The sequence below is a fragment of the Cryptotermes secundus genome, unplaced genomic scaffold (genome assembly GCF_002891405.2).
Source record: "Cryptotermes secundus unplaced genomic scaffold, Csec_1.0 scaffold2451, whole genome shotgun sequence".
NCBI classification, from domain to species: domain Eukaryota; kingdom Metazoa; phylum Arthropoda; class Insecta; order Blattodea; family Kalotermitidae; genus Cryptotermes; species Cryptotermes secundus.
This window is the reverse complement of record NW_019724640.1, coordinates 1-61859: the sequence shown is the minus strand read 5'-3', so window position 1 is coordinate 61859 and position 61859 is coordinate 1. Positions and strand designations below refer to the sequence as shown.

General features: G+C 40.6%; 5 long non-coding RNA genes across 5 annotated transcripts; all 5 read left to right on the top strand.

Annotated features, from left to right (window-relative positions):
- Window positions 1-510: 510 nt before the first annotated feature.
- LOC111862616 lies at window positions 511-3951 on the top strand. Its single transcript, XR_002842457.1, has 3 exons — window positions 511-613; window positions 2040-2074; window positions 3535-3951. It is a non-coding gene; the product is annotated as an uncharacterized LOC111862616 (long non-coding RNA).
- Window positions 3952-22971: 19020 nt separating this feature from the next.
- LOC111862620 lies at window positions 22972-28532 on the top strand. The gene is made up of 3 exons (XR_002842461.2): window positions 22972-23056; window positions 25131-25150; window positions 28190-28532. It is a non-coding gene; the product is annotated as an uncharacterized LOC111862620 (long non-coding RNA).
- Window positions 28533-33025: 4493 nt separating this feature from the next.
- Window positions 33026-38867, top strand: LOC111862619. Its single transcript, XR_002842460.2, has 3 exons — window positions 33026-33114; window positions 35285-35304; window positions 38697-38867. It is a non-coding gene; the product is annotated as an uncharacterized LOC111862619 (long non-coding RNA).
- A 4228-nt stretch (window positions 38868-43095) lies between these two features.
- On the top strand, window positions 43096-48353 carry LOC111862618. The gene is made up of 3 exons (XR_002842459.2): window positions 43096-43181; window positions 45253-45272; window positions 48246-48353. It is a non-coding gene; the product is annotated as an uncharacterized LOC111862618 (long non-coding RNA).
- A 5178-nt stretch (window positions 48354-53531) lies between these two features.
- LOC111862614 lies at window positions 53532-59581 on the top strand. The gene is made up of 3 exons (XR_002842456.2): window positions 53532-53640; window positions 55666-55685; window positions 59491-59581. It is a non-coding gene; the product is annotated as an uncharacterized LOC111862614 (long non-coding RNA).
- Window positions 59582-61859: the final 2278 nt, after the last annotated feature.

Below are 61859 nucleotides of genomic sequence, written 5' to 3'. Positions count from 1 at the left end.
GGGGCGCCCTCTCTGACGAGAGGACGGGTCTGTCTTTTATATATGCTGCTGGTCCTTACCAGCGCGGTCTTTCTCGGGTCCGAGTCCCTTGGGACTTGCGACCATATTTTACTGTCTCAGATTTGAGACTTCCCGTCGCCTCCTACGACTCGTAGGGTCATGGTGGAGATATTCGACCCCGCCTCCACACGGGTACATAAGTACACGGCTTACACAGACAGACATGATAATAAAAAACGAGGAATATAAACTAAAATCTATTCTCATGAAGGGAAAAATTTAATTTTAAATGACATTGTTTTAAAATAGGGCTCAAAGCCGCACTGTGTTCAGCTATTTACCCCCCACTTGGGTGAGATATTGACAAGGTAATTAACTAACGTCAAAGTAATGTTTGGCGGAAACTTTTCCTTCAAAGTAGTTTAGGACTGAAAGGGGATTTTTAGCTGAAAATTGCACATACAGCATTATGACGTCAGGTATGTATGTAAGTATATAATATTCGAAGTTGCAAAATGAAGACACAAGTTGGAGAAACACGACTGCAGCAAAATGAATACAAAGGGTTTGTTTCTTCTGCTGGTAGTAGCTATACTGCTTTTCATTTCCACAGGTAGGAATAATAATTTTAATGAAGTTTTGATGAGTATTTAAGTCATATCCGTGTTTATAATGATACCGCGACCAGGCCGAATTTCATGCAGCCTCTAATGGATTAAAACCAACCTTATCTGTATATAGCTCACCGATTTCATTGACGAGGATTTAGAAACCCAGTCATAATCAGTATAACCATCACTTTTGACATTGAAAGTTTAACTGTTCGTAACGGTTATCAGAGGAAGTTAATCGAAAGTGGCGTTTTATGAAGTTAATACTGTGTCTTCTTGCTTAATGTGACAGTTGTGAACAGAACGTGAAGTCAAGCTAATCAATTTTATGCATGTAACAGAAGTATATCCACAATTTGTAATGATGGTCATTCATGTTTCACTTTCAGAAAGTCTTGGTTAAATTCTAGCTTAAAGCACACATATATGTCTTTATTTTTTTTTTTAATTTATAAATTCCTTGACTCAGTAAACTCGTACATAGCATCGACTAATGTAATGATTTGTGATAGCTAATTTTAAAGGATGTGGAAGGAAGCAGCAGTTACCTAATTTCAGGCATACCATGTTATTTGTACGGATGGCCTGAGAAGAATCACGGAAACCATTGTCAGTATGGCCGGTCTCCTAGCCTAGATTTACAACATTTCCTTTAGCTGTCCGAATGGTACGAATGACACAATCTCGACCCTCACTGTATAAAAAGCACATTACTATTGTGGCATGTAGATCCGTTGCTAGGCGACGACCGCGAAATAAGCAACTATGCAACAACCGTTGCTAAGTAATGGCTTTGCAAAGAACGGCCGTTGCTATGCAATGACTGAGTATCGATCACGTGGGCATCCCAACAGACACAAACGCAACAATTGCACAGCAACAGAGAAACAGTGTTTTGTGCGGTCCGTGTTCGTGAAGCAGATTTACGCTAGTTTCTCATGAAGACAATATACAATTGCTGAAGAGAATACTTGGATGTGAGACACAGGAAGCTAGAGAAAATTCCGCAATGAGGAGTTTCCCAATTTGTATTTCTCACCAAATACTATTAGGGTAATCAAATCAAGAAGGGTGGTATGTTTGAGACGTGCAGTACATACGACAGAGGTCAGAAGTACATACAAAAATTTAGTCCGAAAATCTGAACGGAAGAAATCGCTAATATTCGAGAGACACATAATTTTCATTTCGGCTAGTTACTAAATTTTCTGAAATTCTTTGTGCTTTTCTTCGAACTCTGCAAACTGGTATAGTACATACAGTATATGCAAGTCTTTCTCCTTTTAATTCTTAGATCCTCGCCCTTCACGATAAATTTCCCTTCCCACTTGAATTTAAATAATCTGCGCAGTTGGAACGGAGTCCTTTAAGAACCCAATAATTAATCACACGAACGTTTGTTTACCTGTTTGTTTTCTTTACTTGCAGGTTCGAATGCATCTCCGGCTCCGAAGCCTCATTACGTAAGTGGATGGTTTACCTTAACGCACTTAGATGCAGACAAACGTGGTGAAACGAACTGCAGGAAGCTTCGGTCACAGTGCCACTACGCTGTATTACGTACAGTAACGGATGTGTAAATCACGCGAACACTCACGTTTGTGCACACATTTCTGAAACTCCGGGGCCCTCTGAACTGAAACTTCGCTTCGAACCGCAGGCCTCATATTGAACGTCCCTGATCATCTTTTAGTGCCTCGTTTCATGCTTGAATATCATTGCCTTGCTCCCGATCATTAAAATCTAATTCTATATTATTTAGACTGCTCTTCATTGTTACACCCCAAAGGCGCTGGTTCAATCCCAGGACAATCCACATGGGACTTTTCGTGGAAAAAGTAACACTGGGACAGATTTTTATCAAAGTACTTGATACTTCCGGGGCACGGGGTAGCGTAGTTGGTTGAGGGGCTATACTACAAGCCGGAAGGTCGCGGGTTCAAATCCCGATGAGGTTCTTCCAGCCGCACTATGGCCCTGGAGTTGATTCAGCCTCTAACAGAAATGAGTACCAGGAATTAATTAAATAATTTTCCTGGGGAGCAAAGCGCGGCCGGCTCGTAAGGCTGTCAACCTTACCGCCATCTTTGAGCCGATTGTCTAGATAATGTGGGACCCTCAGCGTCTCAGAACCCTATGGGCCTTCACGGCCTGGTACAGGGATAACTTTACTTTACTTACTTGATACTTGTGTCATTCGAAAGATGCTAAGTACTCATATTTAGGGTTGCAGTAGCAAGTACCTTCACCCTATATTATTATTATTATTATAATTGTAGTGTCTAAGTAACATACTTGAAAGCCAGTCTCTGTAGCCTATTCCAAAAAAATTAAGCTAAAGCGAATAATCATGCAACCATTTCTGAGAGTTTTTCCTGATATTTTTTCAGCTTCTAAGTTTTCGACCCATACTAAAAGGAAGGTACTGATACCCAGTTATATTCATATTGTTCCACACAAAGATCAGATCATGTTAATAGATTTCGATATAAATAGAAACGCATAACTGCATAATTCTACGATAAATTGTATGCGTTGAAAACAGATACTGACTCGGGTCAGGAAATGTCTAAAAGGGAAAGGATTAAAAACGCTGAAGGATACACAGACTCTACCTTTAGTTAGTGAATTTCCTTACAACTATAAGTTAAAATCTCCCTTATAGTAATTAAATATAAATATATGTTCAACGGTTTACCTGCTTAAAGCAGGTCACATGCAGAGGGAAAGACATGGCATCAACATAACCCGCTCTTTCTGCTTTATAAAGAATCACCTAAAATGAACCCTCCCCTGATCCCCATTAACCGGAAGGTGGCTGTGTAATTCCATACGCATCTGGAGCCCCGATACCATCCAAAACGAATTACTGGAAAATTATGCCTGAATTTCGTTGTAATCTCTTTTTTTTTTTTTTTAATAGTGGTGGAGAAATCCCGCCTACGGACCACGTTACCCTTTCCAGTCACGGGGACATCATGATGGCCCAGGACAACGCCTTTGCGGCTCAACTAGGGCAACAGTGACTTCAACATCCGCTGAACCAGGGTCTTCGACAGTCGCAACCGTCGCAATTACTGCTCCTACGGCCACTTCTCTCCCCCCTACTGTTTCAGTTTCTCCATGAGGACGGTAATTGGACCGAAATGAGTTTCGCGTTATGCCATCACCACCTGAAGCTCTTCACCTACGCTGAGAAACATTGACCTGAGAAGAGGCGAAACCCCGTTTCAACAACTACAGAGATATACATTTCGAAAATATGTAGTACGTATTACTTAATAAAGGAGAATACACTGTCAGTTATGTAATAATAAATCATCCAGTTATGCATTACGTATATTGATACTGATTTTTTCTTAAATTCCCAATCCTGTATACTTGTATATTCGTCTCATCTTATGTGGCCGATTCGAATATAAGCCAAGAAGCCACCTACGCTGACATAATTTTCTTCCTGCAAACATGTGCTGGTACAGTACTTTCAAATAAACTTACTGCCACTTCTTTTCACATCCTTTCCAATTCATTATTCGGTCTTATCCAAATATCCGACATCATGTAGTCCAATTTACTGACAAAAATAAACAAAAGAAATCCGTGACTTGTAGTCCGCAAACGAACTATACCGACCTAGCGACCGCCGCTTGTCGGCGAAGTTAGTGCCTACTTTTGCGGATAAAGGTCTTGTGGTCACTGTAACGGATCCTTACGACCGTTAATCTCGGTTTTCTAGACCGGAGCCGCGACTCTTCCATTCAAGTGGCTCCTAAATTATCCTCGTGATGCTGAGTGGACCCCGTTCCAGACCAACTACTTCTCAGAAATTCTGGTAGAGCCAGGAATCGAACCCGGGACCTCTGGATCTGTAGCCAAGAACTCTGAGCACTAGACCACAGAGGTAGTCCAAGTTACCGACAGCTTCTATAAATAGAGCAGAAATATAATAACAGCATTCATCCAACTACTCGTATGCTTTAATATTCTAAATATCCCTTCGCTTGAGGTTTTCCACCTATAAGCTGAGCACGCAATTCTTATCCCTGGCATGCACACCATAAATTCCACTCATTTCAGCTTCCTTGATTGGCTCATCCTAACATTATTAGGTGAAGGGTATAACCTATAATTGTGTAAATTTTCCATTTTTCTGTTTGTTCTCTATCTTAGCTTATATGTGTATATAGTTTGTAAAGAAAACAAATTATACTCCTACAGTAGTAGTTAAAGAACCTTCGGGTTCCGTAAAAACGGAAAATTTGTTGAGTAATTTAGCAATTAACTTTTGATGGAAGACCCTGTACACCAAAATCACCAGAAGTGGTTCACTGTATTCCGACAAATGAAATTAAAGCAGTGCCACAACATTACCAATAGCACATACAGCCTAATAATTATAAATTAATCTGGTTTCCCCCACACACCTCTCTGCATTGAGGTGGGGTAGCTCAGTCGGTGTAGCTGGACGACAGAGGTTCGATTCCCGGTAGGCGCAACGGATTTTTCTCTACTCCACATCGTCCAGATGGTCCAGACCGACCCTGGGGCTCACCCAGTATCCTATCCAATGACAACCGTGTACTCTTTCCCAGGGGCTAAAGCGGCAGGGGCGTGAATCTGACCACTAATCTCCATCTAGTGCCGAGGTCTAGAATGGTGGACCTATACCTCCGCTTCCCCATACGTCTTAACTGTGAGGTGTTCAATTAATTAAGGACAGGGACAACTTTACCTTTCCTTTTCCTGTGTACACAATAAAATTGTGATGATGCTGCATGAGGGTTGTGGTAACAGAATATGCAGATAGAGCGCAGCACGCACTGGTTGCAGGTAGTAATAATTCTGTCGGCTGCAGATCTACCATTACTGTCTCGAATTTTATATTGTTTCAGTATTGGATGACCGCCTCTGTGGTCTAATGATCAGAGTTCCTGGCTACACATCCAGAGATCTCGGGCTCGATTGCCGGGGCTACCAGATATTCTAAGAATTACTGGGTCTGGAACGGGGACCACTTAGCTTCGTCATGATAACTGAGGAGCTATTTGAATGGAAAATTATAAGAGTCTGTCTATAAAACCGAAATTAATGGCCGTGGGGATTTGTTGCACTGACCACGCGACACTCTCTATCCGCTAAAGTAGGCACTAACTTCACCGACAAGCGGCTGTAGCTCGGTCGGTATAGTTCGCTTGCGGACTAAAGCTACGGAGATTTTTTAAGTATTGGATATTATGATTGGATTGTGAGCAAACAAACCGGAACACCTAGTTAATTATGTTATCATAATTTTAGAAGATTATCACCATCATTGAAGCTCACAGTGGCCGCGCGGTCTAAGGCATGAACTGTCTTCGGTCGCTTGAAAGCAGGGATAGTGGGTCCAATTCCCAATCAAGACATGAATATCTGTGTGCGTTTATTCTGTGTTTGTGTTGTTCTGTGTGTAGGTAGCGGCCTTGCGACGGGCTGATCCCTCGTCCAAGGAGTCCCACCGGCTGTGTATAGGATTAAGAACCTGAAAAAGCGGCCAAGGTCCAAAGGACTGTTGAACCATAGACAGAGAGAGAGAGAGAGAGAGAGCTGGTCATCATTCCCGTCCCGATGATTAAATTTGCTTTTTCACCAATTGGTCTTTATTTTGTAATTCAAAAGTAATGCATTCATTGGAAACGTTGTTCATTAATTTGGTTAATAAATTAAAAATAATTTTTGTCAACCCCCTTAGGATAATAAAAGGTGAGAAACAAGGGGACCTTGGTATTTTAGAAGATCCAAGAGGGGAACAAGACGAGAGCGTTTGATTTAAGGAACCGAAATGGAGGGAGAATTGAAAAAGAAGGAAGTGGATAATTTATACATATTCTCAAGTTGTTTTATATTACAGCGTGTCCATAAAAGGAGTTAGTACATTTATAATTTCGTGACGCTGACTTCATTAATTGCATAAGAGTAGAAGGCAGTATGTTAGATAGTCGTGTACGGTATTGGAAAATATATCATGTGACCTATGATAAGGTGCTAAGGCATTTTCATATGAGCGCCCTTTATCACTATGAAGATATTAAGTGAGCTGTTTTTTTTAATGCTCAGATAAGTACATATTTTATGTCAGCGGGAAGCTCGTTAGGCATAGCTCCAGCATATGAAGACTGATAGTATTGTCACATGGATTAGATAATAACGAAACTACAAATACAATGGGAAGATACCGTCCTAATTCTACCAAACAGACCTGAGTAAGACCCCAATACAAGAATTAAAATGATACGTAAGTGAAAAAATATGAGTCACGCCACTGGGAAAACTCGTTCAGGAGCCAGTACTTGTTGAACATACACATTTGTTGTAGATTCTTCAGATTATGTATAATAAATATGTGAAAAAAAACGTATTAGTGACTAGTGTCACAATATACAAGCTATTTTCAAATATGAGAAAAATTCGCCAAAATTTAAGATGTGATTCTGATTGTTACAGAGCAGACCACATGAAATATTATTCTTTGTGGAGTCTACAGTGTTTGCAAGTATATATTTAGATATGTTACAAATTTAAGGTAGGCTGAAATAGTTTCGTACATACGGGAAGAAAGTTTTTCGATTCCAGGCAAGGGAAAGAGATTTTTCTCTGCTCCACAGTGTCCAGACCGATTCTGGGGCCCACTAAACCTCGAATCCAATTGATGTAGGGGGCTCTTTGCCCGGGGGTAAAACGGCTGAAGAACGAAGCTGGTCACTCTTCTCGTTCTAGTGCCGAAGTCAAGAATGGTGGAGCTATACCTCCGCTTCCACAAGCAATTTCATGGCGTGGTTCTTAGATAATCCAGCACAAGAATAATTTTATCTTTTACAATGAGTCACTGTTGAGAGACCCTCAACTTAAATAATCCTATGGGCCGCGCAATAGCTCAAGGGGTTAGTCGCTGGCTTCCCACCGCGGCGGCCCGGGTTCGATCCCTGGTCTGGTCAAGTGGGATTTGTGGTGGACAAAGTGGCGCTGGGGCGGGTTTTCTCTCAGTACTTCGGTTCCCCTACCAATCTTCATTCCACCAAATGCTCCATCATCATAATCACCCGGGGCAGGCTACAATAGGCCAATCAGTGGCCGCCGTGCCGAGTAAATCCAGTTGGACTCCACCCCACACTAAGCGAATTTAAACATTTTAAATTTAATTAGGGATATTCCATTGCAGTATGAAATTCTCTGCATTGTCTTCTGGGAGGTGGATTGAGCTGCGTGGGATGCTTCCTTGGTTTCTGGTCAATTCTAGACTTTGCACTTCTTGAATTATTGCGTGGAATTATGTGAAGGACAGTCAGTGACACTGCTAACTTCGATAATGTTCCTTATTACAGATGATTCTAAACATTTGCGAATATCGGCAAAACCATTCATAAAATAACCTGGTACTGGGTTTCATTTGCGTAAAGAGTGGTACCCATGAACGTGAGAGATAAGAGGATAATATTAAAAAAAAGGAACGTCAGTAAATACGATGTGAACATATCGACTATCCTAAGGAAAGTTTCAGTTACAGAATTATGTTACCACACGATAGGAAACAGCAGGAAAATATTAAAATTCATAATAAGAAATACGTATTTGTTGCAAGAAGTGAACTGGTGTGACACAAGATTCAATGCCGGTCTTCTCTGTTCGGGGTGATCAAATTTATGGTTCCGTAAGAGCAAGTAGAGTCTTCATCACTTGAAAACTTATTCTACGTTTGAATGCCCAGCTTCATGTTACTGCCGTTTCTTGTACAAAGAACTAGCCCCCCATTAACATTAATTGGAAGCCAGAGAAGCGTAGGATATTCCATATCAAGAAATATGCTCACATTAAAACTGAAGAAACGGATTCCTGACCAATTTAATCGGACTGATCTCGTGAAATTTCAAATCCCCATACGTTCTTCTAATTATGCATATAATTATATTTTCGAAAAAGAAATCACATGATTCTGACATAGGTAGAATATAGGTTCATAGTTCCGAATGGTGCCGATCACAGTGGCCGCGCGACCTAGGGCATGAATTGTCTTCGCTCGCTCGAACACTGGGATAGTAGGTTCGAATTCCACTTGAGTCATGGATGTCTGTGCGTTTACTCTGTGTTTGGGCTGTCATGTGTATTCAGATAGTGGCCTTGCGACGGGCCGATCCCCCGTCAGAGGGGTCCTACGGACTGTGTAAAAGATGAAGGAACTGATAAGCGGCCAAGTTTCAACAGAAAGGCTCTAGAGGCATTTATGTATAGATAGACATTGATGGATGTATAGATAAATAGATAGGTGGATAGAGAGTTGGATGGTTGATGAATAGATGGAGAGGTGGATCGATAGACAGATGGATAGAGAAATGGACGGATACCAAAACTGATTATAGGTAAAAATGAAGCATATTTGCTGATTCACCTTGTGGGAATTTACAGTTTGCAAACAGTGGAATGTAACCCCACAGATATGAGAACCTTAACTTCTGGCGGAGTGAAAACATAAGCCTTTTGGCAATAAATATTATTTGATACAATAGTGATACAATGGTGTATGTATGATTTACATCGAAGAGCCTGTTATCCGAAGAACTGTTCAGCCAGCACATAAAATTTCCCAGATAAAAAATTACTGGCCGGTCACGGTGGCCGTGCAGTCTAAGGCATGTACAATTTTCGTTAGCTCGGAGGCCAGGATCGTGGGTTGGAATCCCATACAATGCATAGATGTTTCATATGTTTATATGTTTATTCTGTGTTTGTGTTGTCGTGTATTTAGGTAGAGGCCTTATGACCAGTTGATCACTCATCCAAAGAGTCCTACGGTCTATAAAATGATCATGAAAGTGAAACATCAGAAGCCAGGGCGCTGTAGAGTCAACGAAAGAAAAAAACAATTACTGAATAACAGGCTTTGTGTGAAAAATCTATCCTCTGGTAAAATTTCTTAAGCGGCAATTCTGTTGAATGTGCTTGGAAGACAAGGTTTCCTGACATATATTTTGAAAACTGGGCAAAAACAAATTAAGGTCACTTCGAAATGTCAGTTAAAAGTATACACTACAAAAGGCAAAACAAATAATATTTGCACACACGATCAAATTATAAGAACGTGAGAAAGTAAGTTGCACACCCATATAAACGTCAAGTAAATTATTCCTCTATAGAACATTCAACATTTAAGACTTAAATATATTAAAACTTCAGAAAATTAAAATTGTATGTCGTTATGGGACAACAACTTTGACTGTTGTCATGCTAATATCGACTAGATCAACAATAAAAAAAACATATATCCAGAAGTGCCAGTGTCGATTAAATCGTTCCTCCTTCTGTAACGAGTAGGTCACTTTCTGTGACTACACGCAGTTTCCTTTTGTGATATAGTCCAATATCTACGCAGGCGGGGAATATAAATACAATAGTTATTGTTTCCGTCAACACAATATTTCTTTAAGAGGTACACAAATGTTTGCTTACGTTGAAGCCATAAGGCACGATATGTTCCGACATTTATTGTATCATCATCTGGTGTCGTTTTGAGGTTTTCACGGCGGGGACTATGAAGAAAGCCGTCTTCTGGGAGGTGGCGCCGTGTAGATATCGTGTTATCCGACGTTTCGAGGGAACGTATTGCCTGAAGATGGAGGCGATACCTCCTTCCTAAACTTCGGTAATGCAATATCTACACGCCACCACATCCCAGAAGAACGGTCTCTACGTCATCTGGTGTCGTTTATTATTAAGCTGCTGAATTTTTACAGAATATGAATCCATATTTTGTGTCAACTGTGTTTTATATAATATCAATAAATGTAAATATAAATATTGTCATGTACGATGGTTTTGCGTGACTAATAATAACGGTTCCTGGATTCGATGATTGGATATATTGGCACTTCTGTTACAATTAAAACAAATTTAAACAGCTCACAATCAATGACTGCCTAAGACTCGCTCCATTCTTACCGGACTACGAGTGCCTTCTGTTCCACTGTGACGAATGACGAACGAAGGAACCCTGCTCACCCATTGAACTCTCATACGAGTCCGAAAGACTGAACCCTCCTGAGATGAACTAACTTCCAGGAGAACCGAATATATGTCACCATGTCTTACTGTTCCTCTGTTATTCTATATTTCTCTGTTTAAACTTTTGCATGGGAAAGTGCTTACCGAACCGTTGTCTGGCAATGGACTCTTCCGTCTTTCAGGCGTCATGTGAAAAAACACATATAAATAATTAATAGAAAAATTGTTCGGATAAAAATATGTCAATTCATACCAAATTTTGAGACAACTTATAAAATTTAACTGATAACATTGTAATGGTTAGAATGTTGGCACTTAAAGGAAGATTGAGCTCCATTTTTTTACGCTTTCAGAAAGATTTACATATAATACTTTTAAATTCTTCGTTTTTAGTCACACGTGTCCATTAAAAACCGAAAAACCTTCACGAAACCTTGAAGACTAACCGATATTCGGATGTTAACTATTCTATTGTGGGAAAAGAACATATTTTCGCAAGTTTCAACTACGGTATGTGGTTTCGGTTATCTTGCATCAGTAATATTGTTCGAAATTATCAAGCCTGTGACAAAAATAAAGGGTAACATACATTGTATGTTGCCTATATAAGACACGGCTCCAGTACTACTGACTATACACGTACTTACCTACCAGAATAAGTCTTTTTCTAGAAACATGGGACGTGGAGTCTTGCTTTTCTTCGTGGTGGTGGCAACCATTCTGCTGTCAATGGGTGAGTACAAACAAGTAACGCACAATCTCGAAGCGCGTGGGTTAATTTCACGAATGGAAATCTGAAAGCAACGTTAATAACTCTTTTCCCTTAAAACCACTCTACTGGGGGTCTTACGTATTGTAACCGATTGTTTACACTTTGAGCTGCACCTACTCTCTTACCGTCCTTCTGGCTCCTTGGTTGCTGGTTGCAGCTGTTCCTCTAACCGTTCCTTCTCACCTGTTGGTACTCTGAGTTTGCAGGTTGCTGCTGCGTCCTTCTTATCCAGTTCTGCTTCCCTTTTTGTTGTTGTTGTTGTTAATAATTGTTTGCGGGGTATGGATTTTGGAATGCTTGGCGCCAGTAAGCTTACTATACAGGCTTACTTTTCAGGAAAAAGGGGGGATGAACCGGAAACTATAGGTGATGGGTACCGCATTCGCACTAGAGCAATGAGATTCTGTCTCAGGGTGGATATGGGCCTCGCGTCAGCGGGAAAGATAAGAGTGTTTATAGCTAGGCACTACCACACACTGTTTAATGAGCAGATCTTGATATACAGGTAACAGCACTTGTCCTTAATCCCTTAAACCAACTTGAAATCCCTCAACCTTTGGCCACCAGATCCCTGGCTAGTTATTTAGCGACTGCTTCTTTTAGCACAACACAGAGAAGTAATTTCAATTTCACTTAAACATTTAAGACAAATTAGGATTCACATTAAATTTTACAGAGTTATTCAGAGATTGTTCCCGTAACACATTTAAACATAATTCTTTTTTAACTTTGACTTTTAAACCAACTGCCAGTGACGCTAATTTTTCGGCTGTACAACTGGAGAGTTGTTCAGAGACTGCTTTTGCAGACTGACCCTGCTTTGAAGCAAGAAATCTTCACAGCTTCAACTCCGCCTCCAAGTTACTACTCTCATTACGGCTGATTGGAACAATTCGAATTTGGGGAGTTACCATAATTCTCACTGCTCCAGTCACCTAGTTTTAATTTGGGACTTTGGACCTTAAAGTCCTAACGTCGTTTTTGACAGCTGCTTGAAAAATTATACCAGTAGCGTGAGTTGCTGGCCTTCCCAATTTTGACTTACGGGGTTCAAAACCTGTCAAGTGTAACTTTACCAAAGGATCACGCCGGTCAATTTTCGAACTGAATTTCCAAGAAAACTCTGCGGGGTGCTTTCTGGTCTTTGTAGCAGTGAAGCAGGCCTTATTCTTGAAACCAAGAATCGGGCTAAGTCACCCTTGAATGTTCCTGACTACATCCTATGCTTAATTACTCTAAAAAGAAATCTTGATTACAAATAAAGTTGGAGTGTAAGTGGTACGGCTACAGTATGTCCCTTCACTTCGTAGCAAATGTTAAGAGGAGAGGGGAGCGGTGGCTGTGAGAATTCAATTGAAATGGATGAAACAAGAGTGCTGAAGAAAATCGGTTTAGCACGCCAGAACGCAGGAGAAAAGTGGGTAGGTTCAGATTGATATAATTGAAAGTGATGAGCATGATTTACGAGAGCTATAAATAAAAACTAATTGAGGCAAAAGTAAATAACAATACACAAGTTTGGGCATACGTGTATATAAAAGGTCTGGGTTCGCAGAGAACGGCATCCCCTAAGGTTAAGCTAGAAACACTGATTAGTTGAGGATTACAGCCTTCTAGAATGAGACGCAGTGTAAGCTAGTAGATAGGTATCAAAATTACAGAGTAATGCCTTGCCTTTATCTTCAAGGTAGATGAGTCTCTTCCCTTCCTCTCTTCCACCCTGAAAAAGGTGGCAGAATGCTCCTCCAAAACGTTGGAACCTCTCTAAGAAACTACACGGCCTCGCACTCAATAGGACAGAAACCCTCACGGTCACGTCTGTAAGAACATAAAATTTCACATCGCAGTAACAGAAACCGAATATTCAACGTCGCTACTACCAAAGTCCCCCATTCGACGCCATGATATACCAGTAGCATCCTCTTCGGATACTACCAACTTATATAGCTCAGATCCAAATCATGTCTTTCGCAGTTCTCTAATTGGGCGTTTTCAGTACTGCATTAAGAGGGGCCGAAGAGATTGGTCTAGCAGGAAAGTTTGGACTTATATTCAGGAGGTGGCCGCGCCATAGCTCAAGCGGTTAGTCGCTGGCTTCTCACCGCGGCGGCCTGGGTTCGATCCCGGGGTCTGGTCAAGTGGGATTTGTGTTGGACGAAGTGGCGCTGGGGCAGGTTTTCTCCGAGTACTTCGGTTTCCCCTGCAAATCTTCATTCCACCAACTGCTCCACAATCACCCTCACTGTCATCTGGGGCTGGTACAATAGGCCATAAGTGGCCGCAGTACAAGGGACTTAGTCCCACCCCACTAGCAATAAAAAAAACATAGTCAGGAGATTTCGCCGGTCACAATGGTAGCGCGGTTTAAGGCATGAAATGTCTTCGCCCACTTAAAAACTTGGATCGTGGGTTCGAATCTCACTCATGGTATAGGTGTATGTGTGCATTTATTCTGTGTTTGTGCTATCCTGTTTCATCAAGTTGCGGCCTCGCGACGTACTCATCCCCCATTCAAGGAGTGCTACCGACTGAGTAAAATCAAGAAATTGAAAAAAAAAAAGATCAAAGTCCGACAAAGAGCTGTAGAGACATAGATAGATAGATTCAGGATATCCTAGGTTCTAATCACTGCGGCAAACGGACTATCTGAGGTTTCGCGGTATTCCTCAGTCCTTCCAGGAAAATACTACGTATTGTCGATACAGAGGGAATTGTACAAGAGCCCACAGGACCCACATTAAGTGGCGCTCTCGTTACCACAGTGCTCTGCGTTGTCGAGAATACAGTCTTCAGACGTGGAGAATATTTATGAATATACTGAATAGGTACTCGCGGACGGCCGACAAGGGACTGCTTTTTAGCTTGTGAGATTGGCCGTATGATTAACAAGCATTAAGCGTAAACTAACGCTTCAGAATTATATGGAGTTTCAAATGTTAGACACGAAAAATGTTACCTTAAAATTTCTCAAAATTTCTATCAGTGTTTTCTCATATTAACGACTAATGTTCGTGTGACTCTTTGACTGACGCTAGTTATTTCGACATTTGCTAAATGTAACAGATTGAAACCTGAATGTCTGAAATTTACTGATTTGAAACAGTGTCACCGATCATATATAATAAGTATGATTTTGTGTTAATTTTACGTATATTCATAAATATTTTATTTGATTTCAATAGATATTTAAGAACAAATATGTTAATTTCTACTAATATGAATACAATTCGACCTCAACACAAATATTTCTAATTTTATTGGAGTTCTGCCTGCTCGAATGTGCTCCCGTTTTCTACAACCGAGTATTATAGCTCTGCTTACATGTAAGTTTTTAAATACTCATATTTGTGTATATGTTCTGTTGCTGGTGTAATGAAACAAGAATTTTCTTTTCTGTTTCAGGAGTGGAGGCAGACCCATTTGTGAGTTAACATTTTAAGGCCTCTTTGGCATTTAGCAGCAGCAGAAACACTTCCTACACCTTTTCTATCCGAGGAAGCCTCCGACGGATCGTGACTCAAGGACAATTTTGCCTAATTCTCCTCGGAATTTGTTGAATCAACCTGCCTACTCCGTAATTGTGGAACGCCCTAGAAATGATGGGCTATTAACTGCGCTCTTCTCTCTCTGTTCGGCCCAGTTGCACGTGTCTCGCAATTGAAATTTACATATCCAATCATATTTGTGAGACAACTTCATGTCTCTATTTACGGGGGATCGATCGGCAATTATTATTGTTAATATTACTCTCTTCGTGAATCTATTATTCTAAACTCAAGGAGGATGCTATATGCACCTCCCCGTCATATTGTTACTTGGAGCTGTTTACAGTATTAACATGCTTGACCTAATCTTTATAAATATGACGGGATCTCATGTCTGTTCCTACCGACCCTGGATTGGTCACGCCCGATTCACATCACATTCATCTGAGTACTGTTGTCTTTCTATCCCATGTTAACAATAATTTCAATTGCGAATTCAGGTATCGAATTTTCACAGCAGGTAACTATACGTTACTTTAGAATATTCTATTTACGTATGGTTGTCCAAGCTGCCGTCGGAGTTGCCAGTGTGCAGGCAATTCCTCGAGGTTATAGCCGCAAGTAAAATTTTCCTCCCTGGTTCTCCCTTAACTTATGGCACTACATCGTTAAGAAAAACTACGTATTTCCACCGTCGTTTTAAAAAGTATCCTCCCAATTAGTCTAACGACAGATAACCGTTTTACCGAACACTCATAAAACCGTATGTCTGACAGGCGTACACAGTAGAATTCAATTGAGAGTAATTCAAGTTGACAGCCCCAACATTTCTGGAAATAAATATTTACTCGTAATTTCAGGAAACATAGAAATGATTCCAATCAGCTATAGCAAAAGTAATCCAGCCTAATTCATTTTCTGATGCTTTCGTTAAGCACTTTCAGTCTGTTTACAATAACCGCTGATCTATGGAATTTCTTCCCCTCTCGCAATCTTCTGAATTTTTATTCCTTGTCCCCATTTCCGGTGAGGATGTCTGCAATGCCATTAAGAGAGGAAAACCTTCCAAATATATTGAACTTTCGATGTCCCTGGTTTTATCATAAAAGTTGTTCGGGTATTATTATTACTATTCTTAAGCATATATTTAACTTCTGCCTGAGCCCGTAACATTTCCCTGATGTAAGAAAAAGCTGATTTTTATATCACCATTTAAAACATGCAATTATGTGTCTGTGAGCACCTGGAGATCCAATTCCCTTCCCAGTAATTTCTCTAAGTTGTCTGATTCATTATTCATTATCATGTTTTGCATTATGCTAATTTTAATTCCAATCAACATAACTTGACCAGAACTAAATCTACAATTACACTTTTGCTGGCATTTCGTGCTTCTTTGATTTCTGTTGTCCGCGTTTATCGTCAAGCAGATGATGTCTATTTTAATCTTTCAAATGCTTATGACCTCGTCCCTCATAATATCATCGTGCATAAATTAACCTCCTTGGAATTCTCTGGTACTTCTGTTCTCTGGTTTCACAGTCACTTAACCAACAGACAATTTCGGGTTCGCGTTTCTGGCACTCTCTCCCAGCCTTTTCAAGTAAGGTCGTTCGTGCCACAAGGCTGTTATGAGGTCCTTTCTTTTCAACATATTCATTAATGATTTCTGCAACTCTATAGAATATTATAAACTTTTAAATTTTTCCGATGATATCAAAAATATTCCGCGTCATTAACCCTTCACATTATTGCTTCTTACTCCAATCTGAACTTAATTCCGTCAGTGACTGGTGCACTTCTAACTCCATGAGAATTAATATTGCTAAACCGCGGGTTTTGTCATTTACCAGGAAAAATAAATTTCTGTGTTAGCTTTGATATGTTACCGTTACGCGCACCGGCAGTATTTAGGACCTAGATGTTTTCTTTCATTCAAAGTTTCATTTTCAGAGCCATGTTGCTTACGTTTTTTTTCCAAATGCATTATGATATTATGTCTCATTCGCTCTATAATCTACAGATCTCCCTCCATGGAGTGTTGGTATGTACTATACTTAACTTTAGTCAAGTCTAAGTTGGAACATGCCTCAGTAGATTTGAACACATTCACGTCCACTGATGCAAGTAAGCTTGAGCGCACCCAGCAGAAGTTTTGTTCCGTCAATTTTTACTTTCTTTACCTTAATATCCCATATCCTTACACCATTGCCTTGGAGGAATTAAGTCTACAATCTTTACCTAAACGGAGTCATCACATTGATGCATTTTATTCTTGCTCAGGTCTATTGTGGCCTTGAAACCTGCTCTTCCATTTTGGAAATTGTTAGACTTCTTATTCCTCCGAGCAATCACAGGAACTTCTCGTTGCTTGGTGTTTGTCCTTCTAATAAACACTGTCCTTCTGCTCGGTGCGCCTCTGCTGCCAACGCGGTGGGTAAATATCGCAACATATTTGCAATCGCACCGTCTCTCTCTATCACATTTATACTCATCAACTTAAAATCGTTAATAAAATTTGTTCACAATTCTAATATTCCATGATATGCAGTTCTGAGTTATTAGGTTCATCTTACCTCTCTGCATCTTTGTTTGTTTGTTTACTTTTCTGTATTAATGTACTTTTTCCTCCAGTTCTTGTTGGTAAATTGTCTTTCTTAATGTGGTTACCTGTATCCTCTCTGTGGTGTGTCTGAAGTTGGCCTTGTGCTGTTGACTCGGCATATAAATAACAAAGAATTGAATTATCATCATCATTTTGTCATTTTTTTTTCTGAATTTTTTTACAGTATAGACTCAGAGTGAAGTCACTTGGTCGTTAGACAACCACGACATCCACAACCACAGTCGCTCCCTAAATCGACTTCGCGGATGTGACAACAGAAGACGGCACAATCGCGCTTGTTTGGTGCGCTACTGCAACACATCACTGATATGGAGACTTCTTCACACAGCCTGCACTCTGAATGGAGCACTGATTTTCCAATTTCTTGCATTGTTATGTATATTTAATATCACCATAAAGAACTTCACAGGAATTAAATTACAATTTATTTTACGTAATTCTGTATTGACAATTCTAATGCCATTTGTAACATTCTTCAGTCTGTGAATAAATATGTGAACCTTGATGAATGCTCTATAAATTTTACCCGAAACTAATTATACTAATTGTTATACGATAGCCCAGATGTATCTATTTTTTTTCCTTGGCACTACAGCCCCAGGGGTCTAGGCCTACCTCCATGAACTCCGTTCACTTCGGTTTTTCTCGATCTTACACATTCGGTAGGACGTCTTGGGCGGGTGGTCAGCTCGTCGCAAGGCCTCTACCTGTACACAAACCCAGAAAAACTCACACAAACATCCATGCCCTGAGTGGGATTCGAACCCATGATCCCGGCTTCCGAGCGAGCGAATACTGTGCATGCTTTAGACCGATCGGCTACCGTGACCGGCGATGTATCTATTTATATGTTCCTAATTCTTTCGTTCCGGGGTTCGATCAAATAAGGCTTCTTTTTATATTTCCTGTAAATTTAAATTTAAATTTTCCTGTGCTGCAGATGCTTAGACTTAAAGAGCTAATAAATGGCAGGATAATATTATCTTCACTGATAATTCCACACACCAGAGATAAAAACATATATAAAATTTCGAGAACCGATCTCAGTGATCGTGAGATATGTGGTAGGAAATGGACCTCACCCGGCCGAACACTGAGCTCGTGGATTCGAATCCCACTAGAAGAACTGAAGTATATCAACGATTTTCTCTGTATTTCTTTCTCGTGTACGTAGCGGCTTTGTGAGGGCTGATGCTCACTCCAAAGTGTCCTAACATCTCTAAGTAAGATTAAGAGTGTTCAGATAATTCTAAAATAGGAACAGGGAAGAGGATTCATCTGACAGAGGAAGAGGAAGAAGATGCGAAGAAGGAGAAGCAATGTATCTCGTTCGTGTATGGAAAATCTTAGCACAGTAATCAACCGATTTTAGCGATCAGGTGACCGCTGAGAGAATTTTGCTGCTCATGTACTGGGATGAAAGCGGACTCCGTAGTATAGAGGTAACGTTCCCTCCTCATGACTCGTGGTACGCGGGTTCAAACCCGGCGGAGTTCGTGGAAATTTTAAGGTCGGAAAAATTCAGAAAACAAGCCGTGGGTCCCGTGTCATAGCTTTACGGCACGTAAAAGAACCTCATGTGCTAATGGGACCACTGAGCTAAAATTCTGAACATTTCCCGCCCAACAGTAGTCTCTAACGCCTCTGGTAGATGGGGGAAGCATCTAGATACCGCTGAGACAGTAGAGGCCGAACTCGCTGGCTGCGTCGGGACTGATGGGACGTACCAGTATCGGTAGCGTATAGAGACTGGTAGAATATCACAGTGGGACGTACAGTAGACCACTGGTGGCGGTGCATGGGGAAACACATTCCCTCTTATAATAATAATAATAATAATAATAATAATAATAATAATAATAATAATAATAATAAATTATAATACTGGGATGAACGATCGTGAGTCAGCGGTTTTTGCTGTTTGGTCTTTCGTTGTGTAATCGTTTGGACGTTTAAATTTACTCAAACCCTCCCAGGTAGAAAATCTTCCGCTTCGTCAAGCTGGACCTCTGAGAGTACTGCGACGTTTGTGTTTTGGCTCCTCTGTTGGAATCCTAGGACCTAGTCTCTCAGACTTCTACAGTTCCATTTCACAAGCTGAATTGGTTGACTGCCGTTGAGTTTTGTTGTAACGTTGCTTTTGAAGCTCGACGGCTGTCCTCAAGTTTCTAACGATTGCTGTAACATCCCCGGAGTTTATCACCAAATTGATTAAGGTCACCATTCAGTCTTGTCTTCCTCCTCCATTTGAATGAACTCCAAAGATTTCTCTAACATTCCCTGGATTTTGAACTTTTTTCCTCCAATTGTTGGGGCTTGGTTCAGATATTTCTTTTATTGCTAGTGGGGTGGGACTAAGTCCCTTGTACTGCTGCCACATCTGGCCTATTGTCCCAGTCCCAGAAAATGGTCGGAGAAAACCTACCTCACCTCCATTTTGTCCACCACAAATCCCACTTGACCCGACAAGTGATCGAACCAGGGCCGACGCAGTGGGAAGCCAGGGACTAACCGCTTGAACTATGGCGCGGCCGAACAAAGGTATGATTTAGGAAGAAATAAATACACAGATAAACAATGGAAGGCAGAAAGAAAGAAAGAAGGAAAAGAAGAAATAGGAAGGAAAGAAAGCAGAATGCGATGTCCGAAGAACCTTGAAAATGTTGTTGAGTCACTTAGAATACCGTGTCGCAATTCTCGTATCTTATGAATAAGAAATTAGCCCACATAAAGAAACGAGTGCCGGTCACGGTAGCCGAGCGGTCTAAGGCATGAACTGTCTTCGCTCGCTCGGAAGCCGGGATCGTGTGTTCGAATCCCACTCAGGGCATAGATGTTTGTGTGCGTTTTTCTGTGTTTCTCTACAGGTAGTGGCCTTGCGACGAGCTGATCCCTCGCCCAAGGTGTCCTACCGTATGTGTAAGCTCTAGTAAACCGAAGAGAAACGGAGAGTATCATGGAGGTAGGCCTAGGCCCAAATTGGGGCTGTAGCGCCACAGGAAAAAAAAGATACGATTAATGTTTTTGTTTTGTGATAGAGCGGCCTCGTGATATTAAATTAGTTTCTGTTCTTAGTTTCTTGGTGTGGGGTGAGACTGAATCCACTTGGTACGTCGGCCAGTAATTCGACAATTGTACCAGCACCGGATGATACATTACGAATGTGGATCAACAGGGGTATGAGAATTAGCAAGGAAACTGAACAACTTGCAGAAGAGCCGCTCAGTATCAATTTCTCAACAATAATTCCCACATGGCTTGACTTGGGCTCGAACCGGACCACCGCAGTGGGAAGCATGGCCTGATATTAAAATAACTCATGACTGAATAATGAGTCACACTAGTCAAAATGTTGACTGGTCGAGACTGCAGAACGTGTCAAGTCCCAGATACACGGACATTGCAGAAGCTGAGAATGAAGGTCATTTGGTTCTTAGCATCCCTTGCGGTTAGCCGATCTCCCATCCGAGGATTCCAATGGAAGCTAATTTCCTAGGCAGAACTACGAACGCCACCGTCGATGTCGCAAGAACCAAGAACTTCTTTGCTTCAGTTCAGTTATCGTATACGGTACCTGCAGGCTCCCTTTACTTGGGATGCTTTCCCGTGGGTAAATTGTTCCGGGACATGAATATGACCACTCAATCCCCATATAGCGACAAGGTTAAAAGCGGGCGACTATACAATTCCATTCCTCATCCGTCGTCATGACGTGAAGCTTAATTAGCGCAGGGACAAACTTAGTTCATTCTATTTATGCCTCTACAGCCCTTTGTTGGACCGTGGCCGCTGTTTCAATATCGTGATCTCTTTGCACACCTGGTAGGACTCCTTGGACGAGGGATTGGCCGGTCGCAAGAGCGTTACCTACACACAGGACGACGCAAACTCAGAATAAACTCACACAGACATCCATGCTTCAGGTGGGATTCAAACTCACTACCCAATTGTTTGAGCGGACGAAGACAGTTCATGCCTTAGACCGCGTGGCCAATGTGTTTGGCCAACATTGGTTCTACTACCAATTAAAGAATACTTGTGCTTTTCGAGAGAATGTACCGCTTGAAGATGGAGGCGACACGTTCTTCATAAACATCGGTTAACACAATATCTACACGGCGTCACATCCAAGAAGACTGCTCCTTTCCTCATCTGGTGTCGTTTAGTGTTAAGGTGCTGAATTTGTACAGAATATGAATCCATATTTTGGGTCAACTGTATGCTATATAATATTGTAGCGTGTTGTGTGTGTCAGGCTACAAATAAGTTTACGCCGTGGTGTTTGATATAGCGAATTTAGTCCACTCGCTCACCCTACACACCTTACAATCATTTGCTCTTGCAGTGTTATAATTACTGCTTACAATATCTCGGCGGTACTGGACTGTCTTCTCTGGCGGTTTACAGCAGACTCACTGTGCGAATGCATTCAACCCCGTTTTATAACCTCGGTCGCTGCTATGCAACAAACCCTCTGTTATAACCATGGAGACTCCTGTTAGAATTACAATAGCGAGCGATTGTTGTTTCCGATGCAACGGTCTATTCTAGCGTTTCCATAGAAGTGACTCTTCTGGATTCCCGACAAGTTACAGTATCAATAAATATAAAGATAAATATTGTTAGGTACGATGGTGTGCGTGACTAATAATAGCGGTTCCTGGATTACATGATTGGATTAATTGGCACTTCTGTTACAATTACAACCAAATGCAACAGCTCACAAGCAATGACTGACTAAGACTCGCTACGAGTGTCTTCTGTTCCACTGTGACGAATGACGAACGAAGGAACCCTGCTCTCCCATTGAACTCTCATACGAATCCGAAAAACTGAACCCTCCTGAGATGAACTAACTTCAAGGCGAATCGAATATATGTCACCATGTCGTACAGTTCCTGTGTCATTCTATATTTCTCTGTTTAAACTTATGCATGGGAAAGTGCTTACCGAACCGTTGTCAAGCAATGCACTATCCCCGCTTTCAGGCGTCATGTGAAAATTGACGTGTAAATATTTCATAGCAAAGTGATTCGGATAAAAATATGTCAATTCATACCAAATTTTGAGAGAATTCTACAAAACGTCAGTGATAACATTGTAATATTTAGAAAGTTGGCACTAGAAGGAACATTGAGTCCCATTTACTTACGCTTACGGAAAGATTTACACTTATAAATTCTTCTCCTTTAGTCACATGTATCAATTAAAAACCGACAAATTTTCACGAAGCCGTCAAGGCTAACCAATACTGGGATGTTAACCAACCTATTGTGGGGAAAAAGCCACATTTTTGTTATTTTCAACTACGATATGTGTTTCTAGTTATATTGTATCGGTAATATTGTTCGAAATTATCAACCATGTGACACAAATAAAATGTAATATACTTTCTAAGTCGCCTATATAAGACAGGGCACCAGTACTACTGACTATACACGTACTTACCTGGCAGAATAAGTCTATTCTAGAAACATGGGACGTCGAATCTTGCTTGTCTTCGTGGTGGTGGCAACCATTCTGCTGTCAATGGGTGAGTACAAACAAGTAACGCACAATCTCGTAGCCCGTGTGTTAATTTCCAGAACGTAAATCTAAAAGCAATGTTAATATCTCCTTCCCCTTAAAACCACACTACTGGTGGTATACCCAAATTTGTATATCATAGGTCTGGGTTCCCAGAGAACGGTATCCCTTAAGGTTAAGCTACAAACACTGGTTAGCTTAAGATTTCAACATACTAGAATGTGAAGCCTTGTAAATTTGTAGATAGGTATCAAAATTATAAAAGAATGCCTTGCCTTTATCTCCAAAGTAGATGACTCTCTTTCCTTCCCCCCTTCTACCCTGTAGAACGAGGAGGCATGCTCCTTTCAAGTGTTGGAACCTCTCTAAGAAACTACACGGCTTCGTATTCAAAAGACAGAAACCCTCACAATCACGTCTGTAAGAACATAAAATTTCACACCACAGTAACAGAAACTAAATTATTCAACGCCGCTACTACCAAAGTCCCCCACTCGAAGTCATAATAAGCCAGTAGCATCCACTTCAGATCCTCCTGAGTTGTATAGCTCATATCCAACAAATTGCAATCATCGCATGTCTTCGCAGTTTTCTAATTGGGCTTTTCCGCTTTTTCCTACTACACTACATTTTTATTGCTAGTGTGGTGGGTCTAAGCCCTTGTATTGCGGCCACTTCTCGCCTGTTTTACCAGCCCCAGATGAGAATTGAGGGTGATTGTGGAACATTTGTTGAAATGAAGATTGGCAGGGGAAACCGAAGTACTAGGAGAAAACCTGCCCCAGCGCCACTTTGTCCACAACAAATCCCACTTGACGAGACCCGGGATTGAATCGGGTTGGCGCGGTGGGAAACCAGCGACTAACCAGTTGAGCTATGGCGCGGCCCAAGTACTACTCTAATTGGGATCAAACGGATGGGTCTAGCAGGGAAGTTTGGACTTTACTCAGGAGATTTCGCCGGTCACAGTGGTCTTATGAAATGTTTTCGTCCAATCAAACGCTTGGATTGTGGGTTCGAATCCCACTTATATCATGGGCCTCTGTTTGCCTTTAATCTGTGTTTGTGCTATCCTGTGTGTTCACGTGGCGGCCTCGCGACGGACTGATCCCCTGTTCAAGGAGTGCTACCGCCTGAGTAAAAATCAAGAAAATGAAATAACGGCCAAAGTCCGACAAAAGAGCTGTACAGATATAGATATATTGATTCAGGATATTCTATGTTCTAATCACTTCCGGCGAACGGACTATCTTACGTTTCGCGGTATTCCTCAGTCCTTCCGCGAAAATGCCAGGAACCTACCTTGATTAGGCCATCACTGAATCCTTCCAAAGATTTCCAGTTCACCAGTCATTCTTTAATCCGAGGCTATATAATCTAGAAACAGAGAGGATTGTACGAGAACCCACAGGACCCACATTAAGTGGCGCCTTCGTTACCACAATGTTCTTCGTTCTCGAGAAGAAAGTTTTCAGACGTGGAGAATAGTTATGAATATACTGAATAAGCCGTCGCGGAGGGCCGACAAGGGACTTCTTTTTAGCTTGTGAGATTGGCCGTATGATTAACAAGCATTAAGCGTAAACTAAGACTTCAGAATTATATGGACTTTCAAATGTTAGACTCGAAAATAATTTACCTTATATTTCTCAAAATTTTTATGAATGTTTTCTCATATTAACGACTAATGGTCGTGTGACTGTTTGACTACGCTAGTGACCATATCTGCGAATTTTAATACATTGAAAATTGATTTTCTGAAATTTACTGACTTGAAACAACTGTTACGTGTCCTATATAATAAGGATGCTTTTGTGTTAATTTTTTGTTTATTCATAAATATTTGAATTAGTTTCAATAGTTATTTAAGAAGAAATATGTTAATTTCTACTAATATAAATACACTTCGACCTCAACGCAAATATTTCTAATTTTATTGGAGTTCTGCCTGCTCGGATTTGCCCCCGTTTTCTACAACCGAGTATTATAGCTCTGCTTACATGTAAGTTTTTAAATACTCATATTTGTGTATATGTTCTGTTGCTGGTGTAATGAAACAAGAAATTTCTTTTCTGTTTCAGGAGTGGAGGCAGACCCATTTGTGAGTTAACATTTTAAGGCCTCTTTGGCATTTAGCAGCAGCAGAAACACTTCCTACACCTTTTCTATCCGAGGAAGCCTCCGACGGATCGTGACTCAAGGACAATTTTGCCTAATTCTCCTCGGAATTTGTTGAATCAACCTGCCTACTCCGTAATTGTGGAACGCCCTAGAAATGATGGGCTATTAACTGCGCTCTTCTCTCTCTGTTCGGCCCAGTTGCACGTGTCTCGCAATTGAAATTTACATATCCAATCATATTTGTGAGACAACTTCATGTCTCTATTTACGGGGGATCGATCGGCAATTATTATTGTTAATATTACTCTCTTCGTGAATCTATTATTCTAAACTCAAGGAGGATGCTATATGCACCTCCCCGTCATATTGTTACTTGGAGCTGTTTACAGTATTAACATGCTTGACCTAATCTTTATAAATATGACGGGATCTCATGTCTGTTCCTACCGACCCTGGATTGGTCACGCCCGATTCACATCACATTCATCTGAGTTCTGTTGTCTTTCTATCCCATGTTAACAATAATTTCAATTGCGAATTCAGGTATCGAATTTTCACAGCAGGTAACTATACGTTACTTTAGAATATTCTATTTACGTATGGTTGTCCAAGCTGCCGTCGGAGTTGCCAGTGTGCAGGCAATTCCTCGAGGTTATAGCCGCAAGTAAAATTTTCCTCCCTGGTTCTCCCTTAACTTATGGCACTACATCGTTAAGAAAAACTACGTATTTCCACCGTCGTTTTAAAAAGTATCCTCCCAATTAGTCTAACGACAGATAACCGTTTTACCGAACACTCATAAAACCGTATGTCTGACAGGCGTACACAGTAGAATTCAATTGAGAGTAATTCAAGTTGACAGCCCCAACATTTCTGGAAATAAATATTTACTCGTAATTTCAGGAAATATAGAAATGTTTCCAATCAGCTATAGCAAATGTAATCCAGCCTAATTCATTTGCTGATGCTTTCGTTAAGTACTTTCAGTCTGTAAGATTTGAGGCTTTCACGGCGGTGACTATGAAGAAAGCAGTCTTCTGGGATTTGAGAAAAAATATATAAGAAATCTGCAAGCAAAGAGACCGTGAGAACCGGTAAAAGCAGACTGGTTTTACCGGTTCTCACGGTCTCTTTGCTTGCAGATTTCTTATATATTTTTTCTTCTACCCTGAAGATGGAGGCGATACGTTCCTCCGAAACGTCGGTTAACACCACATATACACGGTGCAAAATCCCAGAAGACTGCTTTCTTTCACTTTCAGTCTGTTTACAATAACCACTGCTCTATGGAATTTCTCCCCCTCTCGCAATCTTCTGAATTTTTATTCCTTGTCCCCATTTACGTTGCGGATGACTGCAAAGCCATTAAGAGAGTAAAACCTTCCAAATATATTGAACTTGACGATTTCCCTGGTTTTATCATAAAAGTTTGTTCGGGTATTATTATTCCCATTCTTAGGCATATATACGTATTTATCTCGAGCCTGACCCAGTAACATTTCCCTGCTGTAAGGAAAGTCTGATTTTTTATATCCCTATATAAAACAGGCAATCATGTGGCTGTGAGCAAAAGGAGATCCAATTCTCTTCTCAGTAATTTCTCTAAGTTGTCTGAATTCATTATTCATGATCATGTTTTGCATTATACTAATTTTAATTCCAATCAACATGGATTCACCAGAACTAAATCTACAATTACACCTTTGCTGGCATTTCGTGATTCTTTGATTTCTGTTGTCCGCGTTCATTGTCAAGCTGTTGATGTATATTTTAATCTTTCAAAAGCTTTTGACCTCGTCCCTCATAATATCATCGTGCATAAATTAACCTCCTTCGAATTCTCTGGTATTTCTGTTCTCTGGTTTCACAGTCACTTAACCAACAGACAATATCGGGTTCGCGTCTCTGGCACTCTCTCCCTGCCTTTAATTTATTTTAATTTAACCTTTAATTTTTTCCGATGATATCAAAAACTTTCCGCGTCATTAACTCTTCACATTATTGCCCCTTACTCCTATCTGAACTTAATTCCGTCAGTGACTGGTGCACTGCTAACTCCATGAGAATTAATATTTCTAAAACGCGGGTTGTGTCGTTTGCCATGAAAAATAAGTTTCTGTGTTAGTTTTGCCATGCTAACATTACACGCCCCAGAAGTATTAAGGACCTAGATGTTTTCTTTTATTTAAAGTTTCATTTTCACAGCCATGTTGATTACGTTTTTTCCAAATGCATGATGCTTTTAGGTCTCATTCCCTCTATAATCTACAGATCTTCTTCCATAGACTGCTTGTATGTATTATACTTTACTTTAGTCAAGTCTAAGTTGGAACATGCCTCAGTAGATCTGAACACATTCACTTTCACTGATGCCAGTAAGCTTGAGCGCACCCAGCAGAAGTTTTGTTCCGTCAATTTTTACCTTTCTTTACTCTAATATCCCATATCCTTACACCATTGCCTTAGAGGAATTAAGTCTACAATCTTTACCTAAACTGAGTCATCACATTGCTCAGGTCTATTGTGGCCTTGAAACCTGCTCTTCCATTTTGGAAATTGTTAGACTTCTTATTCCTCCGAGCAATCACAGGGACTTCTCATTGCTTGGTGTTTGTCCCTCTAATAAACACTGCCCTTCTGCTCGGTGCGCCTCTGCTGCCAAAGCGGTGGGTAAAGATCTCGACATATTTGCAATCGGACTGTCTCTCTCTATCACATTTATACTCATCAACCTAAAATCGTTAATAAAATTTGTTCACAATTCTAATATTCAGTGATATGCAGTTCTGAGTTATTAGGTTCATCGTACCACTCTGCATCTTTGTTTGCTTGTTTGTTTAATTTTCTGTATTAATGTAGTTTTCCTCCAGTTCTTGTCGGTAAATTGTCTTTCTTAATGTGGTTACCTGTATCGTCTCTGTGGTGTGTCTGAAGTTGGCCTTGTGCTGTTGACTCGACACAAAAATAACAAAGAATTGAATCATCATCATCATCATCATTTTGTCATCATCTGTTTCAGATGTTTCACCATTATTTCTACAAAAAGAAGCCACATGATCGCTAGACAACCACGACATCCACAACCACAGTCGCTCCGTGATTCGACTTGGCCGATGTGACTTATGATGACTTGTTTTGGTGCGCTACTGCAACACATCATTGATATGGAGACTTCTTCACACAGCCTGCACTATGAATGAAGCACTGATCTTCCAATTTCTCGCACTGTTATTTGCATTTAATATCACCGATAAGGAACTTCACATGAATTATATTACAATTTATTTTACATAATTCTGTATTGACAATTCTAATGCCATTTGTAACATTCTTCAGTCTGTGAATAAATATGTGAACTTTGATGAATGCTCTAAAAATTTCACCCGAAAGCTAACTATACTATTTGTTATACCGGGGGCCCAGACGTATCTCTTATATGTTCGTAATACTTTCGGCCCTGTGTTCGATCTACTAAGGCTTCTTTTAATATTTCCGTATTAATTCATACATTTACATTTTCTTGTGCTGCAGATGCTTAGACTGAAAGGGTCAATAAATTGCAGGATAATATTATCTTCACTGATAATTCCACACACCAGAGATAAAAACGTATATAAAATTTCGAGAACCGATCTCAGTGATCGTGAGAAAAATGATAGGAAATACGCATCACCCAGCCGAACACTGAGATCGTGGATTCGAATCCCACCAGAGGCATTGAAGTATATCTACGGTTTTCTCTGTATTTGTTTCTCGTGTACGTAGCGGCTAGGTGAGGGCTGATGCACCCTCCAAAATATACTAACATCTGTCTGAGAGATTAAGAGTGTTCAGATAATTCTGAAATAGGAACAGGGAAGAGGGTTCATCCACCAAAGTAAGAAGAAGAAGAAGAAGAAAGAGAAGCAATGTATCTCGTTCGTGTATGGAAGACCTTAGCACAGTAATCAACAGATTTTAGCGATCCGCTGAACGCTGACAGTATTTTGCTGCTCATATAATGGGATGAACGATCGTGAGTCAGCGGTTTTTGCTGTTTGGTTTTGTTGTGTAATGGTATAGATGTTTAAATTGACTCAAACCCTCCCAGGTAGAAAATCTTCCGCTTTGTCAAGCTGGACGTATGAGAGTACTGCGACATCTACGTTTTGGCTCCTCTGTTGGAATCCTAGGAGTTTGTCTCTCAGACTTCTACAGTTCCATTGAACAATCTGAATTGGTTGACTCCCGTTGAATTTTGTTGTAATGTTGCTCTTGAAACTCGAAGGCTGTACGCAAGTATCTGACCATTGCTGTAACTTCCCCGGTGTTTATCACCAATTTGATTAATGTCACCATTCAGTCTTCGTCCTCCATTTCAATGGACTCTAAAGAGTTCTCTAACACTATGGATTTTAAACTTTTCTTCTCCCAATTTTGGGGCTTGGTTCAGATATTTCTTTTATTGCTCTTGGAGTGGCACTAAGTCCCTTGTACTGCGGCCACTTCTGGCCTATTGCATCAGCCCCAGAAGATGCTCGGAGAAAACCTGCCGCAGCCCCACATTTTCCACCACAAATCTCACATGAACAGACCCGGGATCGAACCCGGGCCGACGCGGTGGGAAGCCGTGGACTGACCGCTTGAGCTATGCTGCGACCAAACAAAGATATAAAACAGGAAGAAATAAATACATAGATAAACAATGGAAGGCAGAAAGGAAGAAAGAAAGAAGGAAAAGAAGCAATAGGAAGGAAAGAAAGCAGAATGCGATGTCCGAAGAACCTTGAAAATGTTGTTGAGTCACTTAGAATACCGTGTCGCAATCTCCTATCTTATGAATAAGAAATTAGTCCACGTAAAGATACGAGTAGTGCTTTTGTTTTGTGATAGAGCGGCCTCGTGATATTAAATTATTTTGTGCTTTTTAGTTTCTTCGTGTACGACGAGACTGAATCCACTTCTTCGCCAATTGTACCAGCCCCGGGTGATAGATTATGAATGTGGATCAACAGTGGTATGAGAATTAGAAGTGGAAACCGAAGTACTTGCAGCAATGCCGCCCAGTACCACTGTGTCCACAATAAATACACCATGGCTTGACCTGGGCTCCAACCGGACCACCGCACTGGGAAGCATGGCTGATATTAAAATAACTCATGACTGAATAATGAGTCACAGTAGTCAAAATGTTGACTGGTCGAGACTGTAGAATGTGTCAAGTCCTAGATACACGGACATTGAAAGGCTCAGAATGAAGGTCATTCGGTTCTTAGCATCCCTTGCGGGTAGCCGATCTCCCATCCGAGGATTCCAATAGAAGCTTCTTTCCTAGGCAGAACTACGAACGCCGCTGCAGATGACGCAAGAACCCAGAACTCCGTTACTTCAGGCTCGGTTTATTTTGGATGTTTTCCCGTGGGTAAATTGTTCCGGGACATGAATATGAAAACTCAATCCCCATATAGCGCCAAGGTTAGGAGCGCGCGACTATACACTTCCATTCCTCATCCGTCGTCATGACGTGAAGCTTAATTAGCGCAGGAACAACCTTAGTTCATTCTATTTATGCCTCTACAGCCCTTTGATGGACCGTGGCCGCTGTTTCAGTACCGTGATCTCATTATACAGATGGTAGGACTCCTTGGACGAGGGATCAGCCGGTCGCAAGAGCGTTACCTACACACAGGTCGACGCAAACTCAGAATAAACTCACACAGACATCCATGCTTCAAGTGGGATTCAAACTCACTACCCAATTGTTTGAGCGGACGAAGACAGATCATGATTTAGACCTCGTGGTAAATGTGTTTGGCCAACATTGGTTCTACTACTACTTAAAGAATATTTGCACTATTTAGATACCAAAACTGCTCACAGGCAAAAATGAAGCATAGATGTATTTGTGGTATCACGTTGTGGGAATATACAGTTTGCAAACAGTGGAACGTAACCCCACAAATATAAGAAACATAACTTCTGGCGTAGTGAAAAACTAATTTTTTGGCAATAAATATTATTTGATAAAATAGTGATACAATAGTGTATGTATGATTTATTATCAAGAGCCATTTATCCGAACAACTGTTCACCGAGCACTTAAAATTTCCCAGATATACGGTTACTGGGCGGTCACTGTAGCCCAGCTGTCTAAGGCATGTACTATTTTCGCTAGCCCGGAGGCCAGGATCGTGGGTTGGAATCCCATAAAATGCATAGAGTTTTCATATGTGTATATGTTTATTCTGTGTTTGTCTTGTCCTGTGTTTAGGTAGGGGTCTTGAGACGAGTTGATCACTGGTCAAAAGAGTCATAGCGTCTGTATAATGTTCATGAAACAGAAATATCAGAAGCCACGGCCGCAAGGGGCTGTAGAGTCAGCGAAAGAAAAAACAGTTACTGAATAATAGGCTTTTTTTGATGAATCTGCCACCGGTAAAATTTCTTAAGTGGCAATATTGATGAATGTGGTTGGAAGAACAATCTACATGCCAGTGGGTCCGAACACAGAACAAAACATCACACAAAGTTTCCTGACAAATATTTTGAAATCTGGGCAAAAACAAATTAAGATCACTTTGAAATGTCAGTAAAGAAGTATAAACTACAAAAGGCAAACCGAATTATATTTGCACACAGGCTCAAATTATAAGCAAGCGAGAAAATAAGTTGCACACGCATATAAACGGCAAGTAATTTATTCCTCTATAGGACATTTTAAAATTTAAGAATTAAATATTTTAAAACTTCAGAAAATTAAAATTGTATGTCTTTATGGGACAGCGTCTTTGAATATTGTCATGCTAATATCGACTAGATCAGGAAGAAGAAAAACATATATCCAGAAGAGCCAGTGTCGATTAAATCGTTCCTCCTTCTCTAACGAGTACGTCACTTTCTGTGGCTATACGCAGTTTCCTTTTGTGATATAGTCCAGTATGCACGCAGACGGGAAATATAAATAAAATATTTATTGTTTCCGCTAAGAGAACAGTTCTTTAAGAGGTATAAAAATGATTGTTTACATTGAAGTCATAAGGCACTATATGTTTCGACATTTATTGAGTCATCATTTAGTGTCGTTTTGAGGTTTTCACGGCGGGGACTATGAAGAGAGCCGTCTTCTGGGATGTGGCGCTGTGTAGATGTGTTAACCGACGTTTGAGAGAACGTATTGCCTGAAGATAGAGGCGACACGTTCTTCATAAACATCGGTTAACACAATATGTACACGGCGTCACATTCAAGAAGACTGCTCCTTTCCTCATCTGTTGTCGTTTAGTGTTAAGTGATGAACGAAGGAACCCTGCTCACCCATTGAACTCCCATACGATCTGAATGACTGAACGCTCCAAAGATGAACTGACTTTCAGGCGAACCGAATATATGTCACCATGTCATAGAGTTTCTCTCTTATTCTATTTTTCTGTGTTTAACCTTTTCCATGGTAAAGTGCTTACCGAATCGTTGTCTAGCAATGGACTATTCCACCTTTCAGACGGCATGTGAAAATACACGTATAAATATGTCATAGCAAAATGATTCGGATAAAATATGTCAATTCATAACAAATTTCGAGAGATTACTATAAAACTAAAGTGATAACATTGTAATGGTTAGAAAGTTGGCACTAGAAGGAAAATTGTGTTCCATTCACTTACGCTTTCGGAACGATTTACATATAACACTTTTATATTCTTCACCTTTAGTCACACGTGTCAATTAAAACCCGAAAAACATTCACAAAACCTTGAACACTAACCGATATCAGTAATATTGTTCGAAATTATCAAGCATGTGACACAAATAAAGGGTAACATACTTTGTGTGTTGCCTATATAAGACAGGGCTCCAGTACTACTGACTATAGACGTGCTTACCTGGCAGAATAAGTCTATTCTAGAAACATGGGACGTCGAGTCTTGCTTCTCTTCGTGGTGGTGGCAACCATTCTGCTGTCAATGGGTGAGTACAAACAAGTAACGCACAGTCTCTTAGCGTGTGGGTTAATTTCACGAATGGAAATCTAAAAGCAATGTTAATACCTTTTTTCCTTAAAACCACTCTACTGGGATCTTACGTATATCCCCTAACTTGGTAGTAAATGTTAAGAGGAGAGGGGAGCGGTGGGTGGGAGCATTCAATTGCAATGGATGAAACAAGGGTACCGAAGAAAATCTGTTATAGCACGCCAGAACGCAGGAGAAAATGGGTGGTTCCAGATTGATATAATTGAAGATGAAGAGCATGATATACGAGAGCAATAAATGAAAACAGATTGAGAAAAAAGTAAATAATAATACAGATGTAAGATTTGAGGCTTTCACGGCGGTGGCTATGAAGAAAGCAGTCTTCTGGGATTTGGCACCGTGTATATGTGGTATATACACGGTGCCAAATCCCAGAAGACTGCTTTCTTCAATAATACAGATGATTTGGTATATATCAAAGGTCTGGGTTCGCAGAGAACTGCATCCCCTTAGGTTAATCTACAAATACTGTTTAGTTTAAGATACAGCCCTCTAGAATGTGAAGCTGTGTAAGCTGGTAGTTAGGTTTCGGAATTACAGAGGAATGCCTTGCCTTCATCTCCGAAGTAAATGAGTCTATTTCCTTCTTTTTCTACCCTGAAGAAGGATGGAGCATGCTCCTCCAAAACGTTGGAACCTCTCTAAGAGACTACACGGCGTCTCATTCATAAGACAAACACCCTCATGGTCAGGTCTGTAAGAACATAAAATTTCACACCGATTTACGTAACAGAAACAAAATATTCAACACTGCTCTTATCGAAGTCCCACATTCGACGATATCATAAGCCAGTAGCATCCACTTCAGATACTCCCAACTTATATAGCTCAGATACAACTAATTGTTATCCTCTTATGAACTTCGCAGTTCCCTAATTGGGCGTTTTCGCTTTTCAGTACTACACGAAGTGGGACTGAACAGATTGGTCTACCAGGGAAGTTTTGTGTTTATATTCATGAGATTTTGCAGGTCACAGTGGCCGCGCAGGTTAAGGTATGAACTGCATTCACCCACTCAAACACATGGATTGTGGGTTCGAATCCCGCTCATGGCAAGAGTGTCTGTGTGCATTTAATCTATATTTGTGCTATTCTGTTTGTTCAAGTTGGGGCTTCGCGACGGACTCATTCCCCATTCAAGGATTGCTACCGACTGAGTAAAATCAAGAAGTTGAAAAAGAACGGCCAAGACCGAAAAAGAGCTGTAGAGACATAGAGAGATAGATTAAGGATATCCTAGGTTCTAATCATTTCCGACATACGGACTATCTCAGGTTTCGCGGTATTCCTCAGTCCTTCCAGGGAAATGCCAAGAACCTACGTTGATTAATCCGTCACTGAATCCTTCCAAAGATTTCCATTTCACAAGTCATTCTTTAATCCGACGCTCTGTAATCTCGAAACAGAGAGAATTGTACAAGAACCCACAGGCCCCATATTAAGTGGCGCCTTCGTTACCACAATGTTCTTCGTTCTCAAGAAGAAAGTTTTCAGACGTGGAGAATATTTATGAATATACGGAATAACCAGTCGCGGACGGCCGACAAGGGATTGCTTTTTAGCTTGTTTGATTAGCCGTGTGAATAACAAACATTCAAGCGAAAACTATGACATAAGAATTATATGGACTTTCAAATGTTAGAGGCGAAAAAATTTTACCTTAAAATTTCTCAAAATTTCTATCAGTGTTTTCTCATATTAACGACTAATGTTCGTGTGACTGTTTGACTGACGCTAGTTATTTCGATATTTGCTAAATGTAACAGATTGAGACTTGAATGTCTGAAATTTACTGATTTGAAACAGCTGTTACCGGTCCTATATAATAAGGATGCTTTTGTGTTAATTTTTCGTTTATTCTTAAATATTTGAATTGATTTCAATAGATATTTAAGAACAAACATGTTAATTCCTACTAATATAAATATACTTCGACCTCAACACAAATGTTTCTAATTTTATTGGAGTTCTGCCTGCTTGGATCTGCCCCCGTTTACTACAACCGAGTATGAATGCTTTGCTTAGCTGTAAGTTTTTAAATACTCATATTTGTGGATATGTTCTGTTGCTTGTGTAATGAAAAAAATTGTTCTTTTCTGTTTCAGGAGTGGAGGCAGACCCACGTGTGAGTTAAAATTTCAACACCTCATTGGCCGTTAGCAGCAACACTCACACCTCCTACACATTTTCTATCCGAGGAGACCTCCGACGGAGCATGACTCAAGGACAATTTCGCCTAATTCTCCTCGGATTTTCTAGAATCAACCTGCCTACTCCGTAATTGTGGCACGCCCTAGAAATGATGGGCTACTAACTGCGCTCTTCTCTCTCTGTTCAGCCCAGTTGCACGTGTCTCGCAATTGAAATTTACATATTCAATCATATTTGTGAGATAACTTCATGTCTCTATTTACGGGGGATCGATCGGCAAATATTATTATTATTACTATTTTCGTGAATTTATTATTCTAAACTCAAGGAGGATGCCATTACACCTCCCCGTCATATTGTTACTTGGAGCTGTTTGACAGTATTAACATGCTTGACCTAATCTTTACAAATATGACGGGATCTCATGTCTGTTCCTACCGACCCTGAATTGGTCATGCCCGATTCTCATCACATTCATCTGAGTACTGTTGTCTTTCAGTCCCATGTTAACAATAATTTCAATTACGAGTTCAGTTATCGAACTTCCGCAGCAGGCGTTTAGAATATTCTGTTTACGTATGGTTGCCCAGGAGTGCATGAAACGCTGCCGTCGGAGTAGCCGGAGGGGGGTGGGGTAGGAAATTTCTCGTGGTTATAGCTGCAAGTAAAATTTTCCTCCCTGGTTCTCCCTTACTTTAACTTGAGCCTGACCCAAATTGCTAAACGCGTGTTGTGTCATACAACAGGATTTGAAACTCTCAGTGTTAGGAGTATTAGTCTTGCCAAGCTATCATTACACGAAAGGTCAGTATTAAAGACCTTGGTGTTTTCTTTCATTCAAAGTTATATTTTCACAGTCATGTTGATTACATATTTTCTGAATTCATAAAGCTTTTATGTCTCATTTTCTCCGTTACCTACAGATCTTCCTCCCTGGAGTGTCTGTATGTACTATACTTGATTTTTTTAAATTTTTTATTTCGCTTAGTAAGGGGTGGAGTCTAACTGAGTCCACTCGGCACGGCGGCGACTGATTTGACTATTGTAGCTTTCCCCGGGTGATTATGATGATGTAGAAATTGGTGGAATGAAGTTTGTCAGGGGAATCCGAAGGACTCGGAAGAAACCCGCCACAGCGCTACTTTGTCCAACACATATCCCACTTGACCCGACCCCGGGATCGAAACAGGGCCGCCGTGGTGGAAACCAGCGACTAACAACTTCAGCTATGACACGGCCTTTGATTTTAGTTAGGTCCAATTTGGAATATGCCTCGGTAGTTTTGAACTCAGTCATATTCATTGATGCCAGTAAGCTTGAGCGCAACCAGCTGAAGTTTGTTTCCGTCTATTTTTACCGTTCATTCCCCTAATATCCCATATCCTTACACCATTGCCTTAGAATAATTAAGTCTACAATCTTTACCTAAACGGGGTCATCACATTGATGCATTCTATTCTTGCTCAGGTCTATCGTGGCCTTAACCATGTACTTCAATTTTTGGATATTATTATCCTTCTTATTCCTCCTAGCAATCACAGGGACTATATTGTGCCTCGATAGGGGTCAATGACTGTACTCACGTCCTCTCGGACGTCCGTGTATATCTTGTAACCTGTAGGGTGGAAAACGTGCTGGCAAAAGAGGATCCACAAAACTCGAGCACTTAAAACAATAAAGTAATATATAATAAAACAAAACACGGTTACATCAAACAGCCTGTCTACACACACAGACACACACACACAACATTCGATTACACCCCTTTTCTTCACTTTCTACATTTAACTACTGATAATAGTTAGTTATTGGAGAGGGTGGGTTTCCCCATGCACAAAGACCTGTAGTGGTCCATTGTGCTTCCCTCTATGATCTCTACGAGTCTCTATATCCTACCGGTACTGGTGCCTACCATCAGTCCCGCCCGGCCAGCGAGACCGGCTCTACTAGCTGAGAGGTATCTATAATGCTTCCTCCATCTACCAGAGGTATTAGAGACTGCTGTTGGGCGGGAAACGTTCGTAATTTGGCTCAGTGACCTCCTTTGGAGATATGAGGTTCTTTTACGTGGCGTAAAGCTACGACACGGGACCCACGGCTTAAAACTACTAATAATAACCTAACCCTAAATGGCATAAACCAACACTTTTTTTATTTATTTCTCAAAACACCCTTGAACCAGAATTTCTAACAATCTAACAATCAATCGGTGGCCCGACCACTCGTGCTGAACATAATGAAAATGAAGAAAAATGGCTCCAGCCCAACTCCTTCCCACAGGCACATATTGCTCTAATTCGTCTGCTCTGAGCAACTGATAGTAACAGAACGTCCCAAGCGGCTTTTTCCCCCGTTCCCAAAACTCAACTTTTTCTCGAGTCACGAAAAGCTGCTCTCGCAAAATCCCTAAATTCGGCAACATTTGGACGTTTCCTGTCGCACGATGCGAAACTTAACCGGATCTTTCCAGTGATGGGTAAACAATCTTTTCTAAATACAACGCGATCGACTGAAAAGGAATACGAGGCGTCAGCCGCGGTTCTGTCTCCTCGCCTTCCAGCCAACCGTCTGGCGCTTAATCTAAGTATCCAATCTTACAAGAACCATACTTAATATCTAATAAAATAGGCACAACAACTTCTCATTGCTTGGTGCTTGTCCCTCTAATAAACACTGACCTTCTGCTGGGTGCGCCTCTGCTGCCAACGCCGTAGGTAAACATCTCGATACATTTGCAATCGGACTGTCTCTCTCTCAATTACATTTACACCCATAAACGTAAAACTGTTAAAAATATTTGTTCAAAATCCCAATATTCAGTACTATGCAGTTCTAAATTATCATGTTCACGTTCCCTCTTTCCATCTTTGCTTATTTGTTTGTTTATTTTTTCTGTGTTAATGTGTTTTTCCTCGAGTGCTTGCATGTACTTTGTCTCTGAATTTATTGTCTCTCTGTCCATAACGAGATTACCTCTATTACCTGTGTTCTGTCTGTAAATGGCCCTATAGCTCCTGAATTGGCACATAAATAATAAGGAATTGATTTGGCCGAGCCATACCTTAAGCAATTAGTTGCTGGCTTCCCACCGCGGCGGCCCGTGTTCGATCCCCAAGTGTGGTCAAGTGGGATTTGTGTACGACAAAGTGGCGCTGGGTCGGGTTTTCTCCGAGTACTTCGGTTTCCCTTTGCAATCTTCATTCCACTAAATTCTCCATCATCATAATCATGGGGGGCAGGCTACAATAGGCCAATCAGTGGTCGCCCTACCGACTGAACCCCGTTGGACTCCACCGTACACTAAGCGAATTAAAGTAACTGATTTGATTTCATTCATCATCATCAATTTGTCGTTATCTGTTGCAGCCGAGACGCTACCCCCGCAGTGTAGACAGTGAGATACCCACAGACGGTCCTTAATTCGACTTGGCCGATGTGACAACAGAAGACGGCACAATCGCGCTTGTTTTGGTGCGCTACTGCAACACATCATTGATATGGAGACTTCTTCACACAGCCTGCACTATGAATGGAGCACTGATCTTCCAATTTCTCGCATTGTTATTTGCATTTAATATCACCGATAAAGAACTTCAGAGGAATTAGATTACAATTTATTTTACATAATTCTGTATTGACAATTCTAATGCCATTTGTAACATTCTTCAGTCTGTGAATAAATATGTGAACCTTGTTGACTGCTCTATAAATTTTACAGGAAAACTAATTGCACTATTTGTTATACCGAGAGTGAAGATATATCACTTTCTATGTTCCTAATCCGTTCGTTCCTGGTTTCGATCAAAAAAACTACTTTTAATGTTTCCGTATTAATTTATAAACTTACATTTTCCTGTTCTGAAGATGCTTAGAATTAAAAGTCAATAAATAGCAGGACAAGATTATCTTCACTGACAATTCCGCACACCAGAGATAAGGACGACTATAAAATTTCGAGAACCGATCATAGTGACCCTGCGAAATGCAACTCAACCGCTTGAACTCTGAGATCGTGGATTCGAATCCCGCTAGAAGCACTGAAGTATATCGACTTTTTCTCTGCATTTGTTTATCTTGTACGTAATCGAACCCGGGCTGACGCGGTGAAAAGCCAGGGACTAACCGCTTGAGCTATGGAGCGGCCAAACAAAGATATAAAGTAGGAAGATATAAATATATAGATAAACAATGGAAGGCAGAAAGAAAGAAAGAAGGAAAAGAAGCAATAGGAAGTAAGGAAAGCAGAATGCGATGTCCGAAGGACCTTGAAAATGTTGCTGAGTCACTTAGAATGCCGTGTCGCAATTCTCCTATCTTAGGAATAAGAAATTAGTCCACGTAAAGATACGAGTAGTGCTTTTGTTTGTGATAGAGCGGCCTCGTGATATTAAATTAGTTTCTGTTTCTTGTTTCTTGGTGTACGATGAGACTCAATCCACTAATTCGCAAATTGTACCAGCCCCGGGTGATAGATTATGAATGTGGATCAACAGTGGTATGAGAATTAGAAGTTGAAACCGAAGTACTTGCAGAAAAGACACCAAGTACCACTTTGTCCACAATAAATCCCACATGGCTTGTCCTGGGCTCGAAATGGTCCACCGCAGTGGGAAGCATGACCTGATATTAAAATAACTCAAGACTGAATAATGAGTCACAGCAGTCAAATGTTGACTGGTCGAGATTGTAGAACGTGTCAAGTCCTAGATACACGGACATTGCTGGAGTTCGGAATGAAAGTCGTTTGGTTCTTAGCATCCCTTGCGGTTAGCCGATCTCCCATCGAGGATTCCAGTGGAAGCTACTTTCCTAGGCAGAACTACGAACGCCACCGCCGATGACGTAAGAACCCAGAAATACTTTGCTTCAGTTCAGTTATCGTATAAGGTACCTGCAGGCTCCGTTTACTTGGGATGTTCTCCCGTGGGTAAATTGTTCCGGGACATGAATATGACCACTCAATCCTTATATAGCACCAAGGTTAGGAGCGCGCGACTGTACAACTCCATTCCTCAACCGTCGTCATGACGTGAAGCTTAATTAGCGCAGGGACAACCTTAGTTCATTCTATTTATGCCTCTACAGCCCTTTGATGGACCTTGGCCGCTGTTTCAGTATCGTGATCTCATTATACAGATGGTAGGACTCCTTGGACGAGGGATCAGCCGGTCGCAAGGGCGTTACCTACACACAGGACGACGCAAACTCAGAATAAACTCACACAGACATCCATGATTCAAGTGGGATTCAAACTCAATACCCCATTGTTTGATCGGACGAAGACAGATCATGATTTAGACCTCGTGGTAAATGTGTTTGGCCAACACTGGTTCTACTACTACTTAAAGAATATTTGCACTATTTAGATACCAAAACAGCTCACAGGCAAGAATGAAGCATACATGTATTTGTGGTATCACGTTGTGGGAATATACAGTTTGTAAACAGTGGAACGTAACCCCACAAATATTAGAAACATAACTTCTGGCGTAGTGAAAACCTAATTTTTTGGCAATAAATATTATTTGATAAAATAGTGATTCAATAGTGCACGTATGATTTTCTATCAAGAGCCAGTCATCCGAAGAACTGTTCACCGAGCACTTAAAATTTCCCAGATATACGGTTACTGGGCGGTCACTGAAGCCCAGCTGTCTAAGGCATGTACTATTTTCGCTAGCTCGGAGGCCAGGATCGTGGGTTGGAATCCCATACAATGCATAGATTTTTCATATGTGTATATCTTTATTCTGTGTTTGTGTTCTCCTGTGTTTAGGTAGAGGCATTGAGACGAGTTGATCACTCGTCAAAAGAGTCCTAGCGTCTGTATAATGTTCATGAAACAGAAATATCAGAAGCCACGGCCGCAAGGGGCTGTAGAGTCAGCGAAAGAAAAAATAGTTACTGAATAATAGGCTTTTTTTGATGAATCTGCCACTGGTAAAATTTCTTAAGTGGTAATTCTGATGAATGTGGTTGGAAGAACAATCTACATGGCAGTGGGTCCGAATAGAGAACAAAACATCACACAAGGTTTCCTGACAAATATTTTGAAAACTGGGCAAGAATAAATTAAGGCCACTTAGAAATGGCAGTAAAAAAGTATACACTACAAAAGGCAAACCAAATAACATTTGCACACAAGATCAAATTATAAGCAAGCGAGAAAATGAGTTGCACACGCATATAAACGGCAAGTAAATTATTCCTCTATAGGACATTTTAATATTTAAGAATTAAGTATTTTAAAATTTCAGAAAATTAAGATTGTATGTCTATATGGGACAGCGCCTTTGACTGTTGTCATGCTAATATCGATTAAGTGAACAATAAGAAAAACATATATCCACAAGTGCCTTTGTCGATTAAATCGTTCATCCTTCTGTAACGAGTAGGTCATTTTCTGTGTCTACACGCAGTTTCCTTTTGTGATATAGTGCAGTATGTACGCAGACGGGAAATATAAATAAAATATTTATTGTTTCCGTCAACGCAATATTTCTTTAAGGGGTATAAAAATGATTGTTTACATTGAAGTCATAAGGCACGATATGTTTCGACATTTATTGGGTCATCATTTAGTGTCGTTTTGAGGTTTTCACGGCCGCGACTATGAGGAGAGCAGTCTTCTGGGAGGTGGCGCCGTGTAGATATCGTGTTATCCGACGTTTCGAGAATACGTATTGCCTGAAGATGGAGGCGATACCTCCTTCCTAAACTTCGGTAACGCAATATCTACACGCCACCACATTCCAGAAGACCGGTCTCTACATCATCTGGTGTCGTTTATTATTAAGTTGCTGAATTTGTACAGAATATGGATCCATATTTTGTGTCAACTGTGTTTTATATAATATCAATAAATGTAAATATAAATATTGTCAGGTACAATGGTTTTCCGTGACTAATAATAATGGTTCCTGGATTCGGTGATTGGATTTATTGGCACTTCTGTTACAATTAAAAACAAATTTAAACAGCTCATAATCAATGACTATCTAAAACTCGCTCCATTCTTACCGGACTTCGAATGTCTTCTGTTTCACTGTGACGAATGACGAACGAAGGATCCTTGCTGACGAATGACGATCCCTGAATGACGAACGAAGGAATGCTGCTCACCCATTGAACTGCCACTCGAATCCGAAAGACTGAACTCTCCTGAGATTAACTAACTTATAGGCGAACTGAATATATGTCACCCTGTCATACAGTTCTCTGTTATTCTCTTTTTCTGTGTTTAAACTTTTCCATGGGAAAGTGCTTACCGAACCGTTGTCTAACAAGAGACTATTCCGGCTTTCAGGCGTCATGTAAAAATGGACTTGTAAATAATTCATAGCAAAGTGATTCGGATAAAAATATGTGAATTCATACCAAATTTTGAGAGAATTCTACAAAACGTCAGTGATAACATTGTAATATTTAGAAAGTTGGCACTAGAAGGAACATTGAGTCCCATTTACTTACGCTTACGGAAAGATTTACACTTATAAATTCTTCTCCTTTAGTCACATGTATCAATTAAAAACCGACAAATTTTCACGAAGCCGTCAAGGCTAACCAATACTGGGATGTTAACCAACCTATTGTGGGGAAAAAGCCACATTTTTGTTATTTTCAACTACGATATGTGTTTCTAGTTATATTGTATCGGTAATATTGTTCGAAATTATCAACCATGTGACACAAATAAAATGTAATATACTTTCTAAGTCGCCTATATAAGACAGGGCACCAGTACTACTGACTATACACGTACTTACCTGGCAGAATAAGTCTATTCTAGAAACATGGGACGTCGAATCTTGCTTGTCTTCGTGGTGGTGGCAACCATTTTGCTGTCAATGGGTGAGTACAAACAAGTAACGCACAATCTCGTAGCGCGTGGGTTAATTTCAAGAACGGAAATCAAAAAGCAATGTTAATAACTCCTTCCCCTTTAAACCACTCTACTGGACGTATACCCAAACTTGTATATCATAGGTCTGGGTTCCCAGAGAACGGTATCCCTTAAGGTTAAGCTACAAACACTGGTTAGCTTAAGATCTCAACATACTAGAATGTGAAGCCTTGTAAATTTGTAGACAGGTATCAAAATTATAAAAGAATGCCTTGCCTTTATCTCCAAAGTAGATGAATCTCTTTCCTTCCCCCCTTCTACCCTGTAGAACGAGGAGGCATGCTCCTTTCAAGTGTTGGAACCTCTCTAAGAAACTACACGGCTTCGTATTCAAAAGACAGAGACCCTCACGATCACGTCTGTGAGAACATAAAATTTCACACCACAGTAACAGAAACTAAATATTCAACGCCGCTATTACCAAAGTCCCCCACTCGAAGTCATAATAAGCCAGTAGCATCCACTTCAGATCCTCCTGAGTTGTATAGCTCATATCCAACAAATTGCGATCCTTGCATGTCTTCGCAGTTTTCTAATTGGGCTTTTCCGGTTTTTCCTACTACACTACATATTTTATTGCTGGTGTGGTGGATCTAAGCCCTTGTACTGCGGCCACTTCTGGCCTGTTTTACCAGCCTTAGATGAGGGGTGAGTGTGATTGTGGAACATTTGGTGAAATGAAGATTGGCAGGGGAAACCGAAGTACTAGGAGAAAACCTGCACCAGCGCCACTTTGTCCACAACAAATCCCACTTGACGAGACCCGGGATTGAATCGGGCCGGCGCGGTGGGAAGCCAGGGACTGACCGGTTGAGCTATGGCGCGGCCCAAGTACTACCCTAATTGGGATCAAACGGATGGGTCTAGCAGGAACGTTTTGACTTATATACAGGAGTTTTCGCCGGTCACAGGGGTCGCATGAAATGTCTTCGCACACTCAAACACATAGATCGCGGGTTCGAATCTCACTTATGTCATGGGCGTCTGTTTGCATTTAATCTGTGTTTGTGCTATCCTGTTTGTTCACGTTGCGGCCTCGCGAAGGACTGATCCTCCATTCAAGGGGTTCTACCGACTGAGTAAAAATCAAGTAATTGAAAAAACATCCGAAAAAGAGTTGTACAGACATAGATAGATAGATTTAGGATAACCTAGGTTCTAATCATTTCCGGCAAACGGACTATGCGAGGTTTCGCGGTATTCCTCAGTCCTTCCAGGAAAATGCCAGGAACCTCCCTTAATTAGACCACCACTGAATCCTTCCAAAGATTTCCAGTTCACCAGTCACTCCTTTAATCCGACGCTCTATAATCTCGATACAGAGAGAATTGTAGGAGGACCCACAGGACCCACATTAAGTGGCGCCTTCGTTACCACAGTGCTCTGCGTTCTCGAGAAGAAAGTCGTCAGGCGTGGAGAATATTTATGAATATACTGAATAGGCAGTCGCGGGCGGCCGACAAGGGATTGCCTTTTAGCCTTTGAAGTTGGCAGTAAGATTAACAAGCATTAAGCGTAAACAAAGACTTCAGAATGATATGGCATTTCAAATGTTAGACGCGAAAAATATTACCTTAAAATTTCTCAAAATTTCTATCAGTGTTTTCTCATATTAACGACTAATGTTCGTGTGACTGTTTGACTGACGCTAGTTATTTCGATATTTGCTAAATGTAACAGATTGAGACTTGAATGTCTGAAATTTACTGATTTGAAACAGCTGTTACCGGTCCTATATAATAAGGATGCTTTTGTGTTAATTTTTCGTTTATTCTTAAATATTTGAATTGATTTCAATAGATATTAAAGGACAAATACGTTAATTACTACTAATATAAATACACTTCGACCTCAGCACAAATATTTCTAATTTTATTGGATTTCTGCCTGCACGGTTCTGCCCCCGTTTACTAAACCGCGTATGAATGCTCTGCTTAGCTGTAATTTTTTTAATACTCATATTTGTGTATATGTTCTGTTGCTGGTGTAATGAAAGAAGAATATTCTTTTCTGTTTCAGGAGTGGAGGCAGCCCGACCTGTGAGTTAAAATTTTAAGGCCTTGCAGCAACAGTCACGCTCCCTATACCTTTTCTATCAGAGGAAACCCCCGACGGAGCGTGACTCAAGAACACTGTTGCTTAATCTCCCCGGAATTTGTTCACTCAACCGGCCTACTCCATATTTGTGGCACGCCCTAGAAATGATAGGCTATCAACTGCGCACTTCGCTCTCTGTTCGGCCCAGTTGCACGTGTCTCGCAATTGAAATTTACATATCCAATCATATTTGTGAAACAACTTCATGTCTCTATATATGAGGAATCGATCGGCAAATATTATTATTATTATTATTATTACTACTACTATTTTCGTGAATTTATTATTCTAAACTCAAGGAGGATGCTATATGCACCTCCCCGTCATCTTGTTACGTTGGAGCTGTTTACAGTATTAACATGTTTGACCTAATCTTTACAAATATGACGGGATCCCATGTCTGTTCCTACCGACCCTTGATTGGTCACGCCCGATTCACATCACATTCATTTGAGTACTGTTGTCTTTCTATCCCTTGTTAACAATAATTTCAATTGCGAGCTCAGGTATTGAATTTTCGCAGCAGGCAACTACACGTTACTTTAGAATCTTCTATCTACGTATGGTTGTCCAAAAGTGCTTGACAGGTTGCCGTCGAATTTGCCAGTGTGCAGGCAATTCCTCGAGGTTATAGATGGAAGTAAATTTTCCTCCCTGGTTCTCCCTTAACTTATGGCACCACATCTTTATGAAAAACTACGTATTCCCACTGTCGTTTTAAAAACTATCCTCCAAATTAATTTTACGACAGATTACCGTTTTATCGAACACTCATTATAATCATAAGTCTGACAGGCGTACACGGTAGAATTCAATTGAGAATAATTCAGGTTCACAGCCCCAACATGTCTGGAAATAAGTATTTACTCGTAATTTCAGAAAATATAGAAATGTTTCCAATCAGCTATAGCAAATGTAATACGGCCTAATTCATTTGCTGATGCTTTCGTTAAGCACTTTCAGTCTGTTTACAATAACCGCTGCTCTATGGAATTTCTCCCCCTCTCGCAGTCTGCTGAATTTTTATTCCCTGTCCCCATTTCCGGTGCGGGTGTCTGCAATGCCATTAAGAGAGGAAAACCTCCAAAATACGTATATTGAACTTGAAGATATCCCTGTTTTATCACAAAAGTTTGTTCGTGTATTATTATTCCCATTCTTAGGCATATATACGTATTTAACTTGAGACTCACCCAGTAACATTTCCCTGCTGTAAGGAAAAAGCTGTTTTTTATCCCCATTTAAACAGGTAATCATGTGCCTGTGAGCTGCAGGAGATCGAATTCTCTTCTCAGTAATTTCTCTTAGTTGTCTGAATTCATTATTCGTGATCACATTTTCCATTACGCTAATTTTAATTCAAATCAAAATGGCTTCACCAGAACTAAATCTCCAATTACCCCTTTGGTGGCATTTCGTGGTTCTTTGATTTCTGTTGTCCGCGTTCATGGTGTAGCCGATGCTGTCTATTTTATCTTTCAAATGCTTTTGACCTCGTCCCTCATAATATGATCTTGCATAAATTAACCTCCTTCGAATACTCTGGTACTTGTGTTCGCCTGTTTCACAGTCACTTAACCAACAGACAATTTCGGGTGCACGTTTCCGGCACTCTCTCCCTGCCTTTTCAAGTAAGGTCGGTTGTGCCACAGGGCTCTGCTCTGGGGCCCTTTCTTTTCAACACATTTATTAATGATCTGTGCAACTCTATCAAATATTATAAACTTCTAATTCTTTCCGATGATGTCAAAACTTTCCGCGTCATTAACTCTTCACATTATTGTTTCTTACTCCAATCTGAACTTAATTCCGTCAGTGACTGGTGCAATGCCAACTCCATGAGAATTAATATTTCTAAAACGCGGGCTGTGTCATTTACGAGGAAAAATAAATTTCTGTGTTAGCTTTGATATGTTACCGTTACACGCACCGGGAGTATAAAGGACCTAGATGTTTTCTTTCATTCAAAGTTTCATTTTCACAATCATGTTGATTACGTTTTTTCCAAATGCATAATGCTCAATAGTAGAGTGAATTCACCGACTACACAACACGTTTTATATTATCACTACATGTTGCGACCTCAAGAGGACATCCTCAGGTGTATGAACACGGCAGTATAATTAAACAGCATAGTGCTGTTAGGTCTCATTCCCTCTAAAGTCTACAGATCTTTCTCCATGGAGTGTTTGTATGTATTATACTTTACTTTAGTCAAGTCTAAGTTGGAATATGCCTCAGTAGATCTGAACACATTCACGTCCACTGATGCCAGTAAGCTTGAGCGCACCAAGCAGAAGTTTGTTCCGTCAATTTTACCTTTCTTTCCCTTAATATCCCATATCCTTACACCATTGCCTTAGAGGAATTAAGTCTACAATCTTTACCTAAACTGAGTCATCACATTGCTCAGGTCTATTGTGGCCTTGAAACCTGCTCTTCCATTTTGGAAATTGTTAGACTTCTTATTCCTCCGGGAAATCACAGGGACTTCTCATTGCTTGGTGTTTGTCCTTCTAATAAACACCGTCCTTCTGTTAGGTGCGCCTCTGCTGCCAACGCGGGGGGTAAATATCTCGACATATTTGCAATCGGACCGTCTCTCTCTATCACATTTATACTCATCAACCTAAAAGTGTTAATAGAATTTGATCACAATTCTAATATTCAGTGTTATGCAGTTCTCAGTTATTATGTTCTTCTTACCACTCTGCATCTTTGTTTGCTTGTTTGTTTACTTTTCTGTATTAATGTACTTTTTCCTTCAGTTCTTTTCCGTAAATTGTCTTTGTTAATGTGGCTACCTGTATCCTCTCTGTGCTGTGTCTGAAGTTGGCCTTGTAGCTGTTGACTCAGGACATAAATAACAAAGAACTGAATCATCATCATCATCATTTTGTCATCATCTGTTTCAGGATCATGCCAAGTTTATCCACATATTGAAGTCACTTGGTCGTTAGACAACCACGACATTCACACCCAAAGTCGCTCCCTAAATCGACTTGGCCGATGTGACAACAGAAGACGGCACAATCGCGCTGGTTTTTGTGCGCTACTGCAACACATCAATGATATGAAGACATCTTCACACAGCCTGCACTATGAATGGAGCACTGATCTTCCAATTTCTCACATTGTTATGTGCATTTAATATCACTGATAAAGAACTTCACAGGAATTATATTACAATTTATTTTACATAATTCTGTATTGACAATTCTAATGCCATTTGTAACATTCTTCAGTCTGTGAATAAATATGTAAACCTTGATGACAGCTCTATAAATTTTACCCGAAAGCTAATTATACTATTTGTTATACCGAGGGCCCAGACGTATCTCTTTATATGTTGCTAATCCATTCGGTCCTGGGTTCGATTCCCTAAGATTTCTTTTGATATTTCCGTATTAATTTATACACTTACAATTTCCTGTGCTCAGATGCTTAGACTTAAAGAGTCAATAAATGGCAGGATAATATTATCTTCACTGATAATTCCACACACCAGAGATAAAATCGTATATAAAATTTCGAGAACCGATCTCAGTGACCGTGAGAAATATGGTAGGAAATGCGCCTCACCCGGCCGAACATTGAGATTGTGGATTCGAATCCCACTAGAAGCATTTAAGCATATCTACAATTTTCTCTGTATTTGTTTCTCGTGTACGTAGCCGCCTTGTGAGAGCTGATGCTCCCTCCAAAGTTTCCTAACATCTGCATGTAAGATTAAGCGTGTTCAGATAATTCTGTAATATTAACAGGGAAGAGGGTTGATCCACCAAGAGAAGAAGAAGAAGAAGAAGAAGAAGAAGAAGAAGAAGACAAAGAAGAAGAAGAAGAAGAAGAAGAAAGAGGAGAAGCAATGTTTCTCGTTCGTGTATGGAAAACCTTAGCACAGTAATCAACAGATTTTAGCGATCCGGTGATCGCTGACAGTAGTTTGCTTCTCATATACTGGGATGAACGATCGTGAGTCAGCGGTTTTTGCTGTTTGGTCTTTTGTTGTGTAATTGTATAGATGTTTAAATTGACTCAAACCTTCCCAGGTAGAAAATTTTCTGCTTCGTCAAGCTGGACCTCTGAGAGTACTGCGACATCTATGTTTTGGCTCCTCTGTTGGACTCACAGGATCTTGTCTCTCAGACTTCTAGCGTTCCATGAACAATCTGAATTGGTTGACTCCCGTTGTATTTTGTTATAATGTTGCTCTTGAAGCTCGAAGGCTGTCCGCAAGTTTCTGACCATTGCTGTAACGTCCCCGGAGTTTATCACCAATTTGATTAATGTCACCATTCAGTCTTGTCTTCGTCCTCCATTTGAATGGACTCAAAGATTTCTCTAACACTCTCTGGATTTTGAACTATTCTTCTCCCAATCTTGGGGCTTGGTTCAGATATTTCTTTTATTGCTAGTGGGGTGGGACTAAGTCCCTTGTACTCCTGCCACTTCTGGCCTATTGTCCCAGCCCCAGTAGATGCTTGGATATAATATGCCTCAGCGCCACTTTTTCCAACACAAATCCCATTTGACACGACCCGGAATCGAACCCGGGCCGACGAGGTGGGAAGCCGTGGACTAAACGCTTGAGCTATGGCGCGGCCAAACAAAGATATAAAATAGGAAGAAATAAATACGTAGATAAACAATGGAAGGCAGAAAGAAAGAAAAAAGGAAAAGAAGCAATAGGAAGGAAAGAAAGCAGAATGCGATGTCCGAAGAACCTTGAAAATGTTGTTGAGTCACTTAGAATACCGTGTCGCAATTCTCGTATCTTATGAATAAGAAATTAGGCACGTAAAGATACGAGTAGTGCTTTTGTTTGTGATAGAGCGGCCTCGTGATATTAAATTATTTTCTGCTTTTTAGTTTCTTGGTGTGGGGTGAGACTGAATCCACTCGGTACGTCGTCCACTAATTCGATAAGTGTACCAGCACCGGATGATAGATTATGAATGTGGATCAAGAGTGGCATGAAAATTAGCAGGGGAAACTGAACTACATGCAGAAAAGCCGCCCAGTACCACTTTCTCCACAATAATTCCCACATGGCTTCACCCGGGCTCGAACCGGGGGACCGCAGTGGGAAGCATGGCCTAATATTAAAATAACTCAAGACTGAATAATGAGTCACAGCAGTCAAATGTTGACTGGTCGAGATTGTAGAACGTGTCAAGTCCTAGATACACGGACATTGCTGGAGTTCGGAATGAAAGTCGTTTGGTTCTTAGCATCCCTTGCGGTTAGCCGATCTCCCATCGAGGATTCCAGTGGAAGCTACTTTCCTAGGCAGAACTACGAACGCCACCGCCGATGACGTAAGAACCCAGAAATACTTTGCTTCAGTTCAGTTATCGTATAAGGTACCTGCAGGCTCCGTTTACTTGGGATGTTCTCCCGTGGGTAAATTGTTCCGGGACATGAATATGACCACTCATTCCCCATATAGCGACAAGGTTAAAAGCGGGCGACTGTACAACTCCATTCCTCATCCGTCGTCATGACGTGAAGCTTAATTAGCGCAGGGACAACCTTAGTTCGATCTATTTATGCCTCTACAGCCCTTTGTTGGACCTTGGCCGCTGTTTCAGTATCGTGATCTCATTACACAGATGGTAGGACTCCTTGGATGAGGGATCAGCCCTTCACAAGGGCGTTACCTACACACAGGACGAGGCAAACTCGGAATAAATTCACACAAACATCCATGCTTCAAGTGAGATTTGAACTCACGATCCCGTTGTTTGTGCGAACGAAGACAGTTAATTCCTTAGACCGCGTGGAGAATGTGTTTGGCCAACATTGATTCTACTACCAATTAAAGAATACTTGTGCTCTTTAGATAGCAAAATTTCTTATAAGCAGGAATGAAGCATATTTGCTGAATCACCTTGTGGGAATCTACAGTTTGCAAACAGTGGAACGTAACCCCACAGATATGAGAACCTTGACTTCTGGTGGAGTGAAAACATAAGTCTTTTGGGCAGCAAATATTATTTGATACAATTGTGATACAATAGTGTATGTATGATTTTCTCTGAAGAGGCAGTTATCCGATGAATTGTTCACCCAGCACATAAAATAACTGAGATAAACCATTACTGGCCGGTCACTGTAACCCAGCAGTCTAATGCATGTACTGTTTTACCTAGCTCGAAGGCCGCGATCGTGGGTTCGAATCCCATAAAAGTATATTTCTTTGGTATGTGTTTATGTATGTATGTATGTTTGTATGTTTATTCTGTGTTTGTGTTGTCCTGTGTTTAGGTAGAGGCATTGAGACGAGTTGACCACTCGTCGAAAGAGTTCTACCGACTATAAAATGATCATGAGACTGAAATATCAGAAGCCAGGCCCAAGGGGGCTGCAGAGTCAGCGAAAGGTAAAAACAATTACAGAATAAGAGGCTTTGTGTGAAGAATCTGCCCGCTGGTAAAATTTCTTAAGTGGTAATTCTGATGAATGTGCTTGGAAGAACAATCTACATGCCAGTGGGTCCGAACACAGATCAAAATATCACACAAGGATTCCTGAAAAATATTTTGAGAACTGGGCAAAAACAAATTAAGATCACTTCGAAATGTCAGTAAAGAAGTATAAACTACAAAAGGCAAAACAAATAACATTTGCACACAAGATCAAATTATAAGCAAGCGAGAAAATAAGTTGCACACGCATATAAACGGCAAGTAAATTATTCCTCTATAGGACATTTTAATATTTAAGAATTAAACATATTAAAAATTCAGAAACATAAAATTGTATGCCGTTATGGGACAGCGCCTTTGACTGTTGTCATGCTAATATCGATTACATCAACAATAAGAAAAACATATATCCAGAAGAGCCAGTGTCGATTAAATCGTTCCTCCTTCTCTAACGAGTACGTCACTTTCTGTGTCTATACGCAGTTTCCTTTTGTGATATAGTCCAGTATGTACGCATTACGGGAAATATACATAAATTATTTATTGCTTCCGTTAACACAGCAGTTCTTATGAGGTATACGATTACAAATTATTGTTTACATTAAAGTCATAAGGCACGATGTGTCTCGACATTTATTGAGTTATCATCTGGTGTCGTTTTGAGCTTTTCACGGAGGTGACTCTGAGGAGAACAGTCTTCTGGGATGTGGCGCCGTGTAGATATCGTGTTAACCGACGTTTCGAGGGAACGTATTGCCTGAAGATGGAGGCGATACTTCCTTTCTAAACTTCGGTAACGCAATATCTACACGCCACCACATCCCAGAAGAACGGTCTCTGCATCATCTGGTGTCGTTTATTATTAAGTTGCTGAAATTTGCAGAATATGAATCCATATTTTGTGTCAACTGTGTTTTATATAATATCAATAAATGTAAATAAAATATTGTCAGGTACAATGGCTTTGCGTGAGTAATAATAACGGTTCCTGGATTCGATGATTGGATATATTGGCATTTCTGTTACAATTGAAACAAATTTAAACAGCTCACAGTCAATGACTGCTTAAGACTCGCTCCTTTCCTTACAGGACTACGAGTGTCTTCTGTTTCACTGTGAAGAATGACGAACGAAGGAACCCTGCTCACCCATTGAACTCTCATACGAATCCGAAAAACTGAACCCTCCTGAGATGAACCAACTTCCAGGCGAACCGAATATATGTCACCATGTCGTACTGTTCCTCTGTTATTCTATTTTTCTGTGTTTAAACTTTTGCATGGGAAAGTGCTTACCGAACCGTTGTCTAGCAATGGACTATTCCGGCTTTCAGATGTCATGTGAAAATATACGTATAAAAATTCATAGCAAAGTGATCCGGATAAGAATATGTCAATTCATACCAAATTTCGAGAGAATTCTATAAAACTTCAGTGATAACATTGTTGTGGTTAGAAAGTTGGCACTAGAAGGAAGATTGTGTCCCATTTACTTATGCTTTCGGAAAGTTTTACAATAACACTTTTAAATTCTTCGCCTTTAGTCACACGAATCAATTAGAAACTGAAAAACTTTCACGAAACTTTGAAAACTAACCGATACTTGGATGTTAACTTATCTATTGTGGAAAAAAGACACAATTTCATAATTTTCAACTACGATATGTGGTTCTGGTTATCTTGTAGCAGTATTACTTTCGAAATTATCAAGCATGTGACACAAATAAAAGGGTAATATACTTTGTATATTGCCTATAAAAGACAGGGCACCAGTACTACTGACTATACACGTACTTACCTGGCAGAATAAGTCTATTCTAGAAACATGGGACGTCGAATCTTGCTTGTCTTCGTGGTGGTGGCAACCATTCTGCTGTCAATGGGTGAGTACAAACAAGCAACGCACAATCTCGTAGCCCCTGTGTTAATTTCACGAACGGAAATCTAAAAGCAATGTTAATATCTCTTTTCCCTTAAATCCACTCTACTGGGGATCTTACGTATGTCCCCTAACTTGGTAGCAAATGTTAAAAGGAGAAGGGTGTGGTGTCTGTGAGCATTCAATTGCAATTAATGAAATAAGAGCCCCGAAGAAAATTTGTTATAGCACGCCAGAATGCAGAAAATAGGAAAGGTCCAGATTGTTGTAATTGAAGATGAAGAGCATGATTTAAAAGAGCTAGAAATGAAACAATTGAGACAAAGTAAATAATAATAGAGAAGATTTGGTATATATCAAAGGCATCCCCTAAGGTTAAGCTACAAACACTGTGTTAGTTTAGGATTACAGCCTTCTGCAATGTGACGCGGTGTAAACTGGTAAATAGGTATCAGAATTACAGACGAATGCCTTGCCTTTATCTCCAAGGTAGATGAGTCTCTTTCCTTCCTCTTTTCCACCCTGAAGAAGGTGGCAGGATGCTCCTCCAAAACGTTGGAACCTCTCTAAGAAACTACACGGTGTCGCATTCAATAGGACAGAAACATTCACGGTCACGTCTGTACGAACATAAAATTTCACATCGCAGTAAGAGAAAACAAATATTCAACGCCACTATTACCGAAGTCCCCCATTCGATGCCATGATAAGCCAATAGCATCCACTTCAGATCCTCCCAAATTATATAGCTCAGATCCAACTAATTGTTATCCTCTCATGACCTTCGCAGTTTTCTAATTGGGCGTTTTCCGGTTTTCAGTACTACACGAAGTGGGACCGAACAGATTGGTCTAGCAGGAACGTTTGGACTTATATACAGGAGGTTTCGCCGGTCACAGTGGCCGCGCGGTTTGAGGTATGGTGTGTCTTCGCCCACTCAAACACATGCATCGTGGTTTCGAAAACCATTCATGTCATGGGTGTCTGTGTTTATTTCATCTGTGTTTGTACTATCCTGTTTGTTCAATTTGCTCCCTCGCGACGGAATGATCCCCAATTCAAAGAGTGCTACCGACTGAGTAAAAATCAAGATATTGATAAAACGGCCAAAGTCCGAAAAAGATTTGTAGAGCCATAGATAGATAGATTCAGGATATCTTAGGTTCTAATCACTGCGGCAAACGGACAATCTGAGGTTTCGCGGTATTCCTCAGTCCTTCCAGGAAAATGCCAGGAACCTCCCTTAATTAGACCACCACTGAATCCTTCCAAAGATTTCCAGTTCACCAGTCACTCCTTTAATCCGACGCTCTATAATCTCGATACAGAGAGAATTGTAGGAGGACCCACAGGACCCACATTAAGTGGCGCCTTCGTTACCACAGTGCTCTGCGTTCTCGAGAAGAAAGTCTTCAGACGTGGGGAATATTTATGAATATACTGAATAGGCAGTCACGGACCTACAACAAGGGATTGTTTTTAAGCTTGTGAGATAGGCCGTATGATTAACAAGCATTCAAGCGTAACCTGAGACTTCACAATTATATGGACTTTCAAATGTTAGATGAGAAAAAAATTTACCTTAAATTTTCTCAAAATTTCTATCAGTGTTTTCTTATATTAACGACTAATGGTCGTGTAACTGTTAGACTGGCGCTAGTTATTTCGATATCTGCTACATGTAATACAATGAAACTTGATTTTCTGAAATTTACTGATTTGTAACAGCTGTTACCGGTCCTATATAATAAGGATGGTTTTGTGTTAATTTTAAGTTTTTTTATAAATATTTGAATTGATTTCAATAGATTTTTAAGAACAAATATGTTAGTTTCTACTAATATAAATACACTTCGACCTCAACACAAATATTTCTAATTTTATGGCAGTTATGCCTGCACGGATCTGCCTCCGTTTTCTACAACCGAGTAGGAATGCTCTGCTTAGCTGTAAATTTTTTAAATACTCATATTTGTGTATATCTTCTGGTGCTGATGTAATGAAAGAAGAATTTTCTTTTCTGTTTCAGGAGTGGAGGCAGACCCACACGTGAGTTAACATTTTAAGGCCTCTTTGGCATTTAGCAGCAGCAGAAACACTTCCTACACCTTCTCTATCCGATGAAGCCTCCGACGGAGCTTGACTTAAGGGCACTCTTACTTAAGTCTCCCCGATTTTTGTACAGTGAACCGGCCTGCACCGTAATTGTGACATGCCCAAGATAATATGGGCTCTTAACTGCGCACTTCTCTCTCTGTTCCGTCTAGTTGCACGTGTCTCGCAAAAAAAAAATTTACACATTCAATCATATTTGTGAAACAACTTCATGTCTCTATCTACGGGGATCGATCGGCAATTATTATTAATGGTTTCGTGAATCTATTATTCTAAACTCAAGGGGGATGCTATATACACCTTCCCGTCATCTTGTTACGATGTTTGACCTAATCTTTATAAATATGACGGGATCTCATGTCTGTTCCTACCGACCCTGGATTGGTCACGCCCGATTCACATCACATTCATTTGAGTTCTGTTGTCTTTCTATCCCATGTTAACAATAATTTCCATTGCGAGTTCAGGTATGGAATTTTCGCAGCAGGCAACTTCATGTTACTTTAGAATATTCTATCTGCGTATGGTAGTCCAAAAGTGCATGAAAGGCTGCCATCGGAGTTGCCAGGGGCAGGAAATTTTTCGTCGTTATAGCTGCAAGTAAAGTTTTCCTCCCTGGTTCTCCCTTACTTTCACTTGAGCGTGACCTAACAGTATTCCCTGCTTCATGGAGAAAACCTATGTACCAATATTTAAGAGACACAATCATTCGGCTATGAGAAAACGACAGAACCACTCCTCTTCTCAAAAGTTTATCTATGTTGCCTGAATGCATTATTCATGCTCATGATTTGAATTGCGCTAAATTTTATCGCAATCAATTTGACTTTACAATAACTAATCTACAATTATCAATCTGGTAAATTTTCTTGACACTTTGACTCCTGTTGTCCGCGTTCAGACTCAAGATGATGCTGTCTATTTTGATCTTTCAAATGATTTTGACCATGTCCCAGACAATATGTTCTTCCATAAATATTGCTCCTTCGGATTCTCTGATGTTTATATTAGCTGGTTTCGCAGTCACTTGACCAACAGAAAATTTCTCTTCCTACATTCTGAAGTATTGTCTGGTGTGTCACAAGGCACAGTTCTGGGTCATTCTCTTCTAAGTGTATTCATTAATGATCTACAACTCTATTAACTAGAGTAAAATTTTCATTTTTGCGGATTATCTAAAAAATTTCCTGCGTCATTATCCCGCCACATGATTGCTTCTTACTCCTACCTGACATACCTTGTGTACTGCCAACTCCATGAGACTCAAAATTGCTAAACGCGTGTTGTGTGATACAACAGGAAGTGAAACTCTCAATGTTAGGAGTATCAGCCTTGCCAAGCTATGATTACACGAACCGAGTGTATTAAAGATCATGGTGTTTCCTTTCATTCAAAGTTACTTTTTCACAGTCATGTTTTTTACGTATTTTCTGAATGCATAAAGCTTTTAGGTCTTATTTGTTCCGTTACCTACAGATCTTCCTCCCTGGAGTGTTTGTATGTACTATAATTGATTTCTGTTAATTTTTTTAATTCGCTTAGTGGGGGGTGGAGTCCAACTGGGTCCACTCGGCACGGCGACTACTGATTGGCCTATTGTAGCCTGTCCCGGGTGGTTATGATGATGGAGAATTTTTGTGGAATGAAGTTTGGGAGGGAAAAACCGAGGTACTAAGAGAAAACCCTCCCCCGCGCCATTTTGTCCACCACAAATCCCACTTGAACAGACTCGGGCTCGAACCCGGGCAGCCGCGGTGGGAAGTCAGCCACTAACCGCTTCAGCTATGGCGCGGCCTTTGATTTTAGTTAGGTCCAATTTGGACTATGCCTTCGTAGTTTTGAAATCAGTCACGTTCACTGATGCCAGTAAGCTCGAAAGCATACTGCAGAATGTAAGATTTGAGGCTTTCACGGCGGTGACTATGAAGAAAGCAGTCTTCTGGGATTTGGCACCGTGTATATACGAGTACACATATACACGGTGCCAAATCCCAGAAGACTGCTTTCTTCATACACCAGAAGTTTGGTTCCGTCTATTTTTACAGTTCTTTAACTTCATATCCCATATATTAACACTATTTCCTTAGAGGAATTAAGTCTACAATCTTTACCTAAACGGGGTCATCACCTTGATGTATTTTATTCTTGCTCAGGTCTATCGTGGCCTTAAATCCTGCATTTCCCTTTGTGAAATTGTTATCCTTCTTATTCCTCCCAGCTATCACATCGACTATGTTCTACCTTGATAGGGGTCAGTGACTCTACTCAAGCCCTATCGGACGTCCTTGGATATCTTGTAATCTGTAGGGTGGAAAACATGCTGATATAAGAGGATCCACAAAATTCGAGCACTCAAAACAACGACAATAAAGTAATATATAATAAAATAAAACGCGGTTACATCAAACAACCTGTCTACACACACAGACAAAACCTTCGCTTACACCCACATTTTCATTTGTTACATTTAACTACTCATAATATCCTAACCTTAAATGGCACAAACCAACACTTTTTATTTCTTTCTAAAACACACTTTAACCAGAATTTCTAACAATCTAACAATGAATCAGTGACCCGAAAACTCATGCTGAACATAATAAAAATGAAGAAAAATGACTCCATCCCAACTCCTTCCACAGGCACACTTTGCTCTAATCCGTCTGCTGTGAGTAACCGCTAGAAACAGAATGTCCCAAGCGGCTTTATTTTTTTCAATTCCCAAAACTCAACCATTTTTCTAGTCAGGAATAGTTGCTCGCGCAAAATCCCTAAATTCGGCAACTTGTTGGACTTTTCCTGTCGCACGAAGCAAAACTTGTCCGGGTCTTTCCACTGATCGGTAAACTATCTCTTCTAAATATACAACGCGATCGCCTGACAAGGAACGCAAGGCGTCAGCCGTGGTTCTGTCTTCTCGCCTTCCGGCCAGCCGTCTGGCGTTTAACCTAGGAATCCAATCTTACAAAAATCATACTTGTTATCTAATAAAATGGACACAACTTCTCATTGTTTGGTGTTTGTCCGTATAAAAATAAATATTGTCCTTCTGCTCGGTGCGCCTCTGCTGCCAACGCGGTGGGTAAACATCTGGAAATATTTTTAATGGGACTCCTCTCTCTCAATTACATTTACACCCATAAACGTAAAAACTTTTAACAGTATTTGTTCAAAATTCCAACATTCTGTACTGTGCAGTCTAAATTATCATGTTCACATTACCTCCTTCCATCTTTGCTTGTTTGTTTTGTTTATTTTTTATGTGTTAATGTGTTTTTCCTCGAGTGCTTGCATGTACTTTGTCTCTTAATTTATTGTCTCTCTGTCCACAATGAGATTACTTGTATATACACTGTGTTGTGTCTGTAAATGGCACTATAGCTCCTGAATTGGCACATAAATAATAAGGAATTGATTTGGCCGCGCCATAGCTTAAGCGATTAGTTGCTGGCTTCTCACCGCGGCGGCCCGTGTTCGATCCCCAAGTGTGGTCGAGTGGGATTTTTGTACGACAAAGTGGCGCTGGGTCGGGTTTTCTCCGAGTACTTCGGTTTCCCTTTGCAATCTTCATTCCACTAAATTCCCCATCATCATAATCATCGGGGGCAGGCTACAATAGGCCAATCAGTGGTCGCCGTACCGACTGAACCCCGTTGGACTCCACCCCCCACTAAGCGAATTAAAAAAAGTGATTTGATTTCATTCATCATCATTATCAATTTGTCGTTATCTGTTGCAGCCGAGACGCTACCCCCGCAGTGTAGACAGTGAGATACCCACAGACGGTCCTTAATTCGACTTCGCGGATGTGACAACAGAAGACGGCACAATCGCGCTTGTTTTGGTGCGCTACTGCAACACATCATTGATATGGAGACTTCTTCACACAGCCTGCACTATGAATGGAGCACTGATCTTCCAATTTCTCGCACTGTTATGTGCATTTAATATCACCGATATAGAACTTCACAGGAATTAAATAACAATTTATTTTACATAATTCTGTATTGACAATTCTAATGCCATTTGTAACATTCTTCAGTCTGTGAATAAATATGTAAACCTTGATGACAGCTCTATAAATTTTACCCGAAAGCTAATTATACTATTTGTTATACCGAGGGCCCAGACGTATCTCTTTATATGTTGCTAATCCATTCGGTCCTGGGTTCGATTCCCTAAGATTTCTTTTGATATTTCCGTATTAATTTATACACTTACAATTTCCTGTGCTGCAGATGCTTAAATTTAAAGAGTCAATAAATGGCAGGAAAATATTATCTTAACCGACAAATCCGCACACCTGAAATGAAGACATATATAAAATTTCGAAGACCGATCTTCGTCAACTTGCGCAAAGCACCTCAACTGCTCGAACACTGAGATCGTGGATTCGAATCCCACTAGAAGCATTGAAGTAGATCAGCGTTTATCTGTGTATTTTTTATCATGTACGTAATCGAACCCGGGCTGACGCGGTGAAAAGCCAGGGACTAACCGCTTGAGCTATGGCGCGGCCGAACAAAGGTATAATTTAGGAAGAAATAAATACATAGATAAACAATGGAAGGCAGAAAGAAAGAAGGAAAAGAAGCAATAGGAAGTAGGGAAAGCAGAATGCGATGTCCGAAGAACCTTGAAAATGTTGCTGAGTCACTTAGAATGCCGTGTCGCAATCTCCTATCTTATGAATAAGAAATTAGTCCACGTAAAGATACGAGTAGTGCTTTTGTTTGTGATAGAGCGGCCTCGTGATATTAAATTAGTTTCTGTTTTTAGTTTCTTCGTGTACGACGAGACTGAATCCACTAATTCGTCAATTGTACCAGCCCCGGGTGATAGATTATAAATGTGGATCAACAGTGGTATGAGAATCAGAAGTGGAAACAGAAGTACTTACAGAAATGCCGCCCAGTACCACTGTATCCACAATAAATACACCATGGCTTGACTTGGGCTCGAACTGGTCCACCGCAGTGGGAAGCATGAACTGATATTAAAATAACACATGACTGAATAATGAGTCACAACGGTCAAACTGTTGACTGGTCGAGATTGTAGAACGTGTCAAGTCCTAGATACACGGACATTGTAGGGGCTCAGAAAGAAGGTCATTCGGTTCTTAGCATCCCTTGCGGTTAGCCGATCTCCCATCCGAGGATTCGACTGGAAGCTACTTTCCTAGGCAGAACTACGAACCCAGAACTTCTTTGCTTCAGTTCAGTTATCGTATACGGTACCTGCAGGCTCCGTTTACTTGGGATGCTTTCCCATGTGTAAATTGTTCCGGGACATGAATATGACCAATCAATCCCCATATAGCACCAAGGTTAAGAGCGGGCGACTGTACAACGCCATTCCTCATCCATCGTCATGACGTGAAGCTTAATTAGCGCAGGGACAAACTTAGTTCAATCTATTTATGGCTCTACAGCCCTTTGTTGGACCTTGGCCTCTGTTTCAGTTTCTTGATCTCTTTACACACCTGGTAGGACTCCTTGGACGAGGGATTAGCCCGTCGCAAGGGCGTTACCTACACACAGGACGACGCAAACTCGGAATAAATTCACACAGACATCCATGCTTCAAGTGGGATTCGAACCCACGATCCCATTATTTGAGCGGAGGAAGACAGTTCATACCTTAGATCGCGTGGCCAATGTGTTTAGCCAACATTGGTTCTGCTACCAATTAAAGAATGCTTGCGCTCTTTAGATAGCAAAACTGCTTAGAGGCAAGAATGAAGCATATTTGTGGTATCACGTTGTGGGAATATACAGTTTGCAAACAGTGGAACGTAACCCCACAAATATGAGAACCTTAACTTCTGGCGGAGTGAAAACATAAGGCCTTTGGGCAGCAAATATTATTTCATAAAATAGTGATACAATAGTGTACGTATGATTTCCTTTGAAGAGCCAGTTATCTGAAGAACTGTTCACACATACAATTTCCCAGATAAACAATTACTGGCCGGTCACGGTAGCCGAGCGTTCTAAGACATGTACTGCTTTCGCCAGGTCGGAGTGCAGGATCGTGGGTTCGAATCCCATACAAGATGTAAGTGTTTGATATGTGTATATGTTTATTCTGTGTTTGTGTTGTCCT